The sequence below is a fragment of the Alnus glutinosa genome, chromosome 10 (genome assembly GCF_958979055.1).
Source record: "Alnus glutinosa chromosome 10, dhAlnGlut1.1, whole genome shotgun sequence".
Classification (NCBI taxonomy): domain Eukaryota; kingdom Viridiplantae; phylum Streptophyta; class Magnoliopsida; order Fagales; family Betulaceae; genus Alnus; species Alnus glutinosa.
In genome coordinates, this window is record NC_084895.1 from 10,095,271 (window position 1) to 10,167,359 (window position 72,089).

The 72,089-nt window shown below is 36.1% G+C and overlaps 3 protein-coding genes and 1 pseudogene across 7 annotated transcripts; 2 read left to right on the forward strand and 2 right to left on the reverse strand.

Annotated features, from left to right (window-relative positions):
* Nucleotides 1–3,655: 3,655 nt before the first annotated feature.
* Nucleotides 3,656–22,197, reverse strand: LOC133879638 (ankyrin repeat-containing protein ITN1-like). Of its 2 annotated transcripts, XM_062318274.1 has the most exons (8): nt 22,038–22,195; nt 14,907–15,478; nt 11,042–11,539; nt 10,792–10,944; nt 9,097–9,195; nt 7,107–7,154; nt 6,548–6,975; nt 3,656–4,450 (listed from the first exon to the last, which is right to left on the reverse strand). In XM_062318274.1, the coding sequence occupies exons 2-8, from the start codon at nt 15,469–15,471 to the stop codon at nt 3,839–3,841; spliced, it is 2,403 nt and encodes an 800-aa protein (XP_062174258.1). In that variant the 5' UTR covers nt 15,472–15,478; nt 22,038–22,195; the 3' UTR covers nt 3,656–3,838. The 2 variants fall into 2 exon arrangements, with proteins under 2 accessions (XP_062174258.1, XP_062174259.1); XM_062318275.1 differs by lacking the exon at nt 7,107–7,154 and having other exon boundaries at nt 6,548–6,627; nt 22,038–22,197.
* On the forward strand, nt 17,779–18,592 carry LOC133879015 (uncharacterized). Its single transcript, XM_062317566.1, has 2 exons — nt 17,779–18,189; nt 18,440–18,592. The coding sequence occupies exons 1-2, from the start codon at nt 17,779–17,781 to the stop codon at nt 18,590–18,592; spliced, it is 564 nt and encodes a 187-aa protein (XP_062173550.1).
* Nucleotides 22,198–47,584: 25,387 nt separating the features above from the next.
* LOC133880188 (poly [ADP-ribose] polymerase 2-like) lies at nt 47,585–49,276 on the reverse strand. Of its 4 annotated transcripts, XR_009902206.1 has the most exons (5): nt 48,952–49,276; nt 48,434–48,763; nt 48,243–48,325; nt 47,985–48,112; nt 47,585–47,828 (listed from the first exon to the last, which is right to left on the reverse strand). XR_009902206.1 is itself a non-coding variant. In XM_062319084.1 (4 exons), the coding sequence occupies exons 2-4, from the start codon at nt 48,714–48,716 to the stop codon at nt 47,742–47,744; spliced, it is 498 nt and encodes a 165-aa protein (XP_062175068.1). In that variant the 5' UTR covers nt 48,717–48,763; nt 48,952–49,276; the 3' UTR covers nt 47,585–47,741. The 4 variants fall into 4 exon arrangements, 3 of the variants coding, with proteins under 3 accessions (XP_062175068.1, XP_062175070.1, XP_062175069.1); XM_062319084.1 differs by lacking the exon at nt 48,243–48,325; XM_062319086.1 differs by lacking the exon at nt 48,243–48,325 and having other exon boundaries at nt 47,585–47,850.
* A 9,106-nt stretch (nt 49,277–58,382) lies between these two features.
* On the forward strand, nt 58,383–60,573 carry LOC133879016 (transcription factor MYB1R1-like; annotated as a pseudogene).
* The last annotated feature ends 11,516 nt before the right edge of the window (nt 60,574–72,089 follow it).

Below are 72,089 nucleotides of genomic sequence, written 5' to 3' on the forward strand. Positions count from 1 at the left end.
TATGAACTTAGTATGATAATTACTTAATATGTTATGCATTATAGAGCAAAAAATAATAATATGTTATGTATTAGTACAATTAATAACATGTTATATCACTATTAACTAATCATTATATTATATGATCTAAGTATTAGAATCAAAATTTAGATAATATATATGTTCATCTAATTTAATATTTTTCCATATGATCATATTCTCTAAGAGTTAAATAAGTTGGGCGTTTTGGCTTCCCAACATGTTATTAAGTGAAAATCTCTAAAATAACGCAATTCTATACCACGATGATTAACAAAATAATCATAAAGAGTCACTTCTAAGTGGCATTTTACTTAATTTGTGATTATAATAAGCACAATGTTTATACTACATCAGACAAAACCTTTATCCTCTCGTGTGGCTTTTGCCTTGATTAACATCATTCCTAGTGCATTAGTCTAATCGATCATGATACGATCAAATGATTGATCAAACTTGACACAATTGAAGGTTTGATCAAATATCTAATTTATCGTAATGCATCAGTTCGATCTATTGTGATACGAATGTTCGATCAATCAAACTTGACACAGTGAATGTTTGATATAACATGCGATCGATCATATAGGATGATAGGATTAATAGAATCATCTAATCGATCCTGGTGTATTACTTCGATCAATCATAGTATATTAATCTAATCCATCGTGATACGATCAAATGATCGATCAAACTTGACACAATTGAAGGTTTGATCGAATATCTAATTCATCGTAGTGCATCGGTCCGATCTATTGTGATACAAATATTTGATCAATCAAATTTGATACAGTGAATGTTCGATCTAACGTGCGATCGATCATGATAGGATCATAGGATTGATAGAATCATCCAATCGATCTTGGTGTATTATTCTGATTGATTCTAGTGCATTAGTCTAATTGATTGTGATACGATCAAATGATCGATCAAACTTGACCCAATTGAAGTTTTGATCGAATATCTAATTCATCATATTGCATCGATCCTATTTTTTGTGATACGATTTTTTGTCATATTGCAAAAAAAAAAAAAAAAAAAAAAAGTTTTTTAGTTTTTTTAATTATTATTATTTTTAAATTAATTTTTATATTCAATTGGAACCTTTTTGACAAAAACAACTCAAACTGGACGCGTTTTCTCTAATCGTTTTGGAGGGGGGTGGGGGGGGGGGGCGAGCAGTTCGTTTCCCCGCGCACGCCCCTTGTTTTTTTACAAAAAATTTCAAACTCTTTTTTATTCTTCTTTTCTCTTCCTTTCTCCCCTGCCTTTTCTTTCTTCTTTCTTGTTCTTCTTCTTTTTTTTTTTTTTTCTTTTCTTTTTCTTTTTCTTTTTCTTCTTCTTCTTCTTCTTTTTTTTTTTTTTCTTCTCGGCTTCACCTGCCCCAGCCGACTCCTCCTTCCCTTCTCTCTCTTTTCCTTTTCTTTCTTCCTCTCTTCTCTCTGATTCTCTCGCACGACCTCCTCTCCATTTTTCCCTTCTCCTTTCTTCTTCATACACACACACACACTTGATGAACTGAGAGAGAGAGAGAGAACCCGTGTGTGGAAGGTGGGTTTTTGGCCGTGGGTGGTGCGATTTTTGGAGATGTGGTGGCTAGGTCACCGTCGTGGCGTGGAGGCAGCAGCTAAGGCAGTGGGTTCCGGCCTTGCTTCGGTGAGATTTCTCTTTCCCTTGTCTTGGATTTGTTTAGATCTCAACTTTGATTTTCTGTGTTGGCCGATTGAGAGTATTGGAGCTTCAACCGATGCTTTTCCTTGGGTTTGAAGTTGACTTTTGGTGTTTAAGTGATTTTTGGTGGGTGTTGACCGAATGGGTCTTCCTCTTTGTGTTTGGTTACAACCGGTTTAATGTTTATGGACAGGATACCGTGGAGCTATCTCAACCTGCTTCCCAAGGGCCCAACGCTCCTTTGATTGGCATCATCCAACCAAGAAGAGAAGTGAAGAAGAAGAAGACCGAAGAAGATGGAAGAGCAAATCCAAAGGGGGTTTTTTCGGTCATCAAAGGAAATCTAGCAAGGTGAGTTAATCTTGAGCTTCTCTTGATAATTATGAGATACCCATCCGGTTGAAGCTTTTTATTATTATTATTATTATTTTTTATGGAAATTGGTTGATTTGGTTAATTTGGAATGTTGATGGGTACTCTTATTTGACCGATTATAGTAAGAATTGGTGGGTTGTTTTGTTTAATTTTGAAAATGGGTAAGATTTTCTAGGTGTTCTCTTTTAAGATAACTGATTATGGTGTTGTGGAACAAGTTTTTATGTTGTAAATTTTCTGGGTAGATGGGTTTTCTTTTCTACCTTGTCTCTATGGTGGAAATGAGTTATTGGCCGTATGGGTAGCTGAGTTTTCTTTTCTACCTTAGCGGTATGGTATACTGCAATTTCTATTAATTGGCTGACTTCATGATCGAACATGCCATTTCTTGACAATCATGCTTCTGTTGCTCCAAAGGAACTAAACCTCATTTCTGGAGTGGACAGGTTTAATTAATTGGCTGACTTCATGATCGAACATGCCATTTCTTGACAATCATGCTTCTGTTGCTCCAAAGGAACTAAACCTCATTTCTGGAGTGGTCAAAACCTGTAATTTTGTGAAGATTGGTTGACAGAGTTCATGTTTATGTTATCAATCTTTTTTTTTTTTTTTTTGAATTGACAAATCGATCTTAGTACTTCATTGCAGTTAATATGTTTATTTTGTTATATTTGCAGCCATTGCCTCGGTCGTTACCATAGCTGAAATTTTGAAAAATAATGGATTGGCTATTGAGAAGAATAATATTTTCTGTCTTCCGTACGTATATTTGTGTAATATTTTAAGCATACAGTTAACTTCTAATTTTCATAGAAAATAACATTCACTGTCTGCAGAGATCATGACCTCAACTGTCGATATAAAGGATGACTCTAGGGGAAGTGCATTGCATTGCTTGGTGTGCATGGCTAGGCTGGTAAAATTAAGGATAAGAGGGTGTTCTTTTTTGGGATAAAAAATTTGATATGCACTTTGGTGACGTGTCAACAAGTCACTACAGTAATATATATGGAAAATGATAGATTTACAACATCACCACAACAACTGCACAACACCCCTCTCACATGGGGTGTGGCTCAGTGTGTGGGGTCCACTCCCATGTGAGGGGGTGTTGTGCAGTTGTTGTGGTGGTGTTGTGTAGGAATCAAATCCCAATATATATATACACGGGAATTTAGTGATGCGTCACAAATTGACACGTCACAATTTTGTAACATGTCAACACATCACAATTTACACGTCACTAAAACAACAACAACAACAACAACAACAACAATAATAATAATAATAATAAGATGGGAATTTTAGTGACGTGTTAGTGATGTGTCAGATTCTAAAAGAAATTTAGCGACTTCGGGTTTTGAGACATTGAAAAAGCGTCACTAATGCGACGTCACTAACTTTTAGTGACGTGTAAGACCGTCTGACACATCACTAAATGCCAGTTACTAAAAACTCAATTTTTTGTAGTGTATCTCCAAGTCAAGCTGCATGAGGGACTGCCATGGATCAGCGGTACCTGAATGAGCTCTTGTGCTGCTATGTGTGTGTCAAAGATATCATATTTGGAACAATATAAAATAGAAAATTTAATAATAAAAAGATATAATGATAATTGGTCTTAAACTATCTGGATGAATCACAAAATAGGCAAAATAAACCAAATGAAGATTTATCAGTCATCTGTCCTAGACAAAAAAAATCGTTAGTTTTGGCTAGTATGCCAATTCTTCTTGGAAAACATTTACATTATACAACAAAATGAGGAACGTCATACCCACCTCCCCATTTTCTTATCAAAGATGCCTGGTCCGTAAGTTGACATGCACATGTCAACAAGAAGGGGAAATTGCATCAATATGAATAAGGTGACAGGTACACTAGCCAAACAAATGACAGGAATGATTATCCATGAATATTGTCCTTGTAGCATAATTAAAAGAGCAGTAGAAAATGCTATCATCATGGCTGCAATGGAAAAGAAAAGAGTGGAAAGTCCTATGATCATCTTTCTTGGCAAGGATTCAAGGAAATCATCTTCTGCATAGCGTGATGTTAGGATTCCCAAAAACATCACGACTGAAGTTGTGGAGGAAAAGAGCGACAAGGCATCGGATATTATAAAGAGCATGAACAATCTTTCATCTAAGAATACAGGGAAGCCAGTATCTTGATTGTTACCACCTGGAACAGTAAAGGCTGCAGCAAACATAATAGTAACAATGAGAGCGCCTACCACTGTACAAGAAGTTGCTGTGCCCTTCATCCATTTTTCTCCTTCTTTCTTCAAGTCTATGTGGTTCTTTGTAAACAATTCCCTAGGAGTCAAACCATCAGTGTTCAAATATTCCTTACACCTGGGAATGCCAATACTTTCCACCTCCTGCATTGTCGATTTAACTCTTATAAATGAGAGGAATCGCTATTCTTTAAGAAATAGACAATGTTTTTGGAAAAAAGTAAAATTATTTATATTATTTTAACCCCTCATCCCTTTAAAAAAAAATAAAAATTAAAAAGTTCAATTGATGTGGGTGTCTAGCCACCCAAGTCACAATAGAACCCGGGGGTGGCCACATAACCCCCTAGCTACTCCAGGGATGGTGCGAGCATCCTCGGTGAATTTGCGGGTGGCCTAGGCATCTTCGAGTCGTGTCAGGCCACCCTCGATTTGCATTGGGGTGGCCGTGACCACCCCCAACGGCACTAAGGGTGTTGCAGCCACCCTTGGGTTCTTCTGTGGGTGGTTGTCCACCCACTACAATTAAACGTTTTTTTTTTTTTTTTTTTTTTTTTTTTTTTTTTTAAAAAAAAAATTTAGTTTTAGAAAAAAATAAAACAATCATGTGGGGGTTTTTTTGATAATTTAGATTCAATTCCAATTAGGGCATATCTTTCACCAAACTAAAGAATATGAATAATTATTTCATTCCATACTCATTCATTCCTAGTAACAACTATTTATTTTCCTAATTGAATACTCATTTCGTGTACCAATTGCAACTTTTTAGAATTTGAGAGAATATTGCAATTTTGGTATAATGCTTGAGAGGGATAAGTATGTCTTGAAAGGAAAAAAAGAAAAAAAAGAAGAAAGAGAAGCTACTAATATATAAACTTAATACCCTATTGGTCAATGACAATACTATAAAGACAGACAATTTAACCTTATAGGTAGGAAGAATAAATATTAACATTAAAGCTCAATACGTAATATAACAAATTAAAAAAGGAATTAGTGAATTATCAAAGATAGAATGAATATCAATTAAATCATCAGTTACCCAAAGTCTTAAACTTATAAAAGGTTAAGTATCATTATCCCAAGAACATGAACTTTATTTACATTATTTATTATTTTATCTGTTTGTTTGTGTTGTAAGCACTGAAGCATCTAGAATCCTATTCGCCATCTATACTCTTAACATTCGTGCCTAAAGTTTTTTGTACAGTTGGGTACTTTACATATCTCCTTAAATGATATAATCCCTAATAAGCCCCAATTGAACTAGCTTCTGTCTTCAACCTTTCATTTGTTTGGAAATAACATCTCTCAAGCCACTCGCCAGAAATGTTGTCTAAGCAACCCTTCTAAATGTTTAGAGCTTCATTAATAAGCTTGCGATCAAGCGTGCTCGACCCTCCCACCAAACCCAACAAAAGATCTGTCTGATCTAGGCTTCTCCAACTTTCAATCATTGTTTTTAGCTCACACCTTACCACCGCACGTCTCCCAAATCCTTCGTTAAGGGACAACTCTTTGTAGAACTCATTATCTCAAAATTAAGAGTCTTTGCAATTAGTAGATCTAAGAAATGCATTCAAGGTATAGCTATTTGTAGAATGCATTTTCATGGTAGTCCAACACAATGCATTCTAAATGCATCAACATGTTAAAGAGTTAATATGTTATTGTAATTATATTGCAAATGAAATGTTCAATTTCACTACTTGTTACAAGTTACAAGGACCTTGTAATTTAGATATTTTATGCATTAATTGCACTTAAAGCACCTAAATCACATACAATACAACATGAATTCAATTAATCTCTTGAATCACAATTACCCAAACAATATGAATATTGAAAATAAAATAAATTGTTGTAAAATCAAAGAAAATAACAAGACAAGATAAAAATATTACAATATGTGAAACTAGCTAGTTCTTCAGGAACTATGTATGATTCTTCTCTATTATTGTGTGTTTTACATACTACTCAATACTCCATTTTATAGATATGGAATCATAATGAGAGGTTAAGGAATATGAAAGGGTAGAACATGAATCAAAAAGCTAGATCAATGTATTACATGAATGTTATAGGAATTCTAAAAGGTGATATGAATGTGTAGAATTCCAAGATATAAAACTAAATAGTCATAACATAAATTTTATTTTAAAAAATAAAATTCAATTTGGCTTGTAGGGTACTAATCAGTGAAAGTATATGAGAAAAGTTTTAAATGAGAGAGATGACCTTAAACCATTGTAGTTCCTTTTGCATCTGCAAAGCCGCCCCTGGGATTCGATTAAGTAGAATCGAAGCTCCTGTCATTCCTGCCATATGTAACATGATATTGCTTTTCTTATTAGCCCAACTTGTCATAGTTTTCTTGTCAGCAAGCTGGTATATAAGGCTAAAGATTTTTGCTTGCCGATGTAGGACAGCATGTGAAAATATGGATGTGCTATCTCCATTACGGCTCCATATAAGGTCTGGATTTGCTTTGACCATACCAAAAATAAAATCAAAATTTCCTTTCTCGATAGAACGGAAGATGGCATCATAAAGTTGACCTTTCTTCCTTTGCTTCTCATTCAAAATTGAAACTTCTTTGCACATGTGAACCAGAAGTTCATGGGACTTGGCGTGAACTAATTTCGATCCATATAAATCCTTGATTCCTTTATCAACAATCGAAACAATGCCAACTTAGCTAGATGAAACTATATATATATAAAATAGAGTTCAAAGGCTCCACAAATTATTAATTAAGCGAGGTATGGTATTAATTGAATTGACGTATGTACTATACCCAAGAAGTTAAGGAGATTCGAAACTAGCTGGCGCAATAGAGCTAGCACTGCAAAATAAATATGAAATTCGGTTACTCATACACAATAGAAAATTATTACTAAAATAAAATTAATAAATAAAATTATGTGTGTTAAAAATATTATGGTTTAAAAATGTAGAAAAAACTGTGTTTTCAAATTGCAAGTAAGGGGTATGTTTTTAAAAACACTATTTTGATAGTTAAATTGTGATTTTCTGCGATTTTACCAAGCAATTAATTGGTTTTGAAAAATTATTGGGGTAATTACCTTTTTCCCCCATCAACTACCAGCCATTGTCAACATGACCCCATGAACTGACACCTCGACCAAAAGAGAGCATTCAACTACCAACTTTACATACTTTGCCCCCTTCCGTCAGTTTAATTCGTAAAAAGACTTAAATGCCCTCAACTTTTTTAAACATATTAATTTTAATATTTTTTTTTATTAATTACTGTTGGAGGGCATTTTGGTCTTTAAACCAAAATTAACGCCCAAAAATAGAATATTCCGTCCAAGTTAACGGGATTCCCTGACGGAGGGGGGCAAAGTATGTAAAGTTGGTAGTTTGATTATCAGTTGGTGGGGGCATGTTGACAATGGCTGGTAGTTGATGGGGGGAAAAGGTAATTACTCCAAAATTATTTTTTAAAATCGCACATTTTAAAATCACTATTTTTAAATTGCACATTTTAAAATCGCGAACTCAAACAGACCCTAACAATTGGGGATATAATTTATCGTCAGTCCCACTCAAGAAACCTCTCTAACATAGACCAATACATAGGGAGTAATTGCCCGGCCAGCTCATGGAAATAATGGCACAAACCCACTGCATGAGGAATAACCACACACTATACATGGAAAATAATTTCACTCCCATTATGCGGAAGATAACTGCCCACTATTCCAGAGTGGAAGCAAAATCCTAAAAAAACAAGGATTGAACATTGGACATCTTCACAGATAGTAGATGTAGAAAATAATATAAAAGGAAGCGTAGCACAAGCGACCACGTAAAAGGGGGCATTTGGTTTCCTCCTAAAAAATCTATATATATTATTTGTAAAATTTTCTCCAAACACCATGCAGATTGAGCATCGGAGTGTCCTTAGTAATCATGAGATCAAAGGACTCTAGTAACCATTTTCTCTATGAAGGAGGTGGCTATTGCTAGCCTAGCTGTCAGTAAATTTCTAGTAATCATATATGATTGTGTGCATGTGTGTGTGGGGCGCGAGCGCAAAAAACCATCTATTAATTAAAATCCGTTAAGGATCGATAATTTACTAAGTATAGAAATTTCTTACAAACTGTGTAGGAACTTCCACAACCCAATTTCTAAAAATATGACCTGTGTCCCTTAGCATGTGAAAAGTACATGTTTTTTTTTTTAAAAAAAAAAGAAGTATGTGATTCTCATTTCTTTTTTAATAGCGTTAATAAGAAAGAATGTGCTTCTTACATGCTTAAAGGACACAACTTTATTGCACTTGAAATGAAGAGGATCCTTGTCCATTCTTTCTTAACTCTTTGTTTATGTGAAGAAATCTTGACTTTTAATTAAGAGAAAAGCTCTATCTACTTTAGAATTCTTCGGTATGTCATCCTCTTTTATAGTACCTAACACAATCTTCCAAAAACACTTCGTATATAATTATATAAACATTGTCTCACCCCTTATATGTAGCATCTATGTCAAAATGCCAAGGTCTCCCCCATTCCAAGAAATATCATCATTAGCAGTGACATTATTAGCAGCAACTCAAATGTTATCGCTGATATGCATGTGCTTATTCAGCCGTCACTTTTGATAGTTGATTGTTACTAATGTTTTCTTTGATGAAGGCAAGTCATGGTTTTATCATTTAAGTAATTATCACAAGAGAAAATATGAAGTTGTCCAAAATATTATTCTAATTGCTACAATCCAAATGTTAGGGATAAGAAGTTTAGGCCACAACATACCTGATCCAAAGAATTTTATTTGATCACTTCGACTTTTTTCTACGTCTTGAATGTTCAAACGAATTTCCTTGGTGGCCCAAGCCGGTTGAATGTATATACCTTTCATCACAAAAGGTCAACGAATCTCGAGTAAGAAGTTCGGTAATAGTATTACTACATATCTCACATGAGCAATTTTCTTTTTAGCAACACAAAAGATTAAATAAATAACTTTTCAATACAAATTACAAAAATAAAATAAAATAACTTTTCAATACCTTAGAAATTTGGCTTTATTATATAGTGTGTTGTAGCATCGGATATATGGGTGCAAATGCGACCAGGACCCTACTTAAATAAATGCTCTTTATATTTTTCTATGACAAGATAAACAAAGTAATACATTTTGGAGTGTTGGAGGCTATCTTTTCTTTTCTTTCTTCTTTTTTTCCTTCTCTTTCTTTTTTGGATTCATGATATATATGCTAGCCCCCTTTGAGGAGAACCTTTTGGTTTCTGTCCATGTGACAAATAGCAGATAGACAATCCATCGTTTATGAGTTTTAAAGTATGTTATGTAAATTGAGAATTGTGATAAGATTTATGAATTTCATGATATGTTTAAAAATGACATTAGAAGTACATTATGTTAATTGATGCATAAGTGTGTGAAAGTATGGACACAATGATTATATGTCACGAAAGCACAATGATGTACATGGAACAAAATGTTGAACTAAAGACCCTTGGGATGCATACCCATGGGTACCATTCAATAAGACCCTTGTGCTGCATACCTCTAGGCACTATGAAATGAAAGACTGTTGGGCTGTGTACCCCTCGACACCATGAAACAAAACCCTTGGGCTGCATAGCCCTGGACACTATGAAATAAAAGACCATTGGGTTGCGTAACCCTTGGCACCAAGATGTGAGGAAAATGAATGAAAGGCATGCAAAGCACGATGATGATGTGTGACATGTTTTATGATGATTTTCATAACTAAATGTACCAAAATGTATATGTGTTTGAATGGAATATAGCATATATAAATATCATAACAACTGGAATGTATAGAATGATTTATGTAGAATTTTATGCTAGGCATACCTATATGCTTATAAGTTTGAATGGAACATAACATATTTATGTCTTTTTGGCTTGATTGCATATGATGATTTATATGTGATGTTAGGCTTAGATGTACACGTATGCTTGTATTTCTTGAAGGTTTGAAAGGCTTGTATATGAGTGTAGCTGAGTTATGATATCGTTTGTTTATTACTTAGATGTATTCATATGCTTATATTTTTCGAAGATTTGGAAAGCTTGTATATGATTATACCTGAGCCACATGATATATAGCTCTGATGTTGTAATTAATACTATTAGTTAATGATATTAGTTTCAGCTGCAATGTGTTTAGTCTTTGATATGTTATGCACATGACAGGTGATGCGTTTGAGTTGTGTTGGTTCATGAAAAATTATCACGCTACTGTGATGATCCGTTTTGAAAATAAAAATAAAAATAGGTTGTCACAAAGACTTACTTAGGCATCGTAGTGAGACCCCACCGGTACCTTGGCGAGTTCTCTTAATTAATTTTAGTTTGTTTTTCAGTGATTGGGGGAACGTGAGAATATCGATAAAAAGTGCCGTTTACACTGTACCAAAAACTGTTCTAACATTAAGAGAAAAGAGATTGGTACTAACAGTAGTTGTAGATCCATCGTTTCCAAAACACGAGCCCATCTCCACTTGGGAATGCATTAGGCATATCGGCCAAAGCGTACAAAGGGGACCGATCCTCATTGTCTTGAGCAAGAGCCAAACGTGGACACTTCCTAATTAAATCCAAAGCACTATCTGTTGGATCAAAAAGGGAATTATATTGCGACAATTTCAAATCATTAGAAATAACGACCGATGGATTGTTAGACTTAGGCGAAGAGTTGGTTCTTACCTAAACATCGGCTATATATAGCAAAGGTACAAACTGTAGCGCCGTCGACGGCATTTTCTTGCGTTAGATGTTCCAATGGAGTGTGAGAATAGAGATATCCAGCCAACTCTGTATGCCCATTGTAAAAAGCCCTATTAGCTGGAATATTACTTGACTTCGAATATTTAATGCTGACCAAGTTGTTGTTCTTTCCAATCATGCATGCAGTCATCTTGTAGTTTCCCGCACTAATTGCATAAGGTAGAGCTGTGTTGCCATCCGTATCTAGAATTGCCAAGTCTTCCACCGACATTACATCCACTAATTTCTCCACTATACACTCATGTCCAGCAATAACAGCAAGGTGAAGAGCCGTTTGGCCTAAAAACGTGATTTTTGCACTCCTTGCATCGGGCTGGCGCTGAAGGAACTCCTCTACAGCATTCCAATCACCACTTTTCAGAGCCTCTCTTAAGGCCTCATACTGAACATAGTCAACGTTCCCATTTTCGTCACTGCCTGCAGATTAAAGATTTTTGAAGGCACTCTAACATCAACATGGCCACTATATATGGGATGTTCTTTTTCTTGGGATTTTAAATTTCAGAATTAACTCAGTATGTAAAGGTCGGTAGAATTAGTACGTACCGACAAAAAGCGTATATATCACCAGCCTAAACGTTCTTTATAACAAAGGAAACTTGGAAGGAAAAATCTTATTCAAAAGCAAAATTTTATTAAATTAGTTCATATCTCCCTCTCGTGTGTGTTTGTGTATAAAATATATTATATATGCACCATCAACAATGTACTAGATTTTTTTACATAGTTATAATATCACACTAAATGATGGTTAAATTGAAAAATCATGTACAGACTTGTTGGGAATAAATCCCACTCAAAATTGGGATCAAAACCTTACTCCAAGTCAAATTGGGGGTATGAGCCACAATCTTAGTCCAATTATAACTTTTTAAAGAATCTGGTCGATGGTCCTACTCCCAGATCAATGGTGATAGGACTCCCAGACCAAATCAAACTCCAAGGTTAAGTAGGAGTAGAAAACCTAATTCAGGTTTTACTCCACCTCTTTGCCTTTAAATAAACCCATACCACAGGTATAAATGGCAAATTGATTATTTTATGCATTAAGCATACGTTTCTCTCAAAAGTTAATTTAGGCATTGGAGCAAGACCCCCAGAAAAGTCTCTTAGGTTAAGTTATTTTGTAGTGATCGTGGGAGCATGAAGAGCACCGAGGAACGTGCAGTTCACACAGTACTGAAAACTGTTCTAACAGTTTGACACCATCTTTGGGAACATTTATTCATTTCTCATAAAAGAAAAAAATATTTGCTATGCAAAAGAGGACATGTTCTCGTGGCCGATTCAATGAGAAGACAGTAGCTGGAGCCAGTCATTCAGCCCCAATCCGTCCTGAAAAGATTAGAACAATCGACTGCCAGCACCTTTCCTTCCCTTGGGCAGCGGAGATCAAGACCGCTTAACAGTGTTGAAAGCTCGGATTGAAGCCATAACAAGGCAGAATGTGGAGTTACTACTCAAAATTCTAGGACAATCCCATCCCTAGGTGAACTGGGATGAACATGAAGAAGAGGAGGATCGTTGATTGAACGATCACCAAGAAGATAATTTTCGAGAGGATAATCACTGGGAACAAAGGAACGAAAGGGCCAAGCGTCATGGAGACCAACAAGAAGATGGAGGAGATTTGAGCAGAATTGTTGCTGAGTTGGAGAGAAGGTGCACACACATGGAGACGAAGAGAAAGAGAAAAGAAAATCTGTAGTGGTGGTCAAGATTGTATTAGGTACTGGCTCACCCTTCACCAGGTGGGTAGAAAACTACCAGCTACCCGAGAAGTTCAAGGTCCCTCAGATCTTGAGTTATGCTGGAGACAGAGATCCTCTTGATCACTTGGAGAATTTTTGAGATCATCTTGATCTTCACGGGACACCCGATGATCGAAGTGGGGTGTCAGGCCTTCCCTCTTAGTCTCTCTGGGAGTGCCTGGGACTTGTTCAGGAAGTTACCCATGAATTCTGTTGATAAGTTGAGGAGTTGTGCAAGATATTCTTGACAGAGTTTCTGGCTTTGCGGACACGAAAGAATCCATCAGGATTATTATCCACGAGACCTTCCTAAATGAGATGAGATGGATTAGGAGAATGATCCCTGGGAGGATATAGAGAGAAGAGATGATTGAAGAAGCAGGATTTGGCGGTGTAAAGAACTGACTCCTGAGGCAACATTAGGTTATAGCCAAGATCAGGAACCCGTTGATGTTGCTTCTTTTTAGGAAGGAGCTAGGGAGAAAATATGAGGAAAAAATAATGAGGCAAAGGAATCTGCCTGAAAATATGGAGAAAGCCCTAAGGAAAATCCAGGGAGAAATCCCTGCAGAGAAAACAAGGAAGGGAGACAACCCTCAATTTTCATGTTATAGGGTGAAAACCCTAAGAAAAAACGAGAAGGCATGGGGGGTAGGATTTGATCCTCGGGTTTGCAGGTTTCAGGTTTTCAAAAACTACAAAGGTATCACACATTTTCGAAAGATATTCTCAACAAATTTTACTAAGGAGCATCACCTACATAATCCGAAATCAGAGGGGTAGGTCGATATTCACAAGGATAAAAAGACATGTCACGAGTGTGATCACATGCTCGGTATCGCCAGGAAATAGAGCAGTTGAACCCGAGACTTTTAAGGGTCATGAGCTAAAGATCATTCAAGCTAGCCTCGAAAGAAGTCAAGGCTCGAATTTTTCGAGACACAGAATTCCCATTATCCGAGTATGTCTCGAATTAGGGATAGAAGGGGGGGGGGGTAACTTTTGGGAATAAATCCCACTTAAAATCAGGATCAGAACGCTACTCCAGCCGAATTGGGGGGTATGAGCACAATCCGGGTCTAATTAAGACTCCTTGAAGAATCTGGTCAACAGTCCTACTTCAAGTTGAATGAGAATAGAACTCCCAGACCAAATCAAATTCCATGGTTAAGTGTGAATAGAAAACCTAATTCAGGTTTAACTCTCCCTCTTTGCCTATAATTAGGCCCATACCCCAGGTATAAATGACAAATTGATTATTTTATGCATTGAGCATACTTTTCTCTCAAAAGCTAATTTAGGCATCGGAGCGAGACCCCTAGAAGTGTCTCTTAGTTTTAATTGTTTTGCAATGATCGTGAAAGCGTGAAGAGCATTAAAAAACGTGCAGTTCACATCCTACGTCCCTACCAGAAACTATTCTAACAAGACTAATTTTGGTTATATAGTTTACTATACCCTACAATAAAACCAATAAGACTTCATTGAACTAATGATTTTCTAAAAATAATAAAATCGACCAACTGAACTAGAATAAATAACTCATTTTCCCTCTCCCCCGTTTGAGAAAGATTAAAAAAATAAATAAATAAATAAATAAACTAGATTAAATAACAGAACTAGAAAAGAATAAGTAATAGTCATTGTGAACCAAAACTTTGAAAGATAAAAGGAACTATCATTAGGTAACAAGACCTTCTTTAATAAGATAATTATACTATTTAAATTTATGTGAGGTGAGGACTAGCTAGCTCATAACCACCACTATTTCATTTTTTATTTTATTCAACTAAGTTTTCATCAATTTGTTTATCTGACATGGAACTATGCCAATTAATTCAAAAATAAGTTGACAAATGAACATTTTGAAACTAAGGTAAAATTTTAAATTTTAATTATCATAATTGAAAATTTGATGACTGAATTGAAATCACAAGAAAATATGCCTGCTATTATGAGCTTTTGAGAGAGAGAGAGAGAGAGAGAGAGAGAGAGAGAGAGAGAGAGGAGGGCGGGGGGATTGGAGTCAGCACCTGTAGGCACGGCATACTTCTCTGCCAACATATCCCAAGCGGTTTTCGCCGAAGTAATCTGAATAATCTCAAAATCTGTTTTTGTTCCGCATGAAATTTTGATTACATGTAAGGCTGTGGAATTCTTCTTACTCCAAGCCTTAAAGGCAGCTTCATCATCTTCCCTGGGAGGTTCAGTGGTTGCTTCAATTATCTCCCAAAGATCATGGGCCTTCAAATAGGTTTTTATTTGAACACTCCAATCCACATAATTATCTTCCTCAAGAACACGAAGAAACTTTTTTGCCAATGTATCCCAAGCGATTTTTACAGAACTAATATGAATAATCTTAGAAAATGTGTCCGGTCCGCATGAAATTTGGATTACATTTAAGGCTGTCGAATTCTTCATACTCCAAGCCTTAAAAGCAGCCTCATCATGACTTGGAGGTCCGGTGGTTCCTTCAATTAAGTCCCAAAGATCGTATGCCATCAAATAAGTTTTTACCCGAACAGTCCAAGCCACATAATTATGTTTGTCAAGAACTTGAAGGGCAGCTACAGTCAAGCCACCCTTTATCTCCATGTTTAATCTGTGAGTATATCCAAATAGGGTTAGGAGCATAAATTAAAGACAATAAAAGTAATAATATGAATTCCTTGACGGACTTTTCCATTCTTCTTGCATACCATTAACTGACGTTTAATCATTTGGTAATTCTTATTTTTTTCCTGATTAATAAAATATTTGTTGGGAAAAACCAACAACTGAAATATACGGTTACTCAAGATATTTGTATAGGCGAAATAGGAAAAAAAAGAAAAGTCAACTGTTTGTCAATGACCGAAATAAAGGGGTTTACAAATAAATAAAGAGCTTTTCTATTCGGTAACTAAATCAAATGAAGAGCACAAGATTCACAAGAACGCGAACTAGAATTAGAAGTCCTGGCCTGCTTGTGAGCAGTACGTAGTAGCATTGTCCTATTTCTTCTCATTTCAAATTGTTTGATGCAATGGAGTTATTATTCCATAACAATATTATTAGGTCCAAAAGCGCTTATTATTTTCTATAAGTAATTTATTCATTCTTCCTTAGAGCAAAAAATTTATGTTATATATCTTTGAATGACGTACTTCAAGATACACACACAAAATAATGCTACATACTATATTTTGATCATATAATGCTAACGTGACAGTTTTAACCAACTCTTAATTAGTCCTAACATTGTTTTTAAAAAATTAAATCTTAAGGTTGGTTTAGACTGCTACATCATCATTGTGAGATAGTTGTGCATAAAATTGTAGTAAATAACATTAATACTTATATATAAATAAGAATTATAATTTTGAAAATTCTAATATTGATTTCCCTTATTTTGGAAAAATGTTCATAGAATTTGTTTGGAGGGTTACTTTCTACGATTTGGTTTAAAATCGTACTCTCAAACACATTCTTAGTCTATAACAAGAACTAAGGTTTGCAAAAATTTGAGTTACCCCGAGCACCTTGCAGTCTTATTAATTTTTATTTTTTCCCAAGCAACACCCCTTGCAGTAAATAATCTATGGTGGCACGGTGTTGTGGTGCCATGCATGCATGTTGAAAATTCCCTAAGCATAGGCGGACCCACCTCTATTTTCAGCATGTATTAAAAAGTCATTTATAATAGGCTTGGCAATTTTGACACGACCCACGAATCCGACACAAACACGACACGAATATATAGGGTTTGGGTTTAGGCTATAACCCGTTTATGACCCGTCAACCCGTTTATGACACGTTAATGACTCGTTTATGACCTGCTAACCTGTTAATGACACGTTTATAACCCGTTTATGACCCATCAACCCGTTTATGACATATTTATGACGCATTAATGACATATTTTTTTTTACCAAATTAGCTAAATGGGTTGATAGGCTAACCTGATGGGTTGACACGCCAATCCGAATTGCCAAGCTTATTTTATATATAGAAGTGCTATACAAACAAAGAGATTCATAAAAAGGTGTACAGAATTTTCATACAATATAATTTAGGGTTCTTTTTTATGAAGATATGTTTGCCAAACAGCTCATGATTCATGGGCATTACCACGTAGATCACTAGGTCTTCCTATTTCATTTTATTAATAATTTTGAAATATATGTGTTGCAGAAGGCAACAATATTATTGATGTAGGAATTTAGTAATGATTTTCCTAAAATCATGCACTACACGTGTCAAAATTTATTAAATCTGAAGGCATACTTAATTAGGAAGTAATACTTATTAGATAACATTTAAATTATTATCTTCATGCATATGTTAAAGATCATGACAACCTCATAAAGAAAAAACCATTTAAAGCATATGTTAAGATGCTTTTATACCTCCAACTTGAAGCGGCAATTTTGGCATCACTTTTTGTTTTTGTTTTTGTTTTTTTTTTTTTTTTTTCCTCAAAAGCAATTTAAGCCACGCATTACACTTATTTTTCTTTTTCGTTCATCTATTGAATAATAAATTTAATTTTAATCACATTTATTTGAGTCTTTTATTATTCTCGTATGTTATTAAGTGACTTGAAGATGTTGTGTTTTTTGAGTTTTCCAAAGTTATTTTATATAGGAGTTACATGGGAGTTATGGGATGTAAATGAATAAAGTTAATGTAAAAAAGGTAGAATGAGGCAAAGAAAAGAAAAGAAAAAAAGATAGAAGGATCAATTGTATCCTATAAATACCCATGTAAGCAAGTTGCTTTTAATCAAGTTGAATAAAAGAATACAAAGTCCTCTATCAATTTAGTGTTTCTCTTCCTTTTCCATTTTCTCTCTTAGTGGGTGTTGTTTTTTTCAATTTTCAACAAATTGGTATCAGAGCATAGTTTATTGACCTTATAGAAATGACCAATTCAAACTTTCCATTTCAATTTCCTCACTTTTCCAAAGACAATTTTGATAATTGGTGCATTCGTATGGAGGCACTGCTTGGATCGCAAGATACTTCGGAAATTTTAGAAAGAGGTTATGATGAGCCTCGTGAAAAAGCTGCTTTGAGTCCTAATCAAAGAGAGGCTTTACAAAAACTTCGAAAGAAGAATCAACAAGCTCTAACCCTTATTTATCAATGTTTGGATGAAGTTATGTTCGAGAAGGTAGCAAATGCAACCACCTCCAAGCAAGTATGGGAGATTCTCCTAAACTCCTATCAAGAAATTGATAATGTGAAGAAAGTTCGCCTTCAAACATTAAGAGGCGAATTTGAAGTTTTTCGAATGAAAGAATCCGAGTCGATCGTGGATTATTTTTCAAAGGTGTTCCCATAGTAAATCAAACAAAGAGCTATGGAAAAAGATTGGAGGATGTTCGAGTCATTGAAAAGATCATTCGTTCCATGCAACAAAAATTTGACTATATCGTTGTCGCTATTAAAGAGTCAAAAGATATAGAAACCATGAGTATTGATCAATTCATGGGATCTTTACAAGCCCATGAAGAAATGCCCAACAAGAAGAAGGAAGAACCATTGGAGCAAGTTCTAGCTACAAAGATTTGTTTCAATAGATAAGGAAGAAGAGCAAGAAAGGAGCCAAAGAGAACAAGGGCGTGGACGAGGTTGTGGCCATGGTAGAGGAAAAGGAAGAAGCGGACATAATAGTTTCAATTACGAAGAGAAAGGTCAAGCATCAAAAGGACGAGGAAGAAGAAATAATTTGAAGCAATGTGGAATAAGCTATGATAAATCTCAGTTTAAATGTTATAATTGCCAAAAATATGGTCATTATGCTTGGGAGTGTAGAAGCCACATTAACAATGTGGAAGACAAAGTCAATTATGTTGAAAAGGATGAAGCGCAGCCTTCTTTGTTGTTAGCTTATAAAGAAGAAGAAAGAGGAGAGAATAACTCGTGGTATCTTGACAACGCGGCAAACAACCATATGTGTAGAGACAAACAAATTTGTGGAGCTTAATGAATCAATGAACGGGAATGTTACTTTTAGAGACTTGTCTAAAGCTCTAATAAAAGGGAAATGTACAATCTTAATTAGCTTGAAAAACGGAGAACATCAATTTCTTACAAATGTTTATTTTGTTCCAATTATGAAAAGTAAAACTTTGAGCTTGGGACAACTCTTAGAGAAAGACTATGAATTCATATGAAAAATCGCAGTCTTTTACTAAGAGATGACTAGAAGAATTTGATAGCCAAAGTTACCAATGACAAGCAATAGAATGTTTCTATTAAATATTCAAACAGATTTAGCTAAATATCTCAAGACTTGTTTGAAAGATTTGTCTTGGCTTTGGAATTTGAGGTTTGGACATGTAAATTTTGGCGGATTAAAATTGTTGGCATAGAAGAAGATGGTGAATGAGTTGCCTTCCATTAATCAACCGGATGAACCTTGTGAAGGATGTCTTGTTGGCAAATAATTCCGGAAATGATTTGTGTTTTGGGCCTACCATAGGGATCTCTGAGTTTATTTTGATACAAAAAATAGTTAATTGTAAGTCATGTAAACCACATGAACTAATTTATTTTTTTATTGTTTTTATTTTTTATTTTTTATTTATTTTTTTTGTATTAAGAGTGACACATGTCATCATTTTATTGGTGCCAACATGAACATTAACGGAATCTGTCAAGTGTTTTGACTCTAGTGACTAAATTGTTATTTTGGCCTACCTTGATGACCTCTGCAATTTTTATATATTGCACGAAGTGATTTGTGATTTAGGCTAATTATAGGGACTGATTTTGCATTTATCCGATTTTTTTTTTGGTATTAATCCACCCCTTGTTATTTTATTTTTTAGAGGATAAGGGTATTATGAGAAAAAGTGTCCTTTTGAGAACACAATGTAGTTTGATTGGTCACTCTAGCACACTTAAAAATTTAGGGGGCTATTCTAAAATTAGTTGTTAGTTCATAGGCCCTTTTTATATTTAACCTTTAATAAAAATATTTGGGTTGAAAGTGAAAAAGAAGAAAAAGAAAGAAAGCAGTGGCCGTGCGTGTTTTTATTAGTGAGCATTTGGTAGACTTACTAATAAGTTTTAGGGTAAATATATTTACACAACAAAAGTTTGCACAACTTGTGCACAACAAGACACATAGGTGTGACTCATATATGTGAGATGGGGTTTGAAACACAACACCATTACAACAACCCCTCACATGAGGGTGGGCTCCAGTGTGTGGGGCCCACCCTCATGTGAGGGGTTGTTGTGTTGGTGTTGTAAATTTAACATTTTTCATGTGAGATTGTGCACACTTTTGTTGTGCATGTATCACTTCTCCGCTCTCTCTCTCTCTCCCCCTGTTTCCATTTCTTCTCCTTTCTCTATTCTTTCACGCCTTCCCTTTTTCTTCTATTCCTCTTTTTCTTTTTCTTTTTTTCTTTTTTTTTTGTTCTCTTCGGTACTTCATTCTAGATACAAAGCAGAGAGAGAGAGAGAGAGAGAGAGAGAGAGAGCAGTGGTATGGGTGCTAACCGGTTGAAGCAAAAATTGGTTTCATCAAGGTAGATTATTTTCCTCTATAACTTTTGGGTCTTGATTCTTGGTTGATTTGTGTTAGGTTTTGTTTGGGTTGCGGTTGATCTTGCTTGGAGATGATTGTTGAGATTGATTTGGGTTGTTCTTGTGGTGGATTTTTCTGAGGATGTCCAAATGGGGGTAGTAGCTGGATGGAGTTCGGTTCTTGTGGGTGTTATTATTGATGAATTTTCTGAATGATTCACGGCTATAGGAAAGGTTTTTATGGTTGTAGTTTTGGAGAGTAGTTTTGATGTTCATCGTGTTGCTAAGATAAGGTATATATATTGATCATACTTACTTTTATATCTATAAGGTATATTTTATCCTGAAAGTTTATATTTAGTGGTATTAGTCGTCTTAGCCTGATCACTAAATGAGAAACTCAAATTTTAAGGTTATCCTCTCAGAATGGCTAAAGGTAGTGGATAAAATAAATTAATAAGCTAAAAATGAGCTAGCTAATGGACTGGAACGGACTATGGACAAATGGAGTAGAGACAAATAGATGAGTTAGTAATAAATAAATAAAGTAAATAAAAAATAATGGTAAATGTTTAAAAAGAGATGGGGATCTCTAAACAATATTCTATTTTGATGTTTGGTTATATTATTTAAGGATTTTTAATTTACTAATTTAAGTATTATTGCATGAATATTATTTGTTTGCAGAAAATATGTGTAGGATCTTTTCTGAGGATTGTAAGTATAGGTTTACTTACTTAGATATGATACTAGTTTTAATAAATGTAGGGGTGGATTTACTTACTTACTGTGATATTTTACCAAGTTTTTATAAATGTGAATTGTAAATATGGATGTACTTATTGAGTAGTGTCATAGTGGTTTATTACTTTTATGTTTTAATGTTTTTATGCCTATATGATTATATCATATTCTCTTGAAATTCATATGCAATACAAGAATAAACTCGATAAGAACAAAAGTGGTGATCGCAGCAGTCATAAAACGGTGAGGCATTAGGCTAGTTAGCAGGACTAATGGTCCAAATGCCTAATATATAATTTAAGCTAGGGTAGATATAATCGCCAATATTAAATAGGTAGTGTTCAAAGTATCTCGATAGAGAAATATTTAGTTTCATTCTTTTGTTCATCTCCATACAAGAAATATGCAAATCTGCTATTGAATTTGTGGGACCACATGTGGGTTCAATAGAGTTAGTGACTGATTTGTAAAAGAGATGTGTAAGAGAATGACACTAAACACATCTAATATCATTATATGCATGGTTTAATCGTACTTGTAATAATATACTTGAATAGTTTTAATTAATTTAAATATTTCTTAGTATATACTACTACAATCTTTTCATAGGATCCAATAATTGTTGGCCGAGTAATATTTAAATGGAATTGAAGTTTAACCTTGACATTCCCACTCTTAAAGCAGTCAGACAGTTGGACTAAAACATGATCATTTTAACAAACCATATAACGAGACAATCACATCCTTCATGAGAAAACCTCGCAACAACTACATATATTATTGGATCCAGCATCCAGGGCATGCAACTACAGAACTCTTTCATGAAAACATAGCATTTCTCTTAATACAAAATGCAAAGGAGAAAATTGATGCAAAAATGAAGCAGTTACTTACAGGTTTAGACGACGGACTGTCTTCCCAAACCGAAGCTCATAAGTCAGTCCCACTTTGCAATACTGGTTTTGAGTAGACAGACACTTTGCAATACTGGTTTTGAGTAGACAGACTTCAATATTTAAAGAAATGGCCGGTGAGATCTATATCTACGGCTCCAGTAGTGCCTTGGTGGACGCAACACATGCCACAGACAACAACAACAAAAAAAAATTCTACTTTAAGAAGACTTGGTTGTGACTAAGCTGGCATGCACCAATCCACGTTGTAGCAGTTGAGACTTGAGAGTCTTGTTTTGTAGCAAATTTAATTTACTTTGTCATTAATTAAAGAGCAACTTGCTCACATGCAGTTATTCAATAGACTAAAATAGATTAAATGTGCTTTCTCTCTAATTCTTTATATATTCTTCAAACGCCCTGCAGCCTTGGTGGAAGCAACACTAGATGCCACCTACTGGCCACAACTACTAAAACGTTTATTTTAGAGAAGACTTTGAGCGGAATTGTCGCGAAGACTTTGATATCGAAGCAACTAAGGTCATTTCTTAATTCTACGTTTGATCAGCCTCGTTTAATTGGATTTATCCTATAGCAAATTTATTCACGTGCTTCAATTCTATATCTAAAACACAACCATGCATTCAGGTTCAACCACTTAATTACTTAGTATAGTATTTGTTAAATCACTACAAAAAAAAAAAAAGCAGAATTATTGACGGTTTTTTTCTAGACGGTTTCTAAGACCGTCTATAAAAAAAATGGTTAGAGACAGATTTTTTAGAACCGTCTGTAAAAAAAATATTTGTGGACGGTTTGGACCAAACCGTTCAAAAATTTATATTTCCAGACGGTTTTGTTCAAACTGTCTAGAATTTTATGGACGGTTTAATCAAACCGTCCATTAAATTTTAGACAGTTTTAATCGAACTGTCGGAAAATGTAAATTTTCAGCAGGTTTGGTCCAAATTGTCTATAAGAATTAAAGACAGTTTTCAAAAAACCATCTATTAATGCAAATTTACAGACAATTTGGGAACAAACCGTCTGCACATATTGTAATTAAGTTCAATTCTTGCATTTATACGAACATAGCTTCCATTCAATTTCAAAAAAGAAATTTTTACCCCCAAAACTTTCTACCTTTCCCTCCTCCCTACACCCCATCAAAAAGAAGACCACCAGCTTGCTAGCTACCAACACCAAAACAACAAAGCAACCAAGAAGAACTCAGATCACCAGCTCAAATCGCGTCGTCTAGGAACTCAGAATTGTTGAGGAACTCGGAATCATCGAGGAACTCAGAGTCGTGCGTCATCAACTCACATGGAGTCACCGCACTCGCTGATGCTATCTGAGCTCGGCAACCTGCCGGAGACCCCGCCCTTCAAGTCGTTGGAGAACTCACAGGGGAAGCCTGCCGAAAACTCTAAGTGATTGTCGCCGTTGACAAGTTCACACAGTACTCGCCGCTTCTGTCGCCAGAGGACCGCAAAAAAAAAAGTCGGAGAACACGAAGTTCTTGTTGCCAATGACGATGATCAACCGGGCGAGGAGAGAGGACCTTTCGCCTTCGGTGACGAAGGTGGGGCCGATTGCCGACGAGGAAGGCCAGAGATCCAATTCTTTGGAGGACTGCGCCAGGGTTTAATATATTAATATTAATAAATAAATAAATGATATTAATAAATGAATATTAATATAAAAAATAAATTAATAATTAATGATTCTAGACCATTTGGCCCAAACTGTCCACAACTCGGATTAGTAACAGATTGTCCTGGACGGTCTAAAACCGTCTGACTTTGTTCCAGATGGTTTTTTGCAATTTCTAGACGGTTTGAAACCATCCAGAAATCCAAAATTTTCTGAAGTGAATGCAATATTATAGTATTCGTTAGTTCCTATATATCATATCCTAATACAAATTTGATCTACATATATATAAAAATACTTGTTCGTCAAATTTCTTATTGCATCACACTCTAAAAAATATATTAAAAAAGAAATACATTAAAACAAACAAATTAAGGTGCAGTAAAGTACTATCTTCCAAAACTGATGCTTTTTTTTTTTTTTTCCTAAGAAAAAAAATACGTACGCTTGTTAGTCCCATGCAACGTATTAGAACTACAGCGATACGAACACCAGTAACCCAAAAAGAATGGACAGTCCAGACACTGTCGCCTAATAACTCCGATTTTCAATTTAAAGACCTGTTTGTAGATATTGGTTGTATAGAAAAATAGTGGAAAACATAGATGTCTTTATAGGTTTTCAATAGAGGTTTTTCAAAAGTTTTATGAGTTTGAGAGTTAAATAGTTTAATCAATCTTTATGTATTGTAAAAGTCTGACGTATTACTTTTCTCCATCATAGCGAATTATACTGCAACTCTATATACAACCCTTAGTAGTGAACTATGTAAATCCTGTGTTCTTTTGTGATTGCCAGGCCTGTTTGTATTTTTTTTTTTCGCATTCCACGGGTCTTGGAAATAGGATATATTTCCCTAACAACTGGTATAAAAGATTTTGGTTCAAGTGGGAGCGATGACAAGAGTAGAAGGAAATGTTGGAATCAAAAAGTCCAACGACATATATTTCAGGTATTAGAGGATGCATATTGAAGATTATGTCTTAATGTCGAAATCAACAGTGATCACGTACCCACGCCTAGTCCTCGATTCGGGATCCTTGCAATACAACTAAAGGTCAGTGTGGTGCACCGACAAGGGGGGAGGAGGGCGGCGACACCACCTTCGATGCTTAAGTCAGTAAGAGAATAAAGGTAATAATAAGAAAATAGATGGAGATTAGTGCATGAAAGCATACCTGGTCTAATCTCCTACTGACCTTTTATAAGCTAAGTACCGTACCATTTATGTTGTTTGCCTTCGTAAGGCAATTTGTTATTAATTCTGTCGCCCATTAATTAGTTGTCTTTCGATAATTTATGTTATACGTTGCTTTTTATATATGATTGTTTTGAACGTGTGCTCCAAGTAAGCTATGTTCTAGGCCTTATGCAGGGCTTTGAACTGGGCCTCCATTCCAGTAGATCCATTCGAGCAACCCCGGCTCCATTTCCTTGCATCACACTTGGGCTACAGGTGTGGGCCAACGGAAATGAGAATAAAAGATCCATCCCAATTTGTGCGGGAGGAAACTATATCTTCCTCTTTTGGAGGAGCAACTACTATAGACAGTATGGAGGATGACGAATAGGCGTTGCTTGATCGATAGGTGCATTTGATGAAAAAATTAAATTAATTTAAAATTTGTCATTACTAAGAGCAGCTTGCTGATAATTATTCAATAGATTAAGATCGCTTAGAAATAAAATAGATTAAACATGCTTTCTCTCCTATTCTTTATATATCATCATTTTATTTTTTTTATCTATTTATTCATTGATTTGCTGAAAGGATCTAAATTATAAGCCTGATATTGAGCCGCAAAAACAGGGTGTTTACAATAGAGAATGCATTTGTTGAAAGTGGCTTAGTTGACTTATTTGCCTAGCGAGACAGCATGAAAAATAAATAATGTAAATGAAAGAGGGTTTTCGACCCACTTCAATTCTCGACTGAACACCACTGCCACTGCCACTACAAGATCCGTAATGAGAGGCCGGGCTTAGAAGAGAACTCATGGCTGCTTGTATTAGCCATAACAGTATCTAACTATAATTAATGCTAATACTCATTCTCTTGTCGACGTAATAAGGTGGATCGGAGCTTCCCATACTTTTAACAATGAACCTCGATCTGCCCGCACCTGCTCCTCGATCTTGCCCTCTTGCATTAAGTGAGAAGGATTAATAAAATCTGCTCCATCTTGAACCGGCCATATTTTCCTTAATTGTCATCAACGCCATTAGTTCTAACTCACTCTAGTCTACTTTGTAAGTCATCCATATATCCAGGATGAGGATGCACATGAATTCTTACTAGTCGAAATGGCTTTTCTGTGTCATTAATTAATTAGTACATAATACACACCATGCATCTCTGGTTGACGAACAACTCGATCCAAGTATATATATATGAGATAAAGGATTAGAAACTATATATACCTCTCTTGAAGATATTTTCTTTTCTTGGCAGAAAATTATTGCAAGCTTTCCACAAGTGTATTTTAACCGCATCGATCAGGTACATGCATCTACCAAATATTCTTCCATACTTCCGCAATTTTGACAGTCAATTCTTAATTTTTTTTTTCCTTAATTAATATTTTGGCAAAGCGGTCTACCAAATAGGTGCATATCTTCTTTATTTTGCCTTAATTTACAGTGTCTTGACAGCTAATTCTTCATAATTCTTTCCTGTGCTTCATTTTCTTGGCTTATTCCTTATTTGTAATTCTACATTGAGGGAAGTTGAAAGCTATCTCTCATCTCTGCATGATGGACTAGACTAATAACGCGAAGCCTATTCTACAAATAGAAATGCTATTTTTTCTTTTCGTGCATGTCTAATTCCCGTTCAACTATATATATATATATATATATATATATATAAATCTACTAAAAAATATTTTAGGACCTATATTTGAGTTGTACATATCCAATGATGAATTTGAAAATAAATTATCAAAAAAAAGAAATGGGCAAGAGTTAAAAGAATAATGGGTCTCATTCTATTTAACAAAGATTTTCCTCCAAACCCAGCAAAAAATTGTGTTGGTATAAAATCTCACTATAAGAATATATTCTCCACATAATTGATTGGATATGGTAGGAAAATATATGAGATTGTACGAATTGATTGTAATTTATTATAATCAAATCACTTGAATACATTCAATTCTGATATGATTTGGTATTCTTTCATACCTTTTTGTACTCTCCTATAAATAGGGATCATTGTATTATTGTAAATTTATCAAGAGAAAATAAGAGTATAATGTAGTCTTTTGGGCTTTATTGTGTGGACGTAAATCATAAACCAAACTACGTAAAATCTCGTCTCTCTTTCTCTTTATTCCGCTTTGTCTTTATTTTTCTATTTGATTATCTTTTTTTTTTTCACTTTGGGCCCCACTTTATTTTTTCTTTAAAAATATAGCAGGGTTAAAAACCCTAGAAGAAGCTAGGGGAACACCAGGAAAAGAGGAGAGGATTGGCCCTCTTTTTTCTCTAAAAATCTCTCCCTCTCTAACACTCTTTCTCAGGTTCTATTAAGAACCCATGCATGCCATTTTTATAAACACAAGTGTGCTAAGTCAAACATGGAAATGTCTTTAGCTCCGGCCAAAGACCCTATAACGATTTCTCTATTTTACAAAAATAGTATAATACGCTAGCTCTTGAATTGAATAGGCCCCTCTCTTTCCAGACGTATGATGCAGCCCTGGTCGTCTATTTTGATCCAAAAATTGCACCAACAAAATTTATTGTCAGTTTCAGCAATTATTCAAACCAAAGCCATTATTCACATCTTAGTAATAAATTTCTCTATTCAACTAATTTGTCCTTTTGGGGTCACATCGTTAGCCAGGAATATAAAGGGCCACCTACGTACGTACCATAGAAGCCACTACAAAGGGTCGTGACGATGGAGGTGTGTAAGTGATTACAGTTATAAATTATTGTTTCTCTCGGCAATCACAATCCTCTTAAACGGTGATCGAATTTTTGTAACCACAACTACACCGTTTTAAGTGGTTAACGTTTTTAGAATAACTGTCGGTTAGTAATTATTAAAATAAAAAACTGCACCACATAACCGTCTCTTTAGGTATAGACCTTTTCCGCCTATTTAGGTGTTTTGGGCCTGTTTTGCTTTTGGTACATTATTATACCAAAGACATAAGTAAATCCTAAATCCAAAATTATTAGGTTTAATTGTAGCATTGGTCCTTATGGTTGGTCTAAATTACAAATCACTCCCTGTAGTTCAAAAAGTTCATGGAGGATCCCTATGGTAAACTATAATTACAAATCATTATCTGAACTCGTTTTCTGTCTACCTAGCTAACAGATTCCGTTAATTTGCTACATCATACCCAATATAAAATCGACACGTGTCCATAACAATAAAAAAAAATATAAATATATTAAAAATATAAATAAATCAAACTTAAAAATTATATATATATATATATATATATATATATATATATATATATATATATATATATATATATATATATATATATATATATATATTTTAAAAAAATAGACCATTAGCCACCCTTGGCACTTGGGGGAAGCTGGGCACCACCCCCAAAGGGGTAGGTTGCTCAACCGGCAGCCACCCCTTCATTATTTTCTATTTTTTTTTAAATAATTTTTTGTTTTATTTATTTATATTTTTTTTATTGTAATGGACACGTGTTGATTTCTTATTGGGTATGACATAGTAAACTAATAAAATCTGTTAATTTGGTGAATGAAAAATGAATTCAAAGAATAATTCATAATTATAGCTTATCGTACCAGCTATGTTCCTCGCATTGCTTGACTATTGGGGTTTACCGGTAGGGAAAAAGTCTTTCAAATAAAATCTCCCAACTTGCTTTGTCTGATTTATCATTTATTTGGTGAGATAAAGTTTGGCATAACGGATGATTATTCTAGAGTAACCGAATGGAGGAAGTCAATGAATTAATTAACCCCTCTCTCTCTCTCCCTCTCTCTCTCTCTCTAATTTGCAAGCGAGACAGCATGCCCGAGATCTTGCCATCTTCTCCGCAAAATAAGTCATGCAAATAAAAGTGGGTTTTAATTTCGACGCATGAAATAAGTGAAGGAAATTGCAATATTCCAGTGCAATTTAAGGGGAAAAAGAAAAAGGAAAAATATAAAATTAGAATGATGCTTTGAAAAATTTGTTTCTAGGTTTGCTGAGGAGTCGGGACAACTTTGTTAGGCCCAACAAAGTGAACCCACATGCCATGCACCCCGAAAAAAAACCTAGTTAGGCCACGGTAGGAACTTCTTTCTCTTTTTTTTTTTTTTGGTCTTCTTTTTATCTTCTAAAAGTAGATATAACTTTTAAAATTATTATTAACTTTTAGATGGACTATTATTAAATTTTGATATAATTGTAATTTAAAAACTACATCAATTTTAAGAAGAAAAAAAAAAAAAAAATTCATAACATTACTCCAATTTAAAGGAGTCCCACCATGGCATTAGCGATCAACATAGCTGGTACATGTTGAACGATTGCTACTGAGTTCAGCTGAACGTTGCCCTATTTGAGCGTATGATATGAGGAGAACAGAGCACCAGAATTGAACTTAACACTAATTGGGCTGAAAGATCTAGAAGAGCCATCACATTTTCCTGCCACTCAGTAGCATTAGGCCTGTACAAATAAGATGGTTATAATCGTTTTGTAATCGTTAAACACTTATAACTACTAACCGCCTAAGATAAAGTAGTTAACGGTTTTAGGGATAGAGGTAGACGGTTAATAACCGCTAACTGGCTACCCTTAATAACTGCTAATCGTCCACAGGGACTGATTTGGGCTTATACCCAACTCTCCATACCCACTTGCATACACCCTGGTGTTGCACTACCAATTCAGATTTTTCTTTTTATTTTTTTTATATTTTTTTTATCATTTTCGCCGGCATCTTTGTCACTGTCACCGTCGGAAACGGTGACGTTCCCTCCCTGGCCAAACTCCCTGTCGCCCAGTCCTGGGTCGCCAATAACATTCTGTCATTTCACCCCGGGACCAAGTTCAACCGCATCGCCGTCGGTAACGAAATCCCCGCCACTTCGGACAAGAGTCTGATTGCGCACCTTTTGCCGGCCATGGAGGCCTTCATGAAGTCAGCCTTGGAATATAATTAGCAAATATTACGGATATTCAGGTCTCCACGCTGCACTCCTTGGGTATATTGTCAAGCTCTGAACCGCTGAAATGGAGAGATCCGTTTCCATTGTCCATGTCCTTGTACCCCAGCTTCTTCATTGCTGGGTAAACCGCGTCGAGGTAAGCCGACTTTGGCTCAGCTAGTGAAGCACACGCTGGCTATAGCTGCTTGCGTGCCCAAGGACGCCGCGATCTTGGCGCCACTGCCAAGACCGTCACGGCTCCACTCGAACACATCAAGCTCCTCATGGTTGGCACCGGCGTATTTTTCACCACGGGCCGCGCCTCCCGCTTCCCCATCATCAACCCCTCCACCCAAGAGATCATCAGTCCCTCTCTCTCTCTCTCTCTCTCTCTCTTTCTCAGCTTTGTTTAGATTTCTGCAAGTTTGTTTAGCTTATGTGGGTTTGTGGGCATGTGGTTTTTTTGGGGCTATACCGATGGCTACTGCAGAGTATGTGGAGATTGCGGTGGACGCCGCTCAGAGAGCCCTTGCTAGGATCGGAACAAAGGCAGAGATTAGGCCTCAGCTTCCGGGGCTGTTCGTGGCAAGTATTTGCGTGCTATTGCGGCTAAGGTATTGGGTTGTGTTAGAAAATGGGAATCTTAGTGTGTGATCCATTAGGGTGTGTTGCTAAAACCATTGTGAGATTGGCTTTAAAGAGCACAGAAACACCCTTGGTTTCTTCAACATCATGAACGGCATTCATCTTGTATGGACAAAACTGTATTCATCTGGCACCACACGAGTTTAATATGCAAAACCCACTAACCAAGTCTGCATTCAAGAGATTTCTAGAGCAATTATCTGGTTCGTAGTCCGTGGAGATGTTTCAGAGGATTTTTCTATTGGATTGTACTTTACCCAACTTGGTTCTGGTTGCTTTACCCAACTTAGGTTATGATTTTTCTACCGACGGGGATGCGGTTGACTTTGGTCCCAGGTTGAAATGATAGAATGTTATTGGCGACCCAAGACTAGGCGGCGAGGAGTTTGGCCAGGGAGGGAATGTCGCTAATCGAAAAAAAAAAGAAAAAAAGTTGAAAAAAAAAATTAAAAAATTAAAAAATTAATTATTATTATTATTTTAAAATATTGTAATCGACTGGAGGACGTACTGCTTCTTTCCAATATTGTCATTGGACACGATGCACGCCTGTAGCCCGGCGAACTCATCCCCGTCTCTTTGAACGTGGATATAACTAATTTCCTATCCTTCAATATTTATGATATTGATCTTTCAAAGGTTATGAACGATTCCAATCTGAATTTTGTTTTTTTACCAACGATGAACAAGTCTATCATCGTTGTGGAAGAACTCGATCGGTTTCTGATGAAGAAATCAATGACCGTGAGCTTGTTCGTCGATGTTCATATTCATTTTCCTCTTTGTAATTTTTTGGCATTCAAAATGTTGGTCAATAGCTACTTGGAGGCTCAAGGATCACAAATTTTCTCTCCAGTAAAGGATATTTTTCAGAGCAGGGATAGCTTGAGTTGGCCGAGATCAGCGAGTTGATAATTGTGAACCGATACTCGTCGAGTCGGGCTATAAAATCGGTCATCACGGCGTTGCAAACAGACGGTGACCGGAAAGGTATCAAAAAAATCAGGCTGCGGTTGAGAAATAACGCCACTCCATACACCCATTTTTTTTTTTTAATAAAATAATAATAATAAAAAAAAGAAATAAAATTTTAGTTTTTTTTTGTTTTCAATTTTTTATAATTTCTTTTTTAAATTTTTGAATTTTTTTGATTGAAAAATGAAACGTGTCAGGGGTATTATGGGGTTATTTCTCCAAAAATTGCACTCTTCAAAGTTTTGGTAGTTTGGGGGCCAAAGTCCAAGCTTTCATAGTTTGGGGGATTATCCGAAAAATAATTGTTAGTTTAGAAGGTTAAATTATATTTTTCCAAAGAAAAAAAAAAAAAATCTAATGTGATAATGCCATGTTAGGGTGTATACAAGTGGGTGTGGGGTGTTGTAAACTTAGCATTTCCCTTTTAAGAGTAAAAGTAGGCGGTTAATATCTGATAATCGGCCACGAAAACTGATTTTGTTTTTCGGCTTTTTTATATTTAACATAAAAAATATGAGTCAGCGAATCGACATTATTGACTAATTGAATCAGGTAGAGCCCAAAACGCACGAATCAGCCCATTACAGAAAGGGCCCAACATTCAAGGGAAGCTCGTATAAAACAATGACCAAGAAAGACCAAGAAAGTCCACGTTAGCTTGCCTCTTCTTTTTTAAGAAAGTCCCACAAGGGCATGAGCACAACCAAAGCTGAAGGGGAAAGTCCCATCATATTTTTTATAATCAAAGACATTTGATGAATTGATCTTCTAATTCATCAAAGGAAGGATACTACAACACGGCAATGAAGCTGAAGAAGTCGTTGTTACGTTTCATTTATATTCTTCTAATAATGATGTGATTTTAAAATTATCCATTAATCAAAATTTAATACTGATCAATCATAAGTTTAATAGTAATTTTAAAAATTATATTATTATTAGGACATAAAAGGAATTTCTAAAACTACTCGGTAAAGCTTGGTAGCGCCGTAAAACCAAGTAACTTTACAAGTACTTTTCTTCCAAATATTACTTATCAAATAAATATTCTTTCAAATATTACTCACTTACATCTCAATGCATTACTTAATTTAAAAAACAAAAATGAAATTGTGAAATATTATATATCAAAAACCAGGCACGAAAGATCAAGTGATCCTTAGATATAGAAGATTGGAAATTATTCAGCAAACTCATAAAATGAATAGAACTAAGCTTGAAGATCATATAGACTTCAATTAAGGGCAATTGGAAACATATATCTGGACTGAGAAGAAAGGGGCTCAGTGGGAAGATGACTGTAATATGAGATACGCAAGGAAGTCAAGCTCTTTAAAATATACTTTCCTCTAAAAGACTAGTTCTTCTATCTCCTACTTTAGTCCAGATACTTGCTATGTATTGATAAAAATAGTACCCAAAGAAAGTTGAATATGCTTCTGTTGCAATGGCCTTCGCTAAATAGGACTTCCCTGTTCCAGATGGACCAAATGAGTTTTTTCCCCTCTCTTTGCTACATCAGATCAAATGCAATTTTTAATTGCAAAAAGTATTAGACAAAACACTACTTACATTAGTGATTACAGATTTACAGGAGGAAATGACACAGAAAATAGCATGCTAGTTCTTTCCTCTCTCTTTGAGAGTTCACATCCCACCTTCTACTAGAAATTCCAAATCAAGTTCTCCACCAATTTTTAATCTTCCATTGACATAAATTTCACTTTCAAGCAGACAGGTAGAAAAAAGCAGTGAATGCTAAATCCTTGTCACTTATTTAGAGGTGCAAATTCGGTGGTGGGGATAACTCTCAGAATGAAACTTTGTATATGCAAATGGTTTTTCTAATGGGTCTTAAACCCCATAATAATTCTTGTTATTTTCTTAATATGTTTCTGTACAATTGGAAGATAGACTAATCGGATAATCAAACAATCAAAGAAGCAATGGCAAATATAACTCTAAAAATGGTCCTTTCTACGTCCTCTGACTTGGCCGCTTCTGTCAAGATGAGGATAAGGCCAATACTCCGAGCAACGACAGGTATTTAAACACTCTTTCACAGCACAAAGAATTCTAATGCCCTACTATTATTACTATACACAAACCCTCCTTTCGCTGGGTTGGGTCTTTTTTTTTCTTTTTTTTTTTTTTATATATATGTTTTTTTAGGAAAAGAGAATCCAGAACGTACGAGGCTACCAATTTTTTAATGAATTCAACAGAAAGAATATAGCATATCAGAGTTTTCTTTCACTGTTATACCTGAGAGAGAGAAAGGGAGAGAGCAATTGTTGATTGTACAATATGACCCGTCCACAAATCTTTTCATTTGTTTCTAGAAGGTCTGTATAATCTATGCGTACAGTTTCCATCGTAGCTCTAAAGAAACGAGAATTACTAGAAACTGAAAGTCAGAAATTTCAGGACACATTCTTTGCTAATTGATTGTCATGTATTTATGGTATAAGTGGCATTTTTTCGTAAGGATCAAGTTTGACTATAAACCAATCCATTCTTATTAACATTGAAAGCATACCCAGGTTCAACCATAAAAGAAAGCAGACAAGCCAAAACTTAAGACACAATTATATGGAACTAACCTGTTAAAAACTGGCGAAACTTAACAGGCAGTATCACAGCCTCTTGCAATGCCTGTTTGGCAATCTCAAGACCAGCCACATCACTCCACTTCAAATTCGGTTTTCTCCCTAATTAATTTAATGATCGTTCCCTTCTCAACCCTTGGACTTTGTCCTTGGTCTCGTACGTAGCAGCTGCTGCATCACCATTAGGCCCATTTCCTCCACAATCAAGAATGGCCCTTATCTCCTCTGCCCTCCTCATATATTCCAAAAATTTCTGAGTAATCGCTTCCTTAATCTTCAGATTCTTCTCGTACTTCAAATGGATCCTTCATGCAGGATGGGCTGGATGGCATAGTGGATTCACAATAGTAAATAACAATAGAATTATAACTTTTCTCAAATCAAGATTCTATCAAAGAATCGAGGCAAAAGGGACAGAAAATTACTCATTGAGTATTTCATATTGATAAACTAATAAAATTACATAAACCTGAGGCTGAAGCCATCTTAGACCATTCTTACTAGTCTCACCAAATTTTACTCACCAAAGTAGTTAGAAACCACTTTTCTCTATTCTGGTGAGCCACTTTTTTAAAGTTCTCATAGCAGTCTCACCATTTTAACTATTCACTATCACTATTTTATTTAAATAATACTTTTTCAGATTTATTTATTCTTTATCTATTTAATCTTTTTATACAACAAGCTACCATGCATCTTTATCTTGAGATTAAATCTTTGCTAAGAAATTCACAGAAGTTTTCATTAATTTGCTTCTCAACCAAATTCAAGAAAGAAAGAAATAAAAGATAAATGAAAGAGCCACTAAGTTTATAGCAGGGACAAAGAAACCTTTATGTCCATGAAACAGAGACATCATCGTGTGAGAGAGATGGGAGAAGAAAGGAAAAAAATGTGCTGATCATGTGAGAGAAAAAGGAGAAACAAAATTGGTGAGAGAGTTGGTGAGTGAATACTACTCATAAAAATTAGTGAGTATTTTCACTCACCAAAACTTTTTGGTTAAAGTGGTGAGGCTGCAATAAGTAGTTTTTTTAGTGTTTTCATCAAATTCGCTCACCGAAATAACTAAAAAGCTATTTTGGTGAGGCTACTAATAATGTTCATAGGCTTATATAGAACCTAAATTCGAAACCCTAAAAAATAATAATTAAAAAAGTGAAATAAAAATATTTTGCAGTACAAATAATACAAAACAATAACTTTTGCCTAGTAAACGTTGGAATTACAAAATGTTCATAAAATACAAAATTGTATCTTTCTAAATATACTTTCCAATGCCACCAAGTTTGTTTCAATCCGATGTCAGAATCAGAAGATATGATTTTTTTTTACGTAAAACAGGTCTAACCAAAAACTGATGGAATTGGCCCGCATCATTCTCACTGGGTTTGAGAGAATTTGTCCTCAAATTCACATGATTTTTGCCCCGATCCTTCGGATGCCAAATTAATCCATTCCATCTCTTTCTCTTTAAAAGTGAAACAATGTAACATCCCACAATAAATAATTCTTTATTAATCACCACAAGAATACGATGATCAACTTGAAAACTTTTCGCAATATATTCAAAGAACCCTAGCTTTACACGATTGTCACACATCTTCTCCCATTCATGCACCATTAATATCTCCCAAAAGGAATCAACAATCTCTTCACTTTTAAACATAAAATTATTCTCCGCAAAAAAAAAAAAAAAAAAAAAAAAAAAAAATCATCAAAAACATTAACATCAAGAGAATTCAATAAAATATTTTCTACCCCAAGGAAATCAACTTCGTTAACATCCAAATCAAAGACTTTATTTTTAGGGCTTTCATCAAGCACATGATTTATAGAAATCTCATCAACAAAATTTCTAATATTATCTAACAGATTTACCTTTTTCAACGTTTCATTTTTCTCAAGATAAATGTCGTAGATTAGTAAAGAGACCCAATCTACTATAGATTCTTTTTGTTAATCATATGACAAAGAACCTCTCACAAAATCTTTATCATTGATATCAGTATCATACGTTGGTAGAGTATCCCAATCCACGAATTCTTGTGAAGGATCTCCAACATCTTCATGTTCAACATCATTATGAACTTCTCCATGTTTGAACTCCTCATCAACGAACTCGTCTTCTAGGAACTCTTCATCAAAAAATTCATCTTCCTCCTCCACATAAGATAGATTTGGTAGATGAATTTAAGGCTCGCGAATAACAGTCAAGGTGGCCCACCGTGGACTCCAGGTCTCCGCGTGTCAAACTGTACCTTCCACCGTTGAGATTGGCCTCACTAAGGGTAATCACGTCATCCTGATCCATGAAACGTGGAGTTGGTTGACGGCAACGACTGTTAGCAACATTCATGGCATCAAGTTGGTTAGATAAGGTTCTGATTTGCTCCATCAGTCGCCTAGATCATGCAACAAATTGCTCCTCCACGCGCTGCGAACGAACCGCCAGTCGTTTATCACTTGTAGTTTCTTTGCGCTCATGCACAACACAAAAACATGCATATATATTTCCTTAGTCACGTTTTCTTCGTGCCATGGCAGAAAAGTTGCTGGGCTCTGATACTAACTGATGCTGGGTGGCATAGTTAGTTTGCAATAGCAAACAATAATAGAATCACAACTCTTTTCAAACTATGATTCTATCGAGGAATCGAGGCAAAAGGGATAAAAAAATCACTCATTGAGTGTTTTATATTGATAAAATGATAAAAAAAAAAACATAAAAACATAAAAACTATGTTACAATCAAAAAAAAAATTACATGACCATGATGGTAAGAATATTTCACAATCACAAAATTACATAACTTGAACATGATAGAAGTACAAATATATATGATAACTTTAGAACTATTTAGAGGTCGTGATCATGGAATTAATGACATCGATCAGAAAATGAATATTTGAAAGCTTAACACCACCTTGTGTGGGCAAGATACTTTGTTGATTGAGAATGTTATAGACTTGAAATAAGATGGGTTGCGCAAGAACTGTAATCGCTGAGTCGATTGGAATTATTGCATTGCCCACGACTGTGATCCAAGCAAGTTTTTGAAATGGGTTGTTACTGATATTACTAGCTAATTGCAACCGAAGGTGGAGCAGTACTCCTTGGCTCAGAGAGAGGAACTTTCGACAATATCCATTGTAAATCAACCTGAAAATGAAGTTTTCGTTGCATCAGTCACATGCGTATCTTAAATAAACACTTCAAATGTCAAAAAAAGAGTTGCTATTATTCTTTCACAAAAAACCATAAATTTTCACAAAACAAAAAAAGAAAAAAAAAAGCAAAAATAATAATAATAAAAAAAAAAATATAAACATATTGTTGAGCTTTTCTAGTGAGAGAGGAGCATTTCCGGAGAGAGATTTTTCGGCGAAAAGAGGGAGCTTTTCCGGTGAAAATTGAAAGCTTTTCTGGTGAGAGAGAGAGAGAGAGAGAGAGAGAGATTTCAAATTTTTTTCTTCTTCTGCAGCAAGTTGAGTTAGGCCTTCAAATGTTTTTTTCTTTTTGAGGTGGCAGATAGTGTTAGAGGTAGAGAGGACCGTAGCAGAAAGGAAGGACCGATTTTTTTTTTTTCCTTTTCTTTTGTCTATGTAGGATCGGGTGGATAAGAGTGGGATTGTGGTGTATAGAGTAGCAGTTTTCTTTAAAGAAAGTTTCTTACGTAAGAGCATTCCTAGCAGCTTCCCTTCCCTTCCCTTCCCATCTATTTTCCCTAAATGTAGGGAACAAAATTACTTTTTGCTTCCCTATGAAAAAATACCCCACAGCAGCTTCTCTTTACCATTCCCTATATCATTAAAATATTAATTTTTACTTTTTCATTTTGTTTTTTTTATTCATTTCTTTTTCTTCTCTCTCGTTCTCTCGTCTTCTCCGTCACACACAATGCCGCCATCCCTTTCGTCACGCAAGCTGTAGAATGGAGAGCGAGGAGGACACCGAGACGGAGGAGACGGAGATCGTCACGTGGCCGGTGTGGGTGAACCCGAATTTCTCGAAAAGGATCATGGGGCGGGTGTCGGAGGTGATGGCCAGAGTTTTGATCTCGGTGGAGCTGTGGGAGAGGAGGAGGAAGCGGAAGGGCAGTTTCGTCATTTTGGTGGTTGGTGTGGAGAGACTGGAGAGGAAATTGGCGTGGTGAAGGGGGCGAAGGGGGAAGATCGAGTGGGAGCGAAGGATGCGAGGCAATGATAAATTGATGATGAGGGTGAAGGGGAAAAGATCGGACTGGATACGATGGATACAATGGGGGATTCGGACGGACGCTGGAATCAGCGCAGGGGATCTCGCTTGGTGGGTCGGTGTCAGACTCGGCAGTGGTGATTGCGACGACGTCGTTGGCTGTGGTGATCGGGCTGTTGGTCGTATTGGTGTGGAGGAGATCGTGGGATCGGAGTGGTGACAAGGAGGTGAAGCCGGTGGTGGTGCCCAAGCTGTCGGAATTGATAGAGGCACAAGAAAAAGAGGAGCAGAGATGGCGATCGAAGAGAGAGGAGCGGTGATGTGCAGAGAGAGAGAGAGGAAGAACAGATGCTTGGGATTTGCAGAGAGAGAGAGAGGAAGAACAGAACGTGCGCAAGAGGAGAGAGGTTTTTTTTTTTTATGAATAAACAAATGCTTGGGATTGCTATAGTGCTTCCCAATGCATTGGGAAGCACTGTAGCAATCCCAGGGAACATATAAGGGAAGGGAAGCTGCTGTAGGATTGTTTTTTTGACTTTTTTAAAAATTTTCCTAAAATGTAGGGAAGGGAACCCATGTAGGGAAGCTGCTAGTAATGCTCTAAGATACTTGGGGACCAAGTGATCCCTTAGCACTATTTAAAGGGAGCTTCGGCTCCCCATCTTCAAGCAGCAGACAATAGGGGTAAAACCCCCTGCTTCGTCCACAGAGAGAGAGAAAGAGAAAGGGAGAGAGCAAAGATTTTGGTAATTTTCGGCCAGGGGGTGAAACCTCAAGCAAAGTAAATCTTCAACTTCTCTTGATGATTTTGAGATAACTGTTTGATTCTGTACATTAGGTAGTTGAAATATTTTGTGGGTAATCTTGATTATGGGCTAATATGAAATTACCAAGTTCAGATGGGATGATTCAGTAATGGGTTATTTTTATGGTTTTTCCGATTGGTATTAACCTGTTTAAAATTTATCTGGGTTTTGTTCTTATTCTGCATTGATAAATTAGAGTTCTTGTTTTGATTGAGGAATGCTGGAATGGAAATTGCTGAGTGATTTGACCAAAACTCATGAGGGCAAAGAAGCAGATTTTTGGGTTTTTTTTTTCTATGGACCAAACGGGTTGAAAGTTTTTGGGATTTCTATGTTTTTACCGAATGGTTTTAATAGAGTTTTAGTAGTGATTTGATGGAAATTTTGATTTGGGTCTTTGATGATCGGTTAAAGGGAATTTGGTAATGTTTGAATGATTATTTTTGGTGTGTTTCAATGGCAGAACGACAAGAATTTAGTGTTATTTGTTTTAATTTCGAAATTGACGTGAGAGTTAAAGTTTGATATATATTTGAAATTTCTAAGGAAAGGAATTAAGCCGTTATTATGGTCGGATCACTTAATTCTTATAATATTTCGGTAATCTTAAAAAGTGTTACTTGGAAAGATAACATTACCAAATGGAAATCTTTAGACAATGGACAATTTATTCGGACATGGTCCCATGGACATGGACATTTGACAATTTATTGGAACATGGACAATGGACAATTTAACTAGTCTTAGACATGAACAATTTTACCTTGAGTTGACAGGACAATTCTACCTGAATTTAGACAAAGAACTTGAGACATGGGACAGAGGACTTTTTGAACATGATGATTATGAGAAAAATGAGAAACCGTGCTTAATAATGAAAGGATTTGAGTTATGAACTCGAGTTTATTTTGTAGAAATCAGGATTCTAATATTTAACAATTTAGATTAGATTATAATTGATTGATATTAAGGGTCCGTTTGGGTTTGCGATTTAAAAAAGTGCGATTTAAAATAACGATTTTATAATATGCGATTTGAAAAAAGTGATTTTTAAAAACGCAATTAAGCGTTTGGCAAAATCGCAGTTTAGCCTTTAAAATCGCGAATTTACCTTTAAAATTCTGCGTTTTCAAAAAAGCATCATCTTATCTGCGATTTGAAAAAGCAGATTTTCTGCGTTTTCAAATCGCAATTTTTAAAAACGCAGTTCCCAAACAATCTATGTTCTGCGATTTGGTTTAAAATCGCACTTATTGTCTACGAAATCGCAATCCCAAACGCACCCTAAGAAATTCTCTACTTCCGTTGTAGGAATTTTGAATTCAAATGCAGAGTCAACCAAAAAGGTATGTAGCGCCATGTAACTAAGACAAATTTTCTATTACCCTATTTTGTAAAAACAAAATTCTTAAATAAAGTAACATGTATGCAATGAGCTCTAAAGTTAAATATAAATGAAAGTCATTTTTGATAAAGTAAATTTTGTAAAAGGGTAAATGTTGCTTTTATGAAAGCAGAGTATGTATCCGAAATATTTATAATCAGAGTTTCTTTATACATGTTCATATTACAGAAAAGTAAAGTTATTATATCATGCAAATTTCAAAGAAAAATCTTACGGTTATTTTCTGCAATATAATCATTATTATTGTGAAAGGTTGAGTTAACGTGATGTAAAAGTTAAGAGTTGGATCCTACGACAAAAATTTCTATCAGTATTGTGTGAAGAGAGATAAAGGATAGCAGGTGGGACGCTCAGAGGGTGGTAAAAAATTAACCATCAATGAGTGTGCTATCAATATGAGCCTTTAATTGAGTGAGCCACCATGGGATGTATAACCACCTGTCAATAAAAATTTCCTAAATAGTTAGTCTCATTCCTATGGCCACAAGATGCGACATTCCCCTTTTTCGTATAGGGAAAATAGTATGAAAGAGGACAAAAAGGGAAACAATTTTCCAGCAGAAGTTTAAAAGAGATATTATGGTTTAACGATCTATAGATGAACAAGAGATAAGTTTAAAGTAAAAGTTTAAAGGGTTAAAGAATATTTGGTACTCGAGGTTTAAAAATTTTATATTTTGGTACCTAAAATTTAATTTGCTGTGATGGCACTTAGGTTTTGGAAAAAGATGAACTTGGTACCTTCATCTATTTTTGTGTCCAATATTTAAGGAGTTGACACGTGGCACAATATAAAAAGTAAAAATTTTTAAAAATTAATTACAAAATTAAAATTAAAAAAACTTAAAAAAAAAATAAAAAATTAGCATATTACTACAGATGATTTCTGTGAAGATTATTGACTTCCGAAAGAGGAGTTAGAGCATTCCTAGTAGCCTCACCAAATTTTACTCACCAAAATAACTAAAAATCACTTTTTTCTATTCTGGTGAGCCACTTTATTAAAATTCCCCCAGCAGCCTCACCATTTTAATTAGTCAATATTCACTATTCCATTTAAATAATAATTTTTTCATATATATTTTTTTTTTATATAAAATCTTTTTACAAAAAATCATTCATATCCATGAAATAAGGACAATATCGTGTGAGAGATGGGAGATGGGAGAAGAAAATGAGAGAAAAAAGGAAAAAAGTGTGCTAATCATGTGAGAGAGAAAGGTGAAACAAAATTTGGTGAGTGGGTTGTTGAGTGAAAATGCCTGGTCTAATTTGATTAGTAATTTCAGTCATCAAATTTTTTTGGTTAAAATGGTGAGGCTGCTGGGAGTGGTTTTTAAGAGTTTTCATCAAATTGGCTCACCAAAATAGCTAAAAAACTAATTTGGTGAGGCTACTAAAAATTTATGGGCGAGAAACACTTGGATTCGGCAAAGCGAAAGCAAGCAGGTCTGGGTCATTTTCAAACACAGCCATTTCCTTTTCTTCTAAAGTCACCCGTGCTCACTCTGCTCAATATTTCACATTGGCAAAAAAATTGAAACAGATCCATCACTCTTACACAACAACACAGAGTTATACAATTTTCGTAATTCTAAGCACAAAAACCAGCAAATTCTACCGCAGAGCAACACAACGAAAAGCAATTCCGTTCGTTTCCACGGAATACGATTCCCGGGAAAACAATTCTCATTTGGCAAAAAAAAAAAAAAAACGGTTTCCACGGAAACAAGCAACAACTAAGAAAGAAGCTTTGGAATTCCGAACCTTGGAGAAGAGGGAGAGGAAGAGCGCAAGGAATCGGCCTCGGGAATCACGCTGCAAAAAGGGGCACAAGGAATGTTGAGAGCTGAACCACCCCGGCCAAAGGTGGCTCAGCCACTCTTTTTTTTAACAAAAAAAATTAAATTTTTTTTAATATTTTTAAATTTTTTAAGTTTTATTAATTTTAATTTTTTAATTCATTTTTAAATATTTTTACTTTTAATTTTTTAATTTTTTTTATATTGTGCCACGTGTTAACATGGCAGACCGTTAAATATTGGACGGAAAAATAGACGGAAATACCAAGTCTGTCTTTTTCAAAAACCCAGATACCATCTGTAATGCGAATTGAAACTGAAGTACCAAAAAATAAAATTTTTAAACCACGGCACCAAATATGTCATTAACCCAAGTTTAAAAGAGATCATTTATGAAATAGTCTATGGCTAACTTTTTATGTAATAAAGAGATAAATTTATACAACAAAATTTTAAAGGGATGATTTGAAGTTAATAGTACGTATAATTATACAGTTAAAGTTGTAAAAGTACAGTTTAAAAGTTAAAGTTACAATGAACAGTTATAAAAGAGATTAGGTATGGTACTTATCAAAAAAAAAAAGCGATTAGGTATGGTCTAAAGTTAACCATTCCTGGATGCTTTATTTTAAAGTTAATTTTTTAAAGTAAAGATTTGGGAAAGAAGAAGAAAAATAAAGAACCCTGAAGACTTTAAAGTCTCCAATTCGAACACGATCCTGCAAACATGGGTATCGTTAGACTACACTATTGAATCTCATACTCTATGACATCCTAACTACCCGCATGCTTACACATCACGTAATCCACTTCTAAGGCTAGTTAGGTACCTTGGTTACCATTATGTTGATCATTGGTTATAGGTTCATATTTATCCATCTTATTATCTTTAAGACACCCATATTATCCTTTTTGCTTATTTATTTATTTACCAACTTAACATTATATATATCGGACTCATATACATGTATATACATATTTATATATATACACAATGCAAGTTAAGTTTAAGCCTAACTTGATAGTACATTTAACTATTCCAAATGGATTCATATTACACTTATGCATTCCTATAACCTTACTAACTTATACTTATTATCTTAAGGTTATTTCGGTACATATCACAATCCTATGATACTTTCACCTTAAACCATCTCATTTACTACTTTATTCTTTAATTAGGTTTTATAGGGTCTTAATGATTAATTGGTTAATAATATTATCGAGCTAACAAAATTCTATAACCCTATCCATTTGATTACTTTACTATTTAATTTAAGCATTTACTCTCTATTACGACATATTTGCTATTGTTAGGTTCAACACTTCATTTTAACTATCTTTTACACATAACCTCAATTTAATTCCCTTCACTTAAAATCGAACATCAAAGAAGACTATCATTTCTCACAAAGGCACTCCATTTGGCCACCACAAAGATTACACCAAGAATCCAAAAATGACAATTGGCCTTTAAGCTACCAAAATCATCCAAGCCCTAAACTCTCAAATATAACCCATACCATCTTTAGGCGAAATAACTAAAAACCAAAGAGACAACTTCAAATCAACACCTAAAATATTTAACATTATAAGCATATCATGGAATATTTATATTAGCCCTCAACTACACATCAAAACCCATACCAAATATCAATTCCACTATATTCTTACAATTCATCACACCATCATAATCACTACAAATCCCATCAAAAACTCATCAATTTTTCTCCCTATAATCTTATAACAATAATCGTCCTCTAACCACATCTAGAAAACCATTAAACCATTAATATTCCATATTCAACACTTTAAAGGAATACAACTAAAAACCAACACTAATCCACCAACAATTTATAGCAAAACATTAACCACAATTCAATAACCCGAAGAAACTCAAATCAAAACCTAAATATCAAGAATCAAACTACATCAAACCAATCCATCAAAATTACACTAATCAGCCCATCATCATAACAAAAGCCCCAAAATTCGCAAACAAAACCCTAGATTCAGATTTAACAAAAGCCATAGCAATCCACCAAATTTATTCCCAAAACTAAACCAATTCTGAAAATCATCAACCATAACCGAGGAAATAAATCCAAGCTTCAACACCCACAGATTTGGCCAAGACCCACAAGATCCTAGAAATTCCATACCAAAGCCACAACTAAAATCAAAGGATCGGGCTACACGTTTTGGTCGACAACAGCAACTAAAATACCCACAAAACACCAAGTTCAATCCAAGTTTCCAAGATAAAATCTATCGATAATACCCATAAACTCAAAACCCCCAATCGGTTCTAACAATAGATCAAAGGAAGGTTCAAGTAAAAATCAAAGAAAAGGAAAAGATGTCTCACCGGAAATCAGCTTTGGTTCGTCGGAGAATTCGCCGGAAAAGCGCACCTAGAGGGTCGGGTTTCACGGGTCACGGATCACTGGGTCACGGGTCTCTCTCTTGGGTTCAATGGGTTTCAGGTCTCCATGGGTTCTTGGGTCAACGAGCTCGCCGGAAATCGTTGCTGGGTCCGCCGGAAAACTCGCTGGAAATCGCTGCTGGGGGACCGGGTCTTCCACACGGTTTAGCAGGTCATGGGTCGGGTTGCTCGGGTTCTCTCTTCCGGGTCTCACAGATCGTAGGTTGCACTGGGTCTACGGGCTCCATCTCCCTCAACTCTCCCGATCTCATCTCTCTCTCAGCATCTCTCGATCTCTCCCTCTGAAACTCTCTCTCGATCTCTTGTCTCAATCTCTCGATCTCACTCTCTGTGGGTTGCTCGAGCATGCGAGGAAGAAGAACAAAGAAAGAAGAAGAAAAGAGAAGGAGGAAGGAAAAGAAAAGGAAGAAGAAGAGAGATTCGTGCGTGAGGGAGGAAGAGAGAAGAAAAGAAAGAAAATAAAAGGATAAGAGACACGTGGGGAGTTGTGAATGGTTAGGAGGGATTTTCTTTTATTTAAAGTCCCCTACTACAATTAACTAGCTTATAACCCTCTCCATGAGCGGAATTATTAGTATTCAATTTTATTTTTTTTTCACTCATTTAACTAATTACTACCAATATATATATATATATATATATATATATATATATATATATATATATATATATATATATATATATATATATAAATTGTTTATAAGATCATTTTGATTAACAATTTTTTACTCAATAGTATAAACGCACGTACTAAATAAATTTAAACATTTATAAAGTTTAATTCGTATAAATTGGAACATGTTAAATAATTGTTCCTATAGATCTAGTTTAAAATAAAATAAAATGAATTATGTTGGTGTACAAACATTAAAAAACTATAAAAACCAATCATAATACATTATAAAACCTTGAAAGCTAATGTCGGTCATCAATTAAGAATGTACAATGTGCATTACAAAAAAAAAAAAATCGCCATACCTTGTAACAAAAACAATGACAAGAAACTCTCTCTCTTTCTCTCTCTCTCTCTCTCTCTCTCTCTCTCTCTCCATCATTTGTCTGAATTCAGTGTAAAATCTACTAAAGGAAAAATAAACCATTTGAATAAAAAAAAAAAATAAAGAATAGAAACGATTACACAAAAAAAGAATAGAAACAGTTTTGAAACACCAAATAAATAATTAAGCATTGAACTTCATCCGAGTCTGCTATATTCATATCAAAAGAGATGAATTACATCTATACAAAGTGTTTCGTTTTTTTTTACTGATGATCGTTGAAGAACCTAAGTCTATTTCTGAGTAGAAGGAAGATACAAACCTCCATCTATCCAACCATAATCAAGTAAGTGAAACCAAAAGTAGCAAAGTATAACATATCAATAAGTAGAACACCTCATCATAACATGAGTCTGATCTATGAATTATCCTAACAGCATATGCCGACAAATCTGAAAGAAATAAACTTCAAGTGCAATTTACTTGTATAAATGCAATCACTAACATCTAAAGCACCAGTTTTCAAATTCAACAATTTATTTTGTCGAGGCAATTCAAAGTAGAGGTTTGAGGCAAATAAATTTACCAACAAAAGCATATATATATACAAATACAATAGACTCTAATTAATAAAATAATATAAATGGTTAATAAATAGGGATATAAACAACCCTTGAACTTTGAGGCTATCTACATTGAATGCTATGTATCTACATAGTCTAATATGACTTACACAAATTTAATGTTTAGTAACATTAATCATAAATATGTGAAGTAATTTAACATGTCAAGGTATTTTTTTATGGTTCCAATTTTTGTCAAAAAGATCAAAATTTACAAATAAAATTAATATTCCACAACAGACCCAACAATACACAATCTAATACATGAGAGAAGTTTATTTATAGGAAAATAAACTACAATCTTATAATTCCAAGCAATATGAGTAATTTCAAACCATTTGGGCAATACGAAGCATATCTCTCACATCAATATTAAAACAACCTCAATTCATAATGTAGCAACCAAAAAGTTTTCACAGCACACACATATATACACAATACATTTTCCTAATTTCTGACATATTTGAAATCAAACAACATAAACATACTATTCAAAAATTGCTTTCTTTCTCTTTCCTTTATGAGCAACCAAACAAACAAAAAATGATTACTTTCTTAATTCAAATATATTGACAAATCATATAACTACTATATCAAACGCACAAAAAAAGGACCTAAAAACCTCCATTTTCTTAATATACCCTCCAATTTCTCACCAACCAAACAAACCCAAATTTTCACTCACCGGAAACATAGCCTTCCAAATATCCACATGCAATTGATAGCGTTGAGCTTAGTGACATGTACATGAATGAATTACGAACCTTCTTGAACTCAATTATCCAACAAATCATTCATTGGCTCATGTCATACTAAATTGCATGTAAAGCTGTAAACTAATGCACAATTGTCTTTTAACAACTGTAAAATCCAAGGCAACAGAGAATATATGACGATCTTTCTCACCAACTAAGAGTTCAGAAGAACTTAGTGCAACACACCAAACATTGGTATACATGGTAATGACTCTAAGAAGCATATGAGATTATCAGCAAAGCAAGTGCTAAAGCCAAGTAAAACAGAAATTGAGCCTTTTTTTCTCTTACTAAAATAACAACTGACATTGTTATCATAAGAAGCTTGACAAAATGAATCTTAAATCTTCACCCACGTCCATAACTATTAGTGGTTGGCAACATGGGCGCCATGTGACACAAATTTATCAGTTCAAAATCCTCTGTAGTTTGGAAAAGAGAAGTGGCCATAGGGAGTAATCAAAGAAAATGAGAAATAACCTAGGTTTTGAATCAACTGGAACTATTTATTGTTTATCAATCAAACATAGCAATAAAGCATCACTATTGCCATAAATTCTTAGTCGACACAAATTAATGCTTAACAATGACTTAATCAAAACATATATATTAGAGTAACCAAAATTTTCTAAAGGACTTGACAGCTAACCAAGAGTTTGAATCACAAAAAATTTGTTATTGTTATCTCCAACATTTGTCTGGTTCAACATGGCATCAAATATTTCATCACCCTGCATCATAAAAAGCCACCGTCTGTCTGAATTTAGAACCCCGCAAAGCTAAAAAGAACACCCGAACAAATTCTACCAATATTGATTACATTCTACTGTACAAAAATTCCACTCATTTAGTACGCGTTACTATAGGAACAATTATTTAACACTTACCAGTTGTAAAACATCGTAGTGAGCCTTTATGTGATCTGGAAGCCATTGATCTAGTACCGCTGCACCATTTTTGGTTGTGGTTACGATCTTCTCCTTCTCCTTCTCGCTTTCATTTTCTTTTTCATTAGCTGACACCACAACATACCAATAAACTCCCCAACTCAATCAGAAACCCAAAAGCACAAAAAGAAAACTTCCATTTCTTTTAGTGAAAAACAATTGGAAAGCAATGTAAATTGTCTTTGCTACACATTGTACCTGTCTCCATAGAATTCTGAAATCACCTCAAATAAGCTAGATTAAAATTAAGTCGGTTTTTCTTGAATTCCACATACATAACTCTGTACGAATCAATAAACTCGTAAATCAGTTTGAGTATTTGACAGTTTCAACAATCAAACACAGCACAAAAACTTATTACATAAAAAAGTTCAAACTTTCCTCCATACCTTCAGGAATTTCCTCTAAATCCTGGTCTTTTGAATCTTCACAGAGCCTTTCTAGAAGCTCTTTCTTGGACCCAATTGATGAAACGCCTCGAAGAGCCGCTTGTTCGCGCAATTGTCGAATCCCCATCCCTCGAAACTCCTTGACGGCCTTGATTTTCTGGGAACCCCCATTGTCTGAGTCCCTCCCTCTCTTCTTATTTCCCGAACCATCACCATCGTCTATCCTTCCTTCAGAAAATACCCAAAACAGAGCTTGGCCGTATCCCCCAAAATCCAACCTCATCTAATACAATCAGCCAAACTCACCACACACGGCCACTGTCGGAAAACCTATTAAAACAGAGGACAGGCCCATGAACTCCAAATCAATCATACGGGTTCTACCCAAAATCCATCAACCCATAATCACAGCTCAACTGTAACACCCAGCCGTGAATCACAAATCCAACAATTAGTAAACCAAAACCCATTTCATATTTTGATAACCCAAAAGAATCAAGAGAAATTGTTAGGATTACCTTTGATAATTTCATGCTTGAAACTTAGGAAAAATCATCGGAAAACTCTTCTAAATCACCCACCGGAAGGTCATCAATGGAATAGTCCACCAGTTGCTGGAACCTGCCTTGAAAAAGAACATAACAGAAAGAAGATATGGGGTGGGAGCGTATGGAGAAAGAAAAGGAAAACAGAAGAACAAAAAAAAGAGAATAGGGGAGAAGAAGAAAGAGAAGAGAAAAAGAAGAGAAGAGAAAGGAAGAGAGGGAGAGGGAGCGTCTGTGAGAGCGTTTTGTTTTTATTGAAACACATAAATGACACAGAGAGAGAAGGGCGAGACTGCAAGAAAACGTTTCCTTATTAAGTCAGCGTTTTGTTTTTATTGAAACACATAAATACACGGTTCTATGGGTTCAATAAACGGTTTAGCCTTTCAAAATAATCGATTCATGCCACGTGTACAAAATTTAGTCTCTCTCCAAAAGAAAACTCAGCTTTTATATATATATAACATTACAGTAGGACCCCATCTAAGTTTATTTCTATCTTTTGTCAATTAATATTCAATCTCATATTTAATTTAATTACTCTCTATCCACACACTTATTTAATTGTTCCTTAGGATCCATTATTATTCCATTTCTATTATTTATCCTAGACTTATTTAATTTAAATACTATAAATATCACTTAGAATCTAATTATTAATCCCATCAATTTATAAACACTATTTATTAATTGCTAAACTCTCTATTTATTTTCTTGGTCTTCACAGTTAGGGTGGCCACAACCACCCCCAATGGCACCGAGGGTATTGCAACCACCACCAGGTTCTTCTGTGAGTGGCCGTCCACCCACAACAATTAAACGCTTATTTATTTCTTTTAGTTTTAGAAAAAAAAAAAAAACAATCATGTGGGGGTTTTTAGTAATTTTGATTAAATTCCAATTAGGGCATATCTTTTGTCACCAAACTAAGGAATATGAATAACTATTTCATTCCACACTCATTCATTCATAGTAATAACTATTTATTTTCCTAATTGAATTATCAAGTGAATTATAGCAATTTTGGCATAACGCTTGAGAGGGATAAGTATGTCTTGAAAGGAAAAAAAGAAGAATAAGGTATTAATATATAAACTTAATGAGGAATGCTAGAGCATCTCCTTGTGTTCTCCTGGTATTCTCCTAGGATGGCATAAATGTAATTTTTTGATTAAAAAATTTCATCTATGCCATCCAAAAGGACATAGATGTAATTTTTTAATTACATCTATGCCATTCTAGGAGAACACCAGGAGAACACTGAGAAATGTTCTAGCATTTCTCAAACTTAATACCATATTGTTCAACGACAATAGTATAAAGACAGATAAGTTAACCTTATAGGTAGGAAGAGTAAATATTAATATTAAAGCTCAATACGTAATATAACAAATTAAAAAAAGAAGTGAATTACCAAGATAAAATGAATATCAATTAAATCATCAGTTATCAAAAGTCTTAAACTTATAAAAGGTTAAGTATCATTATCCCAAGAACTTGAACTTTATTTACATTATGTGTGTTAGGCCCCTAGATTTACCCTAGATTTATTAGTATTTTCTGCCCAATTCTCTCAAGATATTGAGAGAAGCATCTATGTTATTTCCACGTTATTTCTTTCCATGTAAGGTCGTATCTTTTATTTCCTTAGTAAGAGTCTTACTCCTAATTGGAGTTGTAAGAGGCTTCCTTATATGGAAACTCACCTCTCCTAGTCCAAGATAGAATAGATTTGTCCTTATTAGGAAAATAAGGAGACTTGCTCATAAAGTAATATCTCTAGTAGGAAAATAAGGGATTTGTCTCCCTTTAGAATTATATTTACTATTTACGTTATTTCTATTATTACTATGTAATCTTCTATTTAAGCAAACATTTTGCAATAAAGTGGGAGAGAATTATTTAGTCAATCAACACTTGTGTTGTGAGGTTTAAGGTCACTTTAACGACCTTGAAGATCTAGGTTCCCTCTAAGAACCTAAATTATTCCATTACGAACTTAGGTTCATAACAATATGTTAAAGAGTTAATATGTTATTGTAATTATATTGCAAATAAAATGTCCAATTTTACTACTTGTTACAAGTTATAAGGACCTTCTAACTTAGATATTTTGTGCATTAATTGCACTTAAACACCTAAATCACAAACAGTATAACTTGAATTCAATTCATCTATTGAATCACAATTACCTAGACAATATGAATATTGAAAATAAAATAAATTTTATTTTAAAAAATCAAATTCAATTTGGGTTTTAGGGTACTAATCAGTGAAAGTATATGAGAAAAGTTTTAAACGAGAGAGATGACCTTAAACCATTGTAGTTCTCTTTGCATCTGCAAAGCTGCCCCTGGGATTCGATTAATTTGAATCGAAGCTCCTGTCATTCCTGCCATATGCAACATGTTATTGCCTTTCTTATTAGCCCAAGTTGTCATAGGTTTCTTGATAGCAAGTCCGTATATAAGGCTAAAGATTTTTGCTTAACGATGTAGGACAGCCAATGAAAATATAAATGTGATGTCTTCATCATGACTCCACACAAGCTCTGGATTTGCTTTGACCATACCAAAAATAAAATCAAAATTTCCTTTCTCGATAGAACAAAGGATGGCAGCTTCAACTTGACCTTTCTTCCTTTCCTCCATATTTGAAATTGATACTTCTTTGCACATGTGAACCAGAAGTTCATAGGACTTGGCATGGACTAATTTCAATCCATATAAATCCTTGATTCCTTTATCAACAATCAAAACATTGCCAGCTTAGCTAGATGAAACTATAATTGTTTTTTAAAAAAATAGAGTACAAAGGCTCCACAAATTATTAATTAAGTGAGGTAAGGTATTAATTGAATTGACATATGTACTATACCCAAGAAGTTACAGAGATTCGAAACTAGCTGGGGCAATAAAGCTAGCACTGCAAAATAAAAATGAAATTCAGACACTCATACACATTAGAAAATTATTACTAAAATAAATAAAATGATGTGTTTTAAAAATATCACGGTTTTTAAAAACGTGGAAAAAAAATTGTCTTCAAATTGCAAGTAAGGGGTATGTTTTTGAAAACATTATTTTGATAGTTAAATTGTGATTTTCTGCGATTTTACCAAGCACTTAATTGGTTTTTAAAAATTATCTTTAATTTCAAATCAAACGTTTTAAAATTGCTATTTTTTAATCTCATTTTTTTTAAAACTACAAATTCAAACAAACCCTAACAAAAATTATTCTAATTGTTGGGGATATAATTTATCGTCAGTCCGACTCAAGCAATCTCTCTAACATAGACCAGTACATGGGGAATAATTGTCCAGCCAGTTCATGGAAATAATGGCACAAGCCCATTGCACGAGGAATAACTACACACTACATGGAAAATAATTTCACTCCCACTATGCGGATGATAATTGCCAATTATTCCAGAGTGAAAACAAAATCCTAAAAAATAAGGATTGAACGTTGGACATCTACATAGATAGTAGGTATAGAAAACAAGACAAAAGGTAGCGTAGCACTAGCGACCACGTAAAAGGGGGCATTTAGTTTCCTCCTAAAAAATCTATATTATTTCAAAAACATTCTCCAAACACCATGCTGACTTGAGCATTGGAGTGTCCCCAGTAATCCTAAGATCAACGGACTCTATAAACCATTTTCTCTATGTTGGAGGTGACTTATCACTAACCTAGCTGTCATAAAATTTTCTTCAACAGTAGCTTTTATTTTACCATGTAACATATATATGTATGTGTGTGCGGGGCGCGCGCGCAAAAGACCATCTATTAATTAAATTCATTAAGGATCAATAATTTATTAAGTATAGAAATTTCTTATAAACCAGGTTGTAGAAACTTCTACAACGCAACCTCTAAAAATATGACTTGTGTCCCCTAGTATATGAGAAGTACAGTCTTTTTTTTTTTTTTTTTTAAGTACATGAAAGAAATTTTGAAATGTAGGAATGTTTTTCCTTAATTCAATCAACTGAAGTTTACATCATTATATACATGTTTTCCTAAGAGCATAATAAGAAATAAATCAAATTACATAATGAAGACACAGATCTTTCTATCTTGGTCTAATTCCATCAGTGAGTATATTTGGAGAGTAACGCATGCTGTCATTGCCTAATAGTGGTGAGGAGGATCTTGTAGATTTGTCTTGAGTGCCAAGGGTCTGCATGTTTCCATAAGTTGCAGGATATTGCCATATTCTGTCGACTGGGTTCTTTCCATAGGTTGCTTGATGCTTGTCTTGGAGAGCACTCATTCCAGAGTGATTTGCGGATGGTATTGCAGACTTGGTGGCTGCAATACCTGATTTGGTGGCCTCAGTATCTCCTGATTTGGTGACTGTATCCTTTCCAGAATTGATGCTAATCACTCCTGATTTGATGGTTGCAATATTGGCAAGGTGTTGAGATGGCAAGTCGGCTGAGGCTGCATGTGCGGAAACTGTATCATTAGTATGCTTAACATCCCCCCGCAAGCTGACAGGGGGTGGAAGCACCTTCAGCTTGAGTTTAAGGAATTGAAACGGGGCAATGGAAAGACCTTTGGTGAATACATCAGCCACCTGGTCGGCTGTGGAGATGAAAGCAATGGAGGTATCTTTGTTGAGGATCTTTTCTCGCACAAAGTGGTAGTCCACTTCAATGTGCTTGGTGTGAGCATGGTAGACAGGGTTAGAAGCAAGGGCAAGAGCACTAACATTGTCACACCAGATGACAGGGGCAACTCGAAGAGGGACACTGAGTTCACAAAATAACATCCGAAGCCAGTAAAGTTCAGCAGTAACAATGGCAAGAGAACGGTATTCAGCTTCCGTGCTAGACCGAGAGATAACTGGCTGCTTCTTAGCACTCCAAGAGATGAGAGAATCCCCAAGGAAGACAACAAAGCCAGATGTGGAACGACGGTCATCCGGGCTCTCTGCCCAATCAGAGTCACAAAAGGCATTGAGTTGCAAGTTGGTTGTGGAATAAAAGAGACCATGGTTACTGGTGTGCTTAAGGAAACGAAGGACACGCTTGGCAACTGTCCAGTGTGCTGTAGTAAGATGATGCAAGTGCTGGCAGAGTTGATTCACTGAGAAGGCTATGTCTGGACGAGTAAGAGTACAATACTGAAGAGCTCCAACAATGCTTCTATATTCTGAGTAGTCAGGCAAGGTCTCACCATCAAACTTGGAAAGTTTGGAACCAGCTGCACATAGGGATGATGCAGGTTTGGCATCCTGCATTTGTGTTCGAGTAAGCAAATCAGCCACATATTTGGACTGACAGAGATGGAGTCCTTTGGAAGTGCGAGTAGCCTGAATACCAAGAAAATAATGCAAAGGCCCCAAATCTTTGACAGGGAATTCCTGCTGCATCCGAGAAATGAGAGCACTGATAAGAGGGGCATGTGTACCTGTGACAATAATATCATCCACATAGATGAGGAGAAAAATTTTAATGCTGCCAGAGATATGAATAAAAAGGGACGTGTCAACCAAGGATGCAGTAAAGCCAAGATCAAGCAAAAACTGAGACAACCGAGTGTACCAAGCCTTCGGTGCCTGTTTAAGACCATAGATGGCCTTATGCAGTTTACACACAAAGGTCGAATGCTGGGTATCGACAAAGCCTGGGGGCTGTTCCATGCAGACCTCTTCAGTTAAACACCCATGAAGAAAGGCATTGGAGATGTCGAGTTGCCAAATGGGCCAATCAAAAGAAACTGCCAATGCAAGTAAAAGCCGAATGGTTGCAGGCTTGATAACTGGACTGAAAGTCTCTATGTAATCAATCCCAGCCTGCTGCTCAAAGCCTTTAGCTACAAGGCGAGCTTTGAACCTGTCCACAGAGCCATCAGCCTTTCGTTTTATCTTGTAGACCCATTTGCAGTGAATGACATGTTGATTAGGAGGACGGGGACAGAGTGTCCAAGTGCTGTTGGAGGTGAGGGCATCAAATTCAGCAGTCATGGCTGCTTGCCAACGGGGATCGGAAGCTGCTTTGCTATAGCAGGAGGGTTCAGATTTAGAGAGAACAGAGGAATAGTTGAGAAAAAGGGTATCTAGAGTGGTAAAGTTTGAAGCCTAGAAATGAAGAGGGCTTGAGGGAGCCTGTGTGAGATCTAGTTGTCATGGGGTGTGAAGGAGGTTGGACCAATGGCGGAGCGGGAAGTGGTGGATCACTGACGGAAGTAGAAAGGGGCATGGAATGGGACTCTGGGATAGTAAAGGAAGAAGGGATAGAAAGTGATTGTGGAGGAGAAGAAAGAGTAGCAGCATCAGAAGAGAGTGGAAGAGAATATGAGGGGAGAGGAGGTGATGTGGTAGGGGGTGAGTGGGAGGGCGAGTGGGAGGCAGCAGGTGAAGAAGGTGCGAGCAAGGATTCTGGGACAGAAGCATCGGCTGAGGCGGTTGGTAAGTCAGTGTGTGAAGATGATGAGGTTGCATGAGGCACAAGATTAGTAGCAGTGAATAAATGAGAGGAAGAGATAAGTGAAGAGAGAGGAGTCTCACCTGTGCATGGTAGCTGAGAAGGGAGGAGTGAAGTGGCACAGTCCTTGGCAGGAAAGACAGCTTCATCAAACACAACATGTCGCGATAGATAGGCTTTGTTGGTAACTGGGTCTAGACACTTGTAACCGGCAAACTGGTAGCCAAGAAAGATGCAGGGCTTAGACCTGTATTCTAGTTTGTGAGAAACATAGGGGCGGAGCAGGGGATAGCATAGGCAACCAAAGACACAAAATTTTTGATAATCTGGAGACAGTTTGAACAGCTTTTCATAAGGGGATTGATAGTCAAGTTTGGGAGTGGGAAGTCTGTTAATGGTGTATACAGCAGTGAGAAACGAGTCGAGCCAACATTTGTTTGACAAATGAGCATGTGCTAGGAGTGTCAACCCAGTCTCAAGAATATGCCTTAACTTTCTTTCGGCAACCCCATTTTGAGGAGAGGTATAGGGGCAAGTTTTTCTGAATGCAATGCCATGTTGGGCCAAAAATGATTGAAATTGAAGGGAGGTGTATTCCCCTCCACCATCTGACTGTAATTGTTTAATGGTGGTGGAGAATTGGTTTTCTACAAGGGTTTTGTATTTAACAAAAGTGTCATATGTGTCTGATTTGTAATAGAGTGGATAGATCCAAGTATACCGGGAGAAATCATCAATGAAGGCCACATAGTATTTAAAACCAGTGATAGATGGAACAGGTGATGTCCAAATATCAGTATGAATGAGTTGAAGGGGAGAAGTGGAGACACGGTTTGAGACAGAAAAAGGTTGTTTCTTCCCTTTACCCATTTGACAAGAAGCACAAAAAGTTTTATTCATTTCAGAAGAAAATAAAGGCAGCTTATTTTCTTTAACAATACGGGATACAATATCAGTGGAGGGATGGCCTAATCTAGAGTGCCAAACCAAATGGGAGGTCTTTATTCCTATCATAGCTGTAAAAGCCTTGCTGCATTGATGAAGCGTCTTGCCAAACCGAAGGGGGTACATGCCATTTTCACTCGGCCCTTGCAGCAGGAGTGTTTGTGTCTGCAGGTCAATAATATAGTAGTGAGTTGCAATAAGAATAAAGTAACATGCATTGTCCAGACAAAACCGTTGGATAGAGATGAGGTTAGCTGCAGCATTAGGACAGTGAAGAACATTATGAAGATTAAAGGAGGATTGAGAAGAGTGAAGTTGAGTTGAACCAGTGTTAGCTATAGCAAGAGCAGATCCATTCCCGACAGCTACAGCTTCATTATTCTGAAATGGGTGCTGAATGTGAAGGGTGTCCAGGTCATGTGTGATATGAGCATTGGCAGCACTGTCTGCAAACCATTCCTGATCCTCATAGATGGCATTGCTGTTAGCAACCATGGCCTGCAGTTGAGAAGGGGGCCGTCTACCTTGGAATGCATAGTCCATTCTGTGGAAGCAATCAAGAGCTATATGATTGAGCTTACCACAGATTTGGCATGGGACTTGAGGGACATGAGAGAAAATAGGTCTGAAATCTGCTGCTGGTCTGGGAGCAGGATATCTAGATGGACTGGAATACTTGGCAGGAGGAGGGACAGCATTGTAGCGGGTGGTAGGTGCTGGTGCATCATGTCTGGGACCAAAATTTCTAGGGGAATATCCGGAAGGAGAAAATCTGGGAGGAGGGAACCGTGGAGAAAGTCCCCCTCGAGGTTTGTGAGGGAAGGGTCGGCTGCCTTGCTTTTGGTTGAATAAAGCAAAAGTGGAAGTGTCCATAGTTTGGACTTGTTGATGCTTGAGCAGCATCTCATGGTTGAGAAGTTCATCCTGGAAGTCCTCAAATGTCATCTGCTTATCTCGGGATAGGATGTTAATAGTGGTAATGAAGCTGTTGAAGGAAGGATTGAGACCATTGGTAAGATAGATGATCAAATCTTCATCGGGGACAGGCTTGCCGACTGCTGCAAGTTGATCTGCACACTCCTTGGCAGATTGAATATAGTCTGAGCAATTTTTGGAGCCTTGGTGAAGACTCTGCAACTTCGTTTTGAGATTGGCAACTCGAGACTTAGACTGATTAGCAAACTGGTTTGCTAATGCTGTCCACACTTGTTTTGATGTTTCCAGGCCATAGATAGTGGATAGGACTTTCTTGGAGAGAGTAATATTGATCCAACTCAAGATAGTTTGGTATTTTCTTTGCCAAATAGCAAAGGCTGGATTGGGGGTCTCCTTATTTTCAGCATCAAGGAGAAATTGAGGTGGGCATGGTTCAGTTCCATCAACAATACCCATGGAGTCTTGGCTACGGAGAATGGGGCCAAATTGAGTGATCCAGCTGAGATAATTAGGTCCTTCTAGTTTTTCGTGAAAGGCTAGATTTGGAGGAGAGGAGTTGGTCAAGGTAGTAGCTGGGTTGTTGGAAGAGGAGGCTACCATCTCAGAAAATAGGGGTAAGGTAGGAGAAGCAGAGAAAAGTGGAGGGGTTCGGGAAGCAAGGGCAGGAGACAGAAGAGAATTTGGGCGTGTGCCTTAGGGCTCTGATACCATGAAAGAAATTTTGAAATGTAGGAATGTTTTTCCTTAATTCAATCAACTGAAGTTTACATCATTATATACATGTTTTCCTAAGAGCATAATAAGAAATAAATCAAATTACATAATGAAGACACAGATCTTTCTATCTTGGTCTAATTCCATCAGTGAGTATATTTGGAGAGTAACGCATGCTGTCATTGCCTAATAGTGGTGAGGAGGATCTTGTAGATTTGTCTTGAGTGCCAAGGGTCTGCATGTTTCCATAAGCTGCAGGATATTGCCATATTCTGTCGACTGGGTTCTTTCCATAGGTTGCTTGATGCTTGTCTTGGAGAGCACTCATTCCAGAGTGATTTGCGGATGGTATTGCAGACTTGGTGGCTGCAATGCCTGATTTGGTGGCCTCAGTATCTCCTGATTTGGTGACTGTATCCTTTCCAGAATTGATGCTAATCACTCCTGATTTGATGGTTGCAATATTGGCAAGGTGTTGAGATGGCAAGTCGGCTGAGGCTGCATGTGCGGAAACTGTATCATCAGTATGCTTAACATGTGATTCTCATTTCTTTTTTAATAGACTTAATAAGAAAGTATGTGCTTCTCATATGCTTAAAGGACACAACTTAGAGGCTCAATTATAAGATCAAACTCTCACAAACCCAGTTCATAGAAAATTTATGTGACCACGCCAATTTATTAATTGATTGAACAGTTAATCAATGGTGTACATAATTGAAGCAGGAAAAAATTAAGAACACATCTTTCTTTCTTTCTTTCTTTTTTATTTTTTTATTTTTTTTTATTTTTTATTTTTTTATCTTGTTTGAATTCTACATCGAACACATCCTTCTACGTGGCTCTCATTGGAATGTTTGTCCAGCCATTGCTAATTAGAATGCACCTTTTTGTCTACGTTCTGAACTCCTTGGATGAGCGCCATTCAAATGGCTTTCAAGTGCCCATTTACCGCAACCTTCGTATCCTTGCATTTTGACCCATGCCCATTCTTGAAATATACTCAACCTCGAGTTATAATTTAAAGAAGCTAAGTCATTCCTTCCGGAATAGGATCATCTCCATTTCAAGTGAAATGGAGAAACTTGACATGGAGAGGACTCGTTTTTAGGGTCAAGATCTTATTTCATAAATCTAATTGTGTATATGATGCCATATAGTGAAAATGTTTCACATTATTGAAATTTTTTGGGGTAATTACCTTTTTCCTCATCAACTACGGGTCATTGTCAACATGCCACCACAAACTGACACCTTGACCAAAAGATAGCATGGAACTACTATTTACATACCGTTACTCCCATTCCGTTAGGGAATCTCGTTAAATCGGACAAAATATGTTATTTTTAGATGTTAAATTTGGTTTAAAGATGAAAATGCCCTCAAACAGTAATTTAATAAAAAAATATTAAACCTAATATATATATATATATATATATATATATAAAGAAAAAGAAAAGGGGTCTGCGAGCCACCCCCTTAGAGGGAGGAGGGTAGCCGAGAGCCACCCCCAGAGGTGGCTCTCGGCCACCCTGGAACGTGGGGTGGCCTGCGGGCGGCGCAGGGGAGTCTATGCTGTTCAGGTGAAGGTGGTGGTGGACGCAATGTGGACGAGCGTGAGCATGAACAATCTGTCCCAATACGAGCAGCCCCAGCCCAAAGAGTCGTCCAAGGTTAACACCAACACCAAAGACAACGTCGCAGGTGCTGGTTACACCTCCGCAGACGATGCTGTTCCTATTTACCGCGACCACCGCGACCACAAGCGCAAGCGAGTTTCGATTCAGATTACCAATCATCTCTCTCTCTGTCTCTCTTGCTCTCAATATTTTTGAGTTTTTTGATACCAAAATAATTGATTTGTTTGTCAAAATATGTTTCTTTTTCCGTTTTCTCTGTCGATTTTTCTATGATCAAACTTGTCTTAATTTAGAAATCTTGTTTTATGTATTTATATTTTTCCAAACAATTGTAGCATTATAAATATTTTGATTAATGGGTATGTATAATTGGATTGATTTTGTGGATGATGTTATTTGAGTATTGCAGGGATTCCAGGGACGCAGGAGGAGCACAATCTATTCCTGCTGGGATTACAGAAGGTAGGGGAAGGAGACTGAAGAGGAATATTGAGAAACTTCGTGAAGACTCGCACGCCAATGCAGGTTGCAAGCCATGCTCAGAAGTATTTTCTTCTCCGCTCCAATCTTAACCGCTGCCGCCACCGCAGATCTAGCCCTTTCGACATTACAACCGATAAGGTGCTTTTACTTCTCTATTCTCCTTCTCTCCCTGTTTTGGTTGCTGAGAAAAAAAGAACATAAAAGAAAGAAAGAATCTCTGTTTCTGAAATTGTTTGTATGGTTTTCTTATTTCTGTGACTTTAACGAGATTCCAATGGAACTAAAAGAAGCAGGGCATCATCAAGATAATGCCTCATAGTCACTTCAATTGCCACCATCCAAGGCTTGCAATTTTGGTGGGTTTCCTATGATGTATGCTTTTCCGATGACTGTTGATCCGGCAATGGTTTCTATCCCACCGCCACCCCCTTCCCCATAAGGTTTTTTTTTTTTTTTTTTTTTTTTTTTTTGTATTTTTTATTATTATTATTTGCTTAATTTTGAGGGTATTTTATGTAAATTTTGATTTCACGTTAGAGTATTTGAGTCTTTTCACGAATTTGACTAACAGAAGGGGGGTAACGGTATGTAAATGATAGTTTCATACTCTCTTTTGGTCGATGTGTCAGTTCGTGGTAATATGTTGACAATGACCAGTAGTTAATGGAAGAAAAAAGTAATTACCCCGAAATTTTTATGTAGCATCATGTCTACCGATAAATGCAATAAAATAAAATTTTGACCATGAAATAGCTCATCTTTATTTCACTTGAAATGAAGAGGATCCTTGTCCATTCTTTCCAAACTCTTTGTTTATGTGACAAAATCTTGACTTTTAATTAAGATAAAAACTCTCTACTTTAGAATTCTCGGGTAAATCGTCCTCTTTCATGGTACCTAACACAATCTTCCAAATGCACTTCATATATATGTAATTATACAAACATTGTCTTACCCCTTATATGAAGCATCTATGTCAAATTTTCCAAGGTCTCCCCCATTTCAAGAAATATCATCATTAGCAATGACATTATTATTGGCAACCCAAAAGTTATTGTTGATATATATATATATATATACGTGCTTATCAACGGTGACTTTTGATAGTTGACCATTATTTATGTTTTCTTTGATGAAGGCAAGTCATGGTTTTATCATTTAAGTAATTATCACAAGAGAAAATATGAAGTTGTCCAAAATATTATTCTAATTGTTACAAGCCAAATCTTAGGGAAAAAAAGTTTAGGCCACAACATACCTGATCTGATGATTTTTATTTGATCGCTTCGACCTTTTTCTATGTCTTGAATGTTCAAATGAATTTCCTCAGTGGCACGAGCTGGTTGAATGTATATACCTTTCAACACAAAAGGCCAATGATCAATCTTGAGTAAGAAGTTCGGTAACAATATTACTACATATCTCACATGAGCAATATTCTTTTCAGCAACACAAAAGATTAAATAAATAACTCTTCAATACCTTAGAAATTTGGGTTTATCATATAATGTGTTGTAGCATCGAATATATGGGTGCAAATGTGACCAGGACTTGACTTAAACAAATGCTCTTTATATTTTTCTATGACAAGATAAGCAGAGTAATACATTTTGGAGTGTTGGAGGCTATCTTCCTTTTTTTTTTCTTTTTTTTCTTTTTCAGTTTTGGATTCATGATATATATGCTAGTCCCCTTTGAGGAGAACCTTTGGTTTCTGTCCATGTGGCAAATAGCTGGAAGACAATCCGTGTTTTATGAATTTTAAAGTATGTTATGTAAATTGAGAATTGTGATAAGATTTATGAATTTCATGATATGTTTGAAAATGACATGAGAAGTACATGATGTTAATTGATGCATAAGTGTGTGAAAGTATGGACACACTGATTTTATGTCACGAATGCAAAAGGATGTACATGGAATGAAATGCTGAACTAAAAACCCTTGGGATGCATACCTTTGGGCACCATGCAACAAGACCCTTGTGCTGCATACCCCAGGGCACTATGAAATGAAAGACCGTTGGGCTACGTACCCCTCGGCACCATGAAATAAGACCCTTGAGTTGCATACCCCTAGGCACTATGAAATGAAAGATCGTTGGGCTGCGAACCCCTCAGCACCAAGCTGTGACGAAAATGAATGAAAAGCATGCATAGCACGATGATGATGTGTGACATGTTTTATGATGATTTTCATGACTAGATGTACCAATATGTATATGTGTTTGAATAGAATAGAGCATATATATATATATATATATATATATATATATATATAGATATATATATCGTAACAGCAAGAATGCATATAATGATTTATATGTGATCTTATGCTTAGATTTACATGTATGCTTGTATTTCTCGAAGGTTTGAAAAACTTGTATACGAGTATAGCTGAGTTATGATATCGTTTGTTTATTGCTTAGATGTATTCATATGTTTGTATTTTCTGAAGATTTGGAAAGCTTGCATATGAAATAGCTGAGCCACATGATATATATATATATATATATATATATATATATATATATATATATATATATATATATATATATATATATATATATATATGATTTTTTCTGGTTATAAGATGTCAGTGTTTACCTTATCAGCTACAAATCGTTATAAGAAGAGAAGTGGTGTTTACTAGAAGTAGTTGTTATTGTAAACATATGTTAGAAGAACGAAATGTTTGCTCAATGGAAAACTTAATGAGTTTTATACTACTAAGACTGTGGACTCATTATTCCACCTATGCGAACATGGCAACCACAACAATCGTGTAGATGCTGATGTTGTTACTGCTGGTACCGCAGAAGTCGATGAGGACCTTGTGGCTTTATATTTAGGATATTACTACTGAGCCTTATCGCATCGGTCGTTTGTGTCAGACTTGTGGATGGTCCTTTTTGTGAATATTTTATATATATGGCCATGTGTTGCATGTGATACCCTTTTTGTATAGCCATACTTTTGTTATTGAATTAATACATTGTTAAGCTTTAATTACATAAATAGTACTCAAATGGCTCTGATGTTGTAATTAATACTGTTAGTTAATTAATAATTATATTAGTTTTCGCTACAATGTGTTTAGTCTCTGATATGTTATGCACATGACAGGTAATGTGTTTTAGTTGTGTTGGTTTATGAAAAATTGTCATACTACTGTGATGATCCGTTTTGAAAAAAAAAAGGTCGTTACAAAGACTTATGTAGGCATTGTAGTGAGACCCCAGCGAGTTCTCTCTTAATTTTAGTTATTTTTCAGTGATCGTGAGAACGTGAAGAATATCGAAAAACGGTGCCATTCACATTGTACCGAAAACTGTTCTAACATTAAGGTTGTTCAAATATGTATTGAAAATAGTAGGGACTCTGGGGATGGGCATCAATATCACACTATCTTTTTTGGTTCGTCCTATGGATACAGTACGTCGAGATGTCATAATTTAATGGTATAAAACGTGGGTCTAGTTAATTAGTAGTTATGCTATTTATCTATTAAGTGTAGTTAAACAAAATTGAAAATGACTGAGCCACATATACATTACTCATATGAACAGGACAATTTTTTCATTTGTTTATGCTTTCAAGATTATGTTAAAATACTTGATCAGTAGTATGTGTATTGTGTTATAGATTTGGTATTTATGTGTTGTGTTAGATTTGGTATCACTTTCTTTTGTATGTATGAAAATATGAAATTATAAGAATATTTGAATTTATGGTTGTGAGTTAATTTTATTTATGTAGTTTTTTCTTTTTTAATGCATGTATGTTCATATTACATTTGATCGGAATCACTTGCTAAAGGATTAGGTAGCATACTGGCCTTCATTTGGAAAAGAAAAAGAAGATCTGATGTGGCAAATCCATTTTTGGATAATGTTATATATATGTAATCTTTATGTATAGAAATTATATCCAACCTAGCCAGCTGTTTGCATACCCGAAAAATATTAATGAGAAGCAGTAAGAGAAAAGAGATTGGTACTAACAATAGTTGTAGATCCATTGTTTCCAAAACACGAGCCCATCTCCACTCGGGAATGCGTTAGGGCTTTCGGCCAAAGCGTACAAAGGGGACTGATCCTCTTTGTCTAGAGCAAGAGCCAATTGTGGACGCTTCTGAATTAAATCCAAAGCAATATCTGTTGGATCAAAAAGGGAATTATATTGTGACAATTTCAAATCATCAGAAATAACGACCGATGGATTGTTAAACTTAGGCGAAGAGTTGGTTCTTACCTATACTTCCGTTATATAAAGTGTTGATATAAAATTCTTGGAATATGACGTGTTAGTTGCTGATTGATCCACGGACTCCGAATTGCTTGAAACAACAAATCTCCGGGGGTTTCCTGAACACCTTGCAAAACAAAGGGCCGGCGGGGTTTCCGGCCACGCCCCCTCCGACGGTCAAGTTAGTAGGAACTCAACGAGAAGGAATTGATAATTTTTAGGGTAAGAGAATCAAAGAGTTTTTTTGCCTGTGTCCTTTTTTCCTCTTATTGACCACGTTTTATCTGGTTTTTCCTCCTCCTTTCCTTATCCGTACTGCCATTTATTATTCTGAGATGCTTATCTTTTCTTAATTAATCCACTCTCGCGGACCCAGATGGTCATCTCATGCTACAGCTCTTGCTTTCCCAAATGGCGGCGGTTGACATCAAGTAGTAGGGCCAGTGCTTTAAATGAGGTGATTCCCTCATTAAAAGCCCTTATTTAATGCTCGAATCCTCCTCTTCCTCTGTCCGGACTTACCCTGTTTGTAGCCGTTGAACTTTACCCTCTTCCGGGGTTCCCAAAAATGTTGTTGGGAATTTCCCTAACAATAGCCAAGCTACAAAGTGTAGTGCCGTTGACTGCTTTTTCTTGCGTTAGATCTTCCAGTGGAGTGCGAGAATGGAGATACCGAGCCAACTCTGTATGCCCAATGAAAATAGCGGTATTAGCTGGAATACTTGAAATCTAATCTTTAATGCTGACCAAGTTGTTCTTTTTGAGCATGCATGCAGTCATCCTGTAGTTTCCCACACTAATTGGATAAAGCAGAGTTGTGTTGCCTTTCTTATCTTGTATTGCCAAGTCTCCCTCTGACATTACATCCACTAACTTCTCCACTATACACTCATGCCCAGCTTTAGCAACAAGGTGAAGAGCCGTCTCTCCTAAATATGTGATTTTTGCACTCCTTGCATCGGGCTGGCGCTCAAGGAACTCCTTTGCAGCATCCCAATCACCACTTTTCAGAGCCTCTCTTAAGGCCTCATACTGAACATACTCAACGTTCCCAATTTCGTCGCTGCCTGCAAATTAAAGTTTTTTGAAGGCACTCATATCAACATGGCAAATATATATGGGATGTTCTTTCTTTGGATTTTAAATTTTAGAATTAACTCAATATGTAAAGGTCGGTAGAATTAGTACCAACAAAAAGCGTATCACCTGCATAAAACTTCTTTATAACATAGGAAACTTGGAAGGAAAAATCTTATTAAAAAGCAAAATTTTATTAAATTAATTCATATCTCCCTCTTGTGTGTGTTCATGTGTATTTTATATATATATATATTATATGCACCATCAACAATGTACTGGATTTTTTACATAGTTATCATATCACAATAAATGATGGTTAAATTGAATAATCATGTACAAATTTGTTGGTAAAAAATCCCACTCAAAATCGAGATCAGAACCCTACTCCAAGTCAAATTAGGGGTATGAGCCACAATCCGTGTCCAATTAGAACTTTTTAAAGAATTTCGTCAACGGCCCTACTCCCAGTTCAATGGATATAAGACTTCCAAACCAAATCAAACTCCAAAGTTAAGTGGGAGTAAACGACAGATTGATTATTTTATGCATTAAGCATACTTTTCTCTCAAAAGCTAATTTAGGCATCGAAGCAAGACCCTCAGAAGGGTCTCTTAGTTTTAGTTATTTTGCAGTGATCATGGGAGCGTGAAGGGCATCAAAGAATTAATGTGCAATTCACATGCCCTGTGTCGGAAACTATTCTAACAATTTGGCACCATTTGTGGGAACGATTATTTGTTTCTTAGAATATATATATATATATTTGTTATGGCAAAGAGGACACGTTCTCGCGGCCGAGTCAACGACCGAGAAGATAGCAGTCGGAGCCGGTCATTTAGCCTAATCTGCCCCCAGAAGATCAGAACAATCGACAACCTCCACCATTCCCTCCCCCGGGCAGTAGAGATTAGGACTGTGTAACAATGTTGGAAGCTCGGATTGAAGCCCTAACACAGCAGACTGTGGAGTTGCTGCTCAAAACTCGGGGACAATCCCATCCCTAGGTGAACTGGGATGAACATGAAGAAGAAGAGCTCAACATACATGCCAACAACCATGATTGTCGAGAGGAGGATCATGTAATGGACAATCACCAAGAAGACAATTTCTGAGAGGATAATCATCGGGAACAAAGGAACGGAAGGGCCAACCGTCATGGAGACCGACAAGAAGATGGAGAAGATCTGAGCAGAAATATTGCTGAGTTGGAGAGAAGGTGCACATAGATGGATATGGAGAGGAGGACAAAAGCAAATCTGTAGTGGTGGACAAGCTTGTATTGGGTACTGGCTCACCCTTCACCAAGCGGGTAGATAACAACCAGCTACTCGAGAAGTTCAAGGTCCTTCAGATCCGGAGTTATGTTGGAGACGGAGATCCTTTTGATCACTTGGAGAATTTCCGAGCTCATCTAGATCTTCATGGGACACTCGATGAAGTTGGGTGTCGGGCCTTCTCTTTTAGTCTCTCTGGAAATGCCCAGGACTTGTTTAGGAAGTTGCCCTTGAATTCTATTGATAAGTTCAAGGAGTTGTGTAAGATATTCTTGATGGAGTTTCTTTCTTTGCGGAAATAGAAGAAGCCATCGGGATACTTTTTAACATTGCATCAGTGCAACAATGAAACTCTTAACAAGTTTATGGCCCCATTCAACCTAGAGAAGATGGAAGTTGAAGATCAAACCGAGGATATGGTCTTCGCTGCCTTCTATCAGGTCATTTCACCCAAGGAGCCTCTGATGAAGAAGTTGACCTAGAAGCAATTGAGTACCCTGCAGGGCCTGATGGATAAGGTACAAGAATTCATCAATCAGGAAGAGACTTTAAAGGCTATGGCCAGATCGAGGCTACCCCAGGAGATAGCCTTGTAAAAGAAAATGAAAGAGTTTAGGAAAGCTGATAGGGAAGAGCAGGCCGGCAAAGAAGTTGAAGGACTAAGACTTTATGACTCTCAATGCCGGGATATCAAAAGTCCTCATTGAGATCAAAAGAGATTCAGAGTTTCACCGACCACCGAAGATACCAGGTAATCTTCCTTACAAGAATGAGGCAAAATATTGTGATTTCTATGAACAATCAGGTCATTACACCGACGGGTGCATACCTTTAAGGTTGTTAATCGAGAAGCTCATTAAGAATGGAAAGCTGGTTCAATTTACAGGAGAGAAAAGGAACCAACCAGGGAATGACAGGGATAACAGGCCCCAGAATCGTCGGGACCACCAGCCTTGGGATTATTATCCATGAGACCTTCCTAAACAAGATGAAAGGGATTACTACAATGATCCCCTGGAGCATATAAAGAGAAGAGAGGACCAAAGAAGCAGGAGTTTGAGGCGTAAAGAACCAAGTCAACATGAGGTTATAGCCAACAACTCTACAAAGAAAACAAGAATGAGAGAAAACCTTAAGGCAAATCCATGCAGACAACCCTGCAAAGAAAACAAAAAAGTGAGAAAACCCTAAGGCAAATCCAGGGGGAGACAACGTTGCAGAAAAAACAAGGATGGGAGAAAAGCCTAAGGCAAATCCATGGAGACAACCCTGTAGAGGAAACAAGAAAGGGAGAAAAGCCTAAGGCAAATCCAGGGAGACAACCTTGCAGAGAAAACAAGGGAATGAGACAACCCTATGAAAACAAGAAAACATGGAGCAAACCCCAAATGAAGGGAGACGACCCTCAGTTCTCAGGAGGAATGGGGCCATCCCAAGAGATAGGGAGAAAACCCTAAGAAAAAACAAAAAGGCATGGAGCTACCCTAGTGATAGGGGGAAACCCTAAGGCAAATCCAGGGAGACTAACTTGCAGAGAAAATAAGGAGGGGAGAAAACCCTAAGGCAAATCCAGGGAGAAAAGCCTACAGATAAAACATGGAAGGGAGAGAACCCTCAATTTTTAGGTAATTCTCACTTTTTCAGTAATCCTCGGTTTTCAGGTTATAGGGAGAAAACCCTAAGAAAAAACGAGAAGGCTGGGGGGTCGAATTTAAACCTCGGGTTTGCAGGTTTTAGGTTTTCAGAAACTAGAAAGGTATCACACATTTTTGAAAGATATTCTCAACAAAATTTACTAAGGAGCATCGCCCCCAGAATCTGAAGGCAGAGGGGTAGGTCGATATTCACTAGGAAAGAAAGCCATTTCTTGGGTGTGATCACACGCTTGGTATCCCCAAGAAGTGCAGTAGTCGAACCTGACACTTGTAAGGGTTAGGAGCTAAAAATTGTTCAAGCCTCGGAAGAAGTCAGGGCTTGGATTTTTTGAGACACAGAATTCGGATTAGAACCCTACTCCAAGTCGAATTTGGGGGGGGGGGGGGTATGAGTCCCAATCCGGGTCCAATTAAGACTCCTTGAAGAATCTGGTCAACAGTTTTACTCTAAGTTGAATCAGGATAGGACTTCCAGGCCAAATCAAATTCCATGGTTAAGTGTAGTAGAAAACCTAATTGAGGTTTGATTCCACCTTTTTGCCTATAAATAGGCCTATACCCAGGTATAAATGACAGACTGATTATTTTATGCATTGAGCATATTTTTTTTTTCAAAAGCTAATTTAGGCATCGGAGTGAGACCCCTGGAAGGGTCTCTTAATTTTAGTAGTTTTGCAGTGATCATGGGAGCATGAAGAGCACCGAAGAACATGCAGTTCACTTCGTACCGGAAGCTATTCTGACAAGACTAATTTTGATTAGATAGTTTACTATACCTTGCAATAAAACCAATAAGAATTGATTGAACTAATAATAAAACCAATAACTCCTTTTCCCTCTCCCCCTTTTGGAAAAGAAAAATAAATACTAGATTAAATAACAGAACTGGAAAAGAATAAGAACTAATAGTCTTTGTGAACCAAAACTTTGAAAGATAAAAGGAACTATCATTAGGTGACAAGACCTTCTTTAATAAGATATTTATACTTTTTAAATTTATGTGGGGGGAGGACTAGCTCATAGCCACCACTATTTTATTTATTTTTTAATTATATTTTTATTTAATTAATTTTCATCAATTTAGTTATCTGACATGGCACTATGCCAATTAATTCAAAAATAAGTTGATGAGTGGACATTTTTAAATCTAAGGTAAAATTTAAAATTTTAATTATCAAAATTTGATGACAGAATTAAAATCACAAGAAAACATGCTGACTATTTTGAGCATTTGCACAGTTGAGTGAGAGAGAGGGAGGACCTAAGTCAGCACCTGAAGGCATGACATACATTGCTTCCAACGTATCCCAAGCAGTTTTTGCGGAACTAATCTGAATAACCTCAAAAATTGTGTTCGGTCTGCATGAAATTTGGATTACATGTAAGACTGTGGAATTCTTCTTACTCCAAGCTTTAAAAGCAGCCTCATCATCTTCTTGCCTTGGAGGTTCGGTGGTTGCTTCAATTAGGTCCCAAAGATCATTGGCCATCAAATAGGTTTTTACCCGAACACTCCAATCTGCATAATTATCTTCCTCAAGAACTTGAAGAACAACTGCACACAAAAGCAACCTTTGTTTGACCCATGTATGTGCATTTATCAAATTGGGGGGAGAGAGAGAGAGAGAGCTGCCAAAGTATTCCATGCAATTTTCGTAGAACTAATCTCCATAATCATAGCCAATGCATATTGCCCACATGAAACCTTGAGCACATGTAAAGTCGTGGAATTCTTCTCACTCCAAGCCTTGAAAGCCGCTTCATCATCTTCTTGCTTAGGAGGTTCAGTGGTTGCTTCAACTGTATCCCAAAGATCATGAGCCATCAAATAGGTTTTTACTTGAACACTCCAAACCACGTAATTATTTTTGTCAAGAACATCAAGAACAGCTGAACTCAAGCCACCCTTTATTTCCATGTTTAATCTGTTAGTATATCCAAATAGGGTCAGGAGCTTAAATTAAAGACAATAAAAGTAATAATATTCCTTGATGGATTTTCCTAATCTTCTTGCAAACCATTAACTGACGTTTAATCATTTGGTAATTCTTATTTTTTTTCCTAATTAATAAAATATTTGTTGGGGAAAACCAACAACCGAAATACACGATTACTCAAGATATCTGTATGGGCGAAAGAGGAAAAAAAGAAAAGTCAGCTCCTTCTCAATGACCAAAATAAAGGTTTACAAATAAATAAAGAGCTTTTCTATTCGGTAACTAAATCAAATGAAGAGCACAAGATTCACAAGAACACGAACTGGAATGAGAAGTCCTGCTTGTGAACATGTAACGCCCTGCCTTTTACAAAAAGGCATAAGTGAAAATTTCAAATTTCAACGTGACATTACGACATCATTAGAGTTAAGATTTGACAGCAGAATATATATATATATATATATATCCAACAGACTTGGAATTAAATAACACATCAAAGCTTCTAACTGAAATACCTCAAAATAGATAGATAAAGTGTAACTGAATAATTACACTTAAGGATAGTAATTGTGCCACATGTAGCTCACATATAATTACAAACCAAACTGACTAGAGTACCAACAGAAATATAATGGTTATTCTCCGACTATTATCATAATGGACTAAAACATAGTAGTCTACAAAATGAGAGGCAAGCTAGCCTCAAACACAACCAACAGGATCCACTAAAGAGTCTGAGTAATCCTGATACTCCTCCTTCTTATACTTGTATTAATAAATAATACAGAGAGAAACGGTAACACAAAAATACCCAAGTGAGTCCGCTATTTCCAATAATATGATGAATGTTGATTTATTTAATAAATGCAACACAATGTAATATGGTTTCATAATCACATTTATACACAATATATAGTCTATGGTTGCGAATCATAGACATAGATTGCATATGAAGATAATCATGAAGCAGTAATTTGATAGTTTTAAAAGCAAAGTTTTAAGTATTTCCCTTTTTTCACTCCTCTGTTGTCCTGGCACAGTTAGCGTCTTATTTGAAGCTTGAGCTTCCTCATATTTAACTTTTAATTATATTCTTTGGGAGCCTAGGCTCCTGGAAACCTAGGTCTTCCCTGGTGACCTAGGTACACCAGTTTTTGTATTTAAATACAAAAAAAACCCCCAAACTACCACTCGTTCTCCGAATGACCCCCTGAATTACCAGTGCTTGCAGTCCGGGCCCCTAAACTACTAACTGCTTATTTTTTAGCCTCATCCGTCACTTTGTGCTGTCTAAGTAGATGAAAATCAAGTCATGTGCACAGCACGTGACTCATTTAGCCCAAAACCCTGAAAATACCCCTCCTTTCACTTTGAAATTCTGCCCGTTGTTTTAAGTTTAAAGCTGAATTTTTTTATTTTTTATTTTTTATTTTTTATTTTTTATTTTTTATTTTTTTTTTTCAGTCTCGAAGACTCCATCACAGATCGCACGGTTGGATCTCCATACACCCTAGCGACTCCGGTCACGGCAGCAGCCCAGCACTCCACACAGCTCGACGTCGCCTTCCGGTAGCTACCGAAGCTGGTAAACTATTCTGATGTCGAACTTCTCGAGCTACGATCGAAAGCTTTGACGTGCCACATTCTGGCCGATCTCTCTAAGTTCTCACATTTTAACGTGCTTGATTTGGGTATGAACAATTTGACAGGTGAAATCCCAGAGGAGATTTCTAAGTGCCCGTCCTTGAGTGCTTTTTGCTAG

Excerpts from the sequence above, each read along its gene's own strand:
- LOC133880188 (XM_062319084.1), bottom strand. The coding sequence starts at position 48,716 with ATGAGGTTGGATTTTGGGGGATACGGCCAAGCTCTGTTTTGGGTATTT. Across the intron at positions 48,113-48,433 it reads TTTAGAGGAAATTCCTGAAG|CTAATGAAAAAGAAAATGAA; the intron begins GTATGGAGGAAA and ends TTGTGGTGTCAG. Across the intron at positions 47,829-47,984 it reads ACTACGATGTTTTACAACTG|GGTGATGAAATATTTGATGC; the intron begins GTAAGTGTTAAA and ends TTTATGATGCAG.
- LOC133879015 (XM_062317566.1), top strand. The coding sequence starts at position 17,779 with ATGACCAATTCAAACTTTCCATTTCAATTTCCTCACTTTTCCAAAGAC. Across the intron at positions 18,190-18,439 it reads TCGTGGATTATTTTTCAAAG|ATAAGGAAGAAGAGCAAGAA; the intron begins GTGTTCCCATAG and ends TTGTTTCAATAG.
- LOC133879638 (XM_062318274.1), bottom strand. The coding sequence starts at position 15,471 with ATGGAGATAAAGGGTGGCTTGACTGTAGCTGCCCTTCAAGTTCTTGAC. Across the intron at positions 11,540-14,906 it reads GAAGTATGCCGTGCCTACAG|GCAGTGACGAAAATGGGAAC; the intron begins GTGCTGACTCCA and ends TTTAATCTGCAG. Across the intron at positions 4,451-6,547 it reads AGGAACTACAATGGTTTAAG|GAGGTGGAAAGTATTGGCAT; the intron begins GTCATCTCTCTC and ends TCGACAATGCAG.